This window comes from Taudactylus pleione, unplaced genomic scaffold (assembly GCF_031769625.1).
Source record: "Taudactylus pleione unplaced genomic scaffold, aTauple2 ptg001288l, whole genome shotgun sequence".
Lineage (NCBI taxonomy): Eukaryota > Metazoa > Chordata > Amphibia > Anura > Myobatrachidae > Taudactylus > Taudactylus pleione.
This window is the reverse complement of record NW_028285688.1, coordinates 2,050,758-2,122,846: the sequence shown is the minus strand read 5'-3', so window position 1 is coordinate 2,122,846 and position 72,089 is coordinate 2,050,758. Positions and strand designations below refer to the sequence as shown.

At 45.7% G+C, this 72,089-nt stretch overlaps 1 protein-coding gene across 1 annotated transcript; it reads left to right on the top strand.

The window, feature by feature from the left end:
- Positions 1 to 15,450: 15,450 nt before the first annotated feature.
- Positions 15,451 to 65,269, top strand: PNCK (pregnancy up-regulated nonubiquitous CaM kinase). The gene is made up of 9 exons (XM_088462927.1): positions 15,451 to 15,521; positions 20,366 to 20,504; positions 23,729 to 23,852; positions 24,684 to 24,759; positions 34,274 to 34,386; positions 35,851 to 35,929; positions 47,197 to 47,284; positions 61,623 to 61,746; positions 63,969 to 65,269. The coding sequence occupies exons 1-8, from the start codon at positions 15,514 to 15,516 to the stop codon at positions 61,731 to 61,733; spliced, it is 738 nt and encodes a 245-aa protein (XP_088319053.1). The 5' UTR covers positions 15,451 to 15,513; the 3' UTR covers positions 61,734 to 61,746; positions 63,969 to 65,269.
- Positions 65,270 to 72,089: the final 6,820 nt, after the last annotated feature.

Sequence of the window (72,089 nt, the reverse complement as noted above, 5' to 3'; positions counted from 1 at the left end):
CAGACAGTCTGTAATGCAGAGCCTCCTCCTCACACTAGTGTCATGTAATACAGACAGTCTGTAATGCAGAGCCTCCTCCTCACACTAGTGTCATGTAATACAGACAGTCTGTAATGCAGAGCCTCCTCCTCACACTAGTGTCATGTAATACAGACAGTCTGTAATGCAGAGCCTCCTCCTCACACTAGTGTAATACATAGAGTCTGTAATGCAGAGCCTCCTCCTCACACTAGTGTCATGTAATACAGACAGTCTGTAATGCAGAGCCTCCTCCTCACACTAGTGTCATGTAATACATACAGTCTGTAATGCAGAGCCTCCTCCTCACACTAGTGTCATGTAATACATACAGTCTGTAATGCAGAGCCTCCTCCTCACACTAGTGTCATGTAATACATACAGTCTGTAATGCAGAGCCTCCTCCTCACACTAGTGTAATACATACAGTCTGTAATGCAGAGCCTCCTCCTCACACTAGTGTCATGTACTACAGAGTCTGTAATGCAGAGCCTCCTCCTCACACTAGTGTCATGTAATACAGACAGTCTGTAATGCAGAGCCTCCTCCTCACACTAGTGTCATGTAATACAGACAGTCTGTAATGCAGAGCCTCCTCCTCACACTAGTGTCATGTAATACAGACAGTCTGTAATGCAGAGCCTCCTCCTCACACTAGTGTCATGTAATACAGACAGTCTGTAATGCAGAGCCTCCTCCTCACACTAGTGTAATACATACAGTCTGTAATGCAGAGCCTCCTCCTCACACTAGTGTCATGTAATACAGACAGTCTGTAATGCAGAGCCTCCTCCTCACACTAGTGTAATACAGACAGTCTGTAATGCAGAGCCTCCTCCTCACACTAGTGTCATGTAATACAGAGTCTGTAATGCAGAACCTCCTCCTCACACTAGTGTCATGTAATACAGACAGTCTGTAATGCAGAGCCTCCTCCTCACACTAGTGTAATACAGACAGTCTGTAATGCAGAGCCTCCTCCTCACATTAGTGTCATGTAATACAGACAGTCTGTAATGCAGAGCCTCCTCCTCACACTAGTGTCATGTAATACAGACAGTCTGTAATGCAGAGCCTCCTCCTCACACTAGTGTCATGTAATACAGACAGTCTGTAATGCAGAGCCTCCTCCTCACACTAGTGTCATGTAATACAGACAGTCTGTAATGCAGAGCCTCCTCCTCACACTAGTGTAATACATACAGTCTGTAATGCAGAGCCTCCTCCTCACACTAGTGTCATGTAATACAGACAGTCTGTAATGCAGAGCCTCCTCCTCACACTAGTGTCATGTAATACATACAGTCTGTAATGCAGAGCCTCCTCCTCACACTAGTGTCATGTAATACATACAGTCTGTAATGCAGAGCCTCCTCCTCACACTAGTGTCATGTAATACAGACAGTCTGTAATGCAGAGCCTCCTCCTCACACTAGTGTAATACATACAGTCTGTAATGCAGAGCCTCCTCCTCACACTAGTGTCATGTAATACAGACAGTCTGTAATGCAGAGCCTCCTCCTCACACTAGTGTAATACAGACAGTCTGTAATGCAGAGCCTCCTCCTCACACTAGTGTCATGTAATACAGAGTCTGTAATGCAGAGCCTCCTCCTCACACTAGTGTCATGTAATACATACAGTCTGTAATGCAGAGCCTCCTCCTCACACTAGTGTAATACAGACAGTCTGTAATGCAGAGCCTCCTCCTCACACTAGTGTCATGTAATACAGACAGTCTGTAATGCAGAGCCTCCTCCTCACACTAGTGTAATACAGACAGTCTGTAATGCAGAGCCTCCTCCTCACATTAGTGTCATGTAATACAGACAGTCTGTAATGCAGAGCCTCCTCCTCACACTAGTGTCATGTAATACAGACAGTCTGTAATGCAGAGCCTCCTCCTCACACTAGTGTCATGTAATACAGACAGTCTGTAATGCAGAGCCTCCTCCTCACACTAGTGTAATACATACAGTCTGTAATGCAGAGCCTCCTCCTCACACTAGTGTCATGTAATACAGACAGTCTGTAATGCAGAGCCTCCTCCTCACACTAGTGTCATGTAATACATACAGTCTGTAATGCAGAGCCTCCTCCTCACACTAGTGTCATGTAATACAGACAGTCTGTAATGCAGAGCCTCCTCCCTCACACTAGTGTCATGTAATACAGACAGTCTGTAATGCAGAGCCTCCTCCTCACACTAGTGTAATACATACAGTCTGTAATGCAGAGCCTCCTCCTCACACTAGTGTCATGTAATACAGACAGTCTGTAATGCAGAGCCTCCTCCTCACACTAGTGTAATACAGACAGTCTGTAATGCAGAGCCTCCTCCTCACACTAGTGTAATACAGACAGTCTGTAATGCAGAGCCTCCTCCTCACACTAGTGTCATGGAATACAGACAGTCTGTAATGCAGAGCCTCCTCCTCACACTAGTGTCATGTAATACAGAGTCTGTAATGCAGAGCCTCCTCCTCACACTAGTGTCATGTAATACAGACAGTCTGTAATGCAGAGCCTCCTCCTCACACTAGTGTAATACAGACAGTCTGTAATGCAGAGCCTCCTCCTCACACTAGTGTCATGTAATACAGACAGTCTGTAATGCAGAGCCTCCTCCTCACACTAGTGTCATGTAATACATACAGTCTGTAATGCAGAGCCTCCTCCTCACACTAGTGTCATGTAATACAGAGTCTGTAATGCAGAGCCTCCTCCTCACACTAGTGTCATGTAATACATACAGTCTGTAATGCAGAGCCTTCTCCTCACACTAGTGTAATACAGACAGTCTGTAATGCAGAGCCTCCTCCTCACACTAGTGTCATGTAATACAGACAGTCTGTAATGCAGAGCCTCCTCCTCACACTAGTGTAATACAGACAGTCTGTAATGCAGAGCCTCCTCCTCACACTAGTGTCATGTAATACAGACAGTCTGTAATGCAGAGCCTCCTCCTCACACTAGTGTAATACAGACAGTCTGTAATGCAGAGCCTCCTCCTCACACTAGTGTCATGTAATACAGACAGTCTGTAATGCAGAGCGTCCTCCTCACACTAGTGTAATACAGACAGTCTGTAATGATTCTAAATCTCCTCACGTATTCCTGCATGCGTAATTGTCTGAGCCGAGGGTTGTGGCATCACTGCCTGCCTCGTAATGTGAGGTACGTAGGTAGCACCAGCACCCTACACCCCTGTAATGCTAAACTCTTGTATCCTTTTTCTGCCACAGCCTGCCTTCTATTTTTGAACCTGAACGGGTCATGTTGGTGCTATTAAGGAGGGTATCCACTACCCGACAGTGAAAAGACTGAACGATAACGATATCGTTATCGTTCAGTCATTCACTACACTGCAGTGTGCCCACACTGAACGAGCAGTCGTTCAGTGCAGGCACAATCAATCATCTGCAAACATGCTGAACCTGACGATATCGTCAGGTTGACCAGCATGTTTGAACGATGATAGATGTCTAAAAGACCAAATTTTCAAACGATTTTCAAACAATGATCAAACGATGTTCAAACAATTATCGAACGATTTTATCGTTATCGTTCAACTTTATCGTCTAGTGCAGGGCTTCCCAAGCACGGTCCTCAAGGCACACTAACAGTCCAGGTTTTGAGGATAGCCATACTAGAGCACAGGTGACTTAATTAGTACCTCAGTTATTTTGATTTAACATCTGTGCTCAAGCCTGGATATCACTAAAACCAGGACTGTTAGTGTGCCTTGAGGACCGAGGTTGGGAATCACTGGTCTAGTGGATACCCCCCCTTTAGTCTTTATGAAGATTTGTTTGGCTTACCACAACATCCACAAATATTCCTTTTTAACATTCTTGCCATCATTAGCCAATTCACCGGTATGCAGGTGGAATGCCGACGGTCGAAATGCCGACCAACGGCTTCCCGACTGTGAAATCCCGGCAGGGTACTAGTGACAGGCGTCGAAATCCCGACGCCTGTCATTAGACCTACGCCGGGAGCCCGACGCCTGCAGGGGGGAGGGATAGGTTTCAGGGTTCCCGGGGGGACTTAGGGTTAGGCACCCCCCCGGGAGGGTTAGGGTAGGGGAAGCGGGCGTTAGCGTTAGGCTCCCCCGGGGGAGGTTAAGGTTAGGCACCCCCTGGGAGTCTTAGGTTTAGGGTGCGGGGAAGGGGGGGTTAAGTTTAGGCACTTACAGGGGGGGTTAGGTTTAGGCACTAGGAGGGGAGGTTAGGGTTAGGCACCCCTAAAGGAGGGTTAGGGTTAGCAATAGTTAATGTACTTACCATCAGGATTTTCAGGGCTGCCAGTCTTCCGCTGTCAGGATTTGAACCGTCGGACACAGGTTTGGAGTGTAGGAGGAAACTGGAGTACCCTGAGGAAACCCACGCAAGCACAGGGAGAATATACAAACTCCACACAAGGAGGGCCATGGTGGGAATCAAACCCACAACCTCAGTGCTGTGAGGCAGTAATGCTAACCATTACACCATCTGGTACAGTAATAAACACAATTGGAAGCGTCGGGTTTTAGAACCCGTGCTTAGTGAATAAATCCCTGACTGTCAGTTTCATTGAGTGTTTAATAGTAGAATTTGTTCACTGTCATGTTCTTAGATGACGTTTCTTAAATAATGTCAAAGCTAAATTACAAGAAGCCTGAAATTCATGCTTTCTGGGGTGTCTGAGATGGAGGATTCCCAGCCCAGCAGGATTTTTACACTAATTATATGACTCCGGGCAGGTCTGTAGAGCGCGTATTCTAATCTCTCACTAAAGGGAAGACTTCTCCTTGTCACTGATCTTCTAATCAATATTATTTAGCCGTGAAGGTAGATTTTCTTGAATAAAACATATACCGTCTGCCACTTCTGGATTACAGAGCTTAGTGTAAAGGCTGTATGGCTGGAGTGACTTCCTAGAAAATTGCTCTTTTCCAATAGCCAGGTCAAACTGCTGTCTGTACATTTTATATTATAAAGCAGCGGAGGCTGTAATCTGTGGGGCAATTCCATTTTTCACATCACATGATTCAATTCCTTTGCATATTTCGTCTGTTAGCAAATGAAAAGCATTAAGGTAATAATTGATTATGCTACTTTCACACATATAATGTTATCACACATGAAATCGTGGAATTAATTATCCCCTATAGGAGCGTCCCTCAAGTCGGCCATTAGATAGGAACAGTGTGACCAGTGTTGTGTAGCAGTGACGAGTATTGAGGTCAATGGCTGGGGAGGCACACGTATAAAAACACAGTTTTCATATAAAAACTCTGGAGCGTGATAGGGAGTATGATAGGGGAGGGAGTATGACAGGGGAGGCTCTGCCTCCCCTGCCTACCCTGACTGCACGTCTCTGCTGTGTAGGTGTGGCCAGAGCCATGTGTGTGTACACCCCTGACACTATCAGTCCCACTGACTCCCTAAATACATTAATGTAAGTTTGGTCAGCTAGGCATCTGGTCATCACCATGCTGCCTAGCTGACCATGACAATGGGCCTATTTTTATGTGGAGGCCTGGAGCTGCAGCTCCATCCGTCCCATTGATAATCTGGCCCTTTTAGAAGGTATGACACGAGTAGCTACACATTCCTGCTTAATAAACTAAATATATTTTAGTTTCCTATTGGTAGCCTGGAACTGCATTATTATTCCATAGATAAAATAGGATTTTCTTTTCTGCAAAAAAATCTTTCAGTGTTGTTGCCACCTCATATCAGTGACGTGCGGTGAGGTAAATGGCTGGGGAGGCACTGGCTAGTATCAGAACCAGATTTACACATACATATATACAACCGAGGGTCCATGTGGGCATTATACAAAGGTGCAGCAGTATATAATGCTGGAAATTTGGAAAAGTTTTGATCAGGGATGTGCGGAACAGGTAGACAGGGGAGGCAGTGCCTCACCTGCCATACTCTTTTTACTCCAGAGTTTTCACTATAAAAATGATTAGAATAATGCAACGAAGATAGTTATAATATTTTAAAAAAATGTTCTTATAATCTTTATAGTCAAAACTCTGAAGTATACATAAGTATGACAGGTGAGGCTCTGCCTCACCTGACCGCACATCACTGTCTCATATGCAGAATTATCTGGAATGGACATGGTTAGTAATGTATGGTATCTTTTGTCAGATAATATGAAGTCTGTTACTGGTCTTCATTCATGCAAGCACTTTATTAGAGAAGCAGAATTAACAGCTGGTAGTGTAAACTATGTAGTGCAATCCAGATGGCTGCCTGGTACTTCTATGGGCAGGACCAACAACCCGTGGAACAATGTATTCAGTAGTTACTGTATATTGTTCGTCATTTTCTATTTTACCTATATATTGTATGTCTTATTTCCATTTATTGCTTATCTCCCACACTGTAACCTATGTAGTGCACCCAAGATGGCTGCCTTACCTGCTACTCTCGTGGATATTATGAACAATGCGTATAACTGTTGAGTTTGTATGATTAGTGAATATCATTTTAGTATTCTGTAGCTTCCCCATTTTGGGCCAAATTCAATTCAGTGTGATGTTGAATAGCCGCGGGAGTGAGCTCCCTCAGCAATTCATTACACCGCGCTGTTTGGGCGGCTAAAGGATTTCTTCTCGCACCCCCATGGGGATGCGAGGAGAAATCCGTCAAAAGTGCTGGGTGCGCAGCTGTTTGTCGGCTTAGCACGGCGCTAACAGCCATGCGCCCGGCACTTTAGTCAGAGAATGTCGGTTACCGCACATAAACATCCAGGTTAAGTCGCGAGAACTGGCATTCTCTGACTTAACCAATTCCTGACAAGGCAAACAGTGCAGGGTATTGAATAGCTGCGGGAGCTCCCTCCCCCGGCTATTCATCATCGCACTGCAATGAATTTGGCCCTATGTGTCATCTTATGCAGCCTATGTATGTGTAACCTATGTGGTGCGCCCAAAATGGCTTCCTTGTCTGATACCTTTTAGAGTAGGATAAATAATGACTCAAAATGGCTGCCTCGACAGTATTATATTCATGGTTTCTGTATTTTCTGTAAAGCTAAACCCATACTTACCCATACTTACTGACTTGCTGTCCCGGAGGTGGACTGCCAGGTCGGTGCAGCAGGGGGCGGCTTAAGTGGGCAGTGTGGGGGTGTGCCGGCGTGATTGTGGCCCTGCCCCCCACTTTACAATGCCGATATTAGGCCATTGTAAAGCCAAGGGGGGGGGTTAGATGACGCGATTCAGCTCAAATTGCGTCATTGCCCTCCCCCCGGACCGCCCAGTTTTGCTCGGTAAGTGGGTGCGAGCACAGGGGGCAGCAGCCATTCCAGGAGACTTGCCCACTCTTTCGGGAGGCCAGGATCGGCACCCGATTTTCGGGAGGCTCCTGGCTGTCCTGGGAGAGTAGGCAAGTATGGCTAAAGCTGTATTATGTTCATGGTTTCTGTAAAGCGCATTGAGTCCTTTTTGGAGAAAATACATATATGTGTGTGTATATATATATATAATTATTATTTACTAGCATTGTTCTCCTTTAAGAGGAAGCGTTATACCCTAGCAGTATCGCAACCTTGGTTCTAGACTTTGGACAGCAGTGGGTTGGGTACGGGATCCCAGTGGTCCCAAACCATAACCATCCCCCTAACCCTAATACTTACCATCGCAATCCTGGCGCCGGGATTCCGGCGCTGGTATTCTGAGCAACGGCATCCCGACTGCTGGGATGTCAACTACATCCCACAGCAGTAGTATGTGAAGGTTGAGCGCACCAAGAGGAGACATTATTTTTAAACACACAGCAAATTACATCTTAATCACCTGTGAAGAAATACAGGCCAACCTCGTCCCTTCAGAATCCAAAGAAGACATAAGAGAAACTTGTGAACTCTATTTACAGACAATCTCCAGTTTCCATTCTCTGTTATCTTGTGAAAGCAGAACTGAATAATGCTGGTTAGTGTATTGCTGCTGCATTTGGCATTCCAATGGTTAGGCCTGAAATAAGACATTGGCCCTCATTCAGAGCCGCTCGTTAGCGGCAGTACGCTCGTTCCGAGCGATGTTTGCACATCTGCGCATGCGTACGCTTTTTAGTACGCATGCGCGAACCAGTCAGTGCGGCCGAAAATCGTTTGTACGCTATATAGCGAGTGCCTGCTATTTTGAGTGACAGAATGAGGCGTATGTGGGTGGTAACAGGGGAAGGTGCTTGAAAATGGGGAGTGGAGATCCGAACGCAGGCGTGCTTAAAGGTCAAAACGGGCGTTTTATGGGTGTGTATATTTAAAACAGCAGCGTCAATGACCACGTCACTGGGTTATTTTAGAGCCAGAACTGCTCGCAAATTTGTGGTAGCAAACACCAACCACAAGAATAGCGAGCAGTTCATACGCTGGTCGATGTACTCGATTAATCTAATAAATAGCGGACATGACGTATGGTGCGAGCGGCCAGGGGGCGTTTTTAACAAATAAACGAGCGTATGTTTTGCTCGTTCGTTCAGACTTAGAGGTGTGAACAGACTGCAATGTGCGTACGGATCATTTGAATAGCCACCCCTTGTTTTTAAACGAACGACCGCAAATAGCGAACGGCTCTGAATGAGGGCCATTGATCCCAATCAGTGCCCTCTGTAACACACAGTAATGGCATGTTGTGTGACTACAGCACAGAGGGAGGGCAGTTATCTCACCGTACAGGGAGCCCTGCAGATAAGTGGCAGATTTAACCATGTAATTATATTCTTCATGGATATGAACCTTAATATTCATAACAAGTCAGGATTTTACATTGTGCTATATATTTAGACCGGTTTGTGAGGTTGGTAAATAACAGTTCATATTATGAACTGACATCTTATTAAAAGCCTTGTTACAAAGCCTATGCTAGAGGTTCAGGCTTCAGAAAGCCGCCTGAGGTTTTAATAAGATTATACCTCTGATTTGTGTACAGCAGCTGCAGCCTCTATTATATCTGTGTTATGGTTATATATGGTTATAGTCCTTTGTGTGCACATATTCCACATGCATCACCACAGTAACAAACACCTTTATGGCATTCAGAGCACTGCCCAGTAGATCTTTACAGCATACAGTACCTAAGAGCTCTTGCGGCGGGATGCAGCAAACGGAGAAATGTGGTCAAACCCCCAAAACGCGGGTTTGACTCATATGCACCAAGCCCCGGAATGCGATGAATTCCGGGGATTGGTTGTGGTGGGTAACGCTATCTTCCTGATGGTGTTACCCATAGAAGCCTATGGACTTCTATCTGGAGAGTGCTGAAGGAGCGAATGTATGGAATCCCTCCCAGCACTCCCCGCGGCATGCGTAGAAGGACGATAGGGGGCCCTCTGGGTCATAGACCCAGAAGTCCCTCCGAAGCAAAGGGCTGCTCGTAACGGTCTTTTGCGGTGTTTATCATGCATACCCGTGTTACTAACACTGGCATGCATGCGAAGAGCGGCCGGATGCATTGCATCTTGCCTATGATGCGTCATGGATCCCGTCCTTGGGGAGATGTATCATGTTACAAAGCAGTGTGATCTTGCACTGTCTCCTCACTGTGCTGACATACTGTGCACTAGGACCCAGAGTATGCAAAGAAGGTCCGACCTCTAACCTAATGTGCTACTGCACATGTGACCGCAGCCTTCTTTACTGTGTGCTGTGTAGAGTGACATGGGGGGAGACAGAAGTATCCTGCTTAGCTCCTATGAGAGGTCAGTTTAATCTATGTATATAAAGCTGTTCCAGGTCCCTGCACTGCTACCCGCTTGCAGCATACACTCACTGGCTAGTGAGCTGTATAGAACCCCGCTTTGCTCTTTTACCAGTGTGCATGTAACAGTGAGTACGGCTGTACCTGCTATATCTATCAATAAACCAACTCCACTGATTAAGTGTCACAGCATGCCGGACACCAGCACACACTTACCGGGTCTGGCAGCGCTGGTCCGCAGCAGGCGGGGAGTCCCCGGCGCCCGCTGCTGTCATCTGGCTTCCTCCCCCGGCATCCAGCATCAGTGTGCAGGTGGCCGCAGCTCCCTTGGGGGCACGCGCAATGTCCCGTGGGAAAATTAAAGGGCCAAGGACACCACTAAGTGACAACACAGCCGTCGCCAAATTCAAGCCTCCCCCTATATAAGGAAGTTCCTGAGTGCACTTCTGTGAAAGAGTATAGGCTCCCAACCGTACACCAGCTTCGTAGTGATCATTACTGCTCGTTCCTGACCTTGGCTTTGTTCGTGACCTGATTCCTCCTCCTCCCTGGTACTGCGCGTGGTATTCCGGTTTTGACCTTGACTATTCTCTCTGACCTGTTTACGTCTAATCCCTGGTACTGTCTTGTCCGTTCGGTTCTGACCCGGCTTGTCGACTACGTTGTGTTTATCATACACCGCTACCAAACCAGAGTACACCAGCACCTGTATTAGGCAACCAAGTCTGAGGGTCGCGACCAAGTCCAATCCCCCTTGCGGGGATCCCTGGTGAATACCACCGGCACGTTACACTCCATGCCACAGTACTGGGTTTCGGCAATCCTGGAATACAGGTTAGCATCTATTATCCATCCGTCAGTTGTGAGTCATCCGCTGGTGTGTGCCTGCATAACAGTATCAATACCTGCACACACATCATTTCCAACATATCAAACCTTCGAGAGAGATAAAGTGGGGAAATTTCCTATAGAAACCAATCAGCTTCTATTTATTATTTATCTAGCACTGTGTATAAAATTACAGAAGCTGATTGGTTGGTATGGCAGCTTCTCCACTTTATCATCTTCCCCTTATATCTATATTTATATATTTATGAAGTGTTGAAGAGCCATATTGCCAGGGTAAGTGCCAGCAAAAGGCTCTTTCACCCATTTTTCCCTATCTAACAAAGAGTTACCGCCCTTGGTTAGACTTCTCTGACTTCACTTTACTTTGTACTACTTTGCTGGGTTAAGCAACTATGAACATGGGCGGCCAGCTTCCAATAAGATCCCTCCCAGTGTCCCCTGCAGCTCGGTCATCCACTGGCCGACAGCCGCGCCGAAGGACTCCCGGGTCATAAACTTGGAAGTCGTCACACCACAAATGTCAGCTCTTATCGGAAGAGCTCTCCTTTGTGGTTTTAACCGCAAATCGTCGTGCATACAGCGTTAATAAATGCCACTATGCATGGGTTAGGTGGCTGGATGCATCGCGAAGCGTGATGCATCCCGCCAATGTCTGGACATTATAAGGGGAATTCATTGCAGCGCGATGTTGAATAGCGATGGGAGGGAGCTCCTGCAGCTATTCAATACACCGCGCTGTTTGGGCGGGCTAAGGATTTCTTCTCGCACTCCCCTGGGGATGCAAGGAGAAATACGACCAAAATGCCGGGCGTGCAGCTGTTTATCTACATAGCACGGCGCTAACAGCCGCGTGCCCGGCACTTTGGTCAGAGAAGGCGTTAAGGCGCGATAACCAGCATTCTCCGACCACAGAGCGCACTGAATTGAATAGCTATGGGAGCTCGCTCCCGGCTCTATTCAATTCGCGTTGAATTGAATTCCTCTGTATATAACCAAGTTCAGTGAACGCATCATTATAGATAGTGTAGTAGTGTAACAATTCTACCAAGACGAACCCCCTTTTCAATGCATCACAATATAATTGGATCATTATAATGTCCCTATTGCACAATATTTTCAATATCTCCTCCAACTTCTGCTTTATACTGTATGTTTGAATATGATAAAAGCTCTTTGCATCTACCTCTGTATTACAGAATGGGAATACATGTCAGCCTTTGTGCTTTTTTTTTTTTAAAAGTAGTCTTGTAAGCTGTTATCTGATCAAAAATTAATCTTTTTTCAGCATTTTCTAAAGCTATTCCTTACTTATGCCCAAAAGAACTTACATGGTTACCATAGCAACCATTAGAACTCCACGCAGCTCCGCAGGTCTCCCAAGAAAGATGAAATTATTCAATGTAAAGTCCATCTCTCCCCCCCACCTTCTACCCACCCACCGTATAATTATGTACGTGTGATTTCAGAGATCGGGGGTCTAAAGATATCTCGTGAAATGTCATTATAATAATCTGTGGTATCAATCTGTAACTTGTGCAACAGCGATTAATTATTGTTTGTTACAGCACAGGAGGAACTTGCATTCAATGCTTCATATTTTTTGTGGTTACACTTTGTTGTGCCTGTCGTGGTCTATTAGGAAAACAGTATATTATCTGCTTGCACATTATAAGGTATACATTGCTGTCTCAGTACACTTTTTCTTTACTATAAGTGTCCTCGTTCCATGATCTTTTGTGCTCATTTAAATTTTTGACATTTTTGAATGGGGCATGGGTGGAACAATCTGTAGCCCAGGGGAAGGCAATGTTTTTGCCTTTGGGTGCCAGACATATAACATTTACAAGCCAAACAGATTTTTCGGAAGTATCACCACCATTACAACATGAACAAACATTTACAATAGTAATAGATGGTTTAATGGCTTCCTTGTGCTTCCTTTGTTGAAGCTAGTTTGCACAGGTTAGGGTGATCATTTGTAGTATGGAGACATAGACATGATTCTAAATTTTGTACTGTGAGCCATTCTTGCCCTCTCTTCTAGGAGTCCCAGGAAACTCCCGAATTTAGGGTAGAGTGTCCCGTCTACCGGTAAAGTAGGCAAACCACTGGCATCTGGTCTCCGACCATGAAGTGGGTGGTATGCGGTACTTGATGCAGTTCGCTATGAATAGTGTATTTGAGGCCGCGATGATAGCAATTCGTGATGTTCCACCCATCTCGCCCTTGCAAAGCTAGGAATCCTGGCAAAATGTCACAGGGGGTGGGGCATGCGATGGTGGAATTCACCGTGCTCCACCTGCCGCCTCCTCTCCTCCCCAGACCTCCTGGACTGAAACTTGCCAAAGTCGTCAAGTAAGCTGTGAGCAATTGTTATATAGTTCACTAACCAGAGGCCCATGATTCACTGGGTATGCGAGTCACGCTTGGGTTCACTAGTTTGGAAAGAATCTAATGCACCAAAAAGGTCTTCTCTGAGGGAAAAAGATGGAGCAGGATCAGAGGAGCATCAGTGCACATTATAGTAGAGGGACAGACCTCTACTCAGTGGCGTAACTTCATCCCAGGTGCCCGGAGTCAAGATAAATGTTGGTGCCCCCCCCAAACTAAAATGTACCACCCCCCAGCACCTATGCCAGCCCCAGCTGCCGCCGCCCCCCTTATGCAGTTCCTTTTATATAATGCCCCCAGTAGTGGTCCGCCTATGTAGTGCTCCCCAGTAATGGTCCCCCTATGCAGTACATCCAGTAGTGAGCCCCCAGTAGTTGCCCCAGTAGTGAGACCCCTTGTAGTTGCCCCCAGTAGTGAGCCCCCGGTAGTTGCCCCCAGTAGTGAGCCCCCCTGTAGTTGCCCCCAGTAGTGAGGCCCCCTGTAGTTGCCCCCAGTAGTGAGGCCCCTGTAGTTGCCCCCAGTAGTGAGGCCCCTGTAGTTGCCCCCAGTAGTGAGGCCCCTGTAGTTGCCCCCAGTAGTGAGGCCCCTGTAGTTGCCCCCAGTAGTGAGGCCCCTGTAGTTACCCCCAGTAGTGAGGCCCCTGTAGTTACCCCCAGTAGTAGGCCCCTTTAGTTACCCCCAGTAGTAGGCCCCTTTAGTTACCCCCAGTAGCAGGCCCCTGTAGTTGCCCCCAGTAGCAGGCCCCCGTAGTTGGCCCCAGTAGTGAGCCCCTGTAGTTGCCCCCAGTAGTAGGCCCCTGTAGTTGCCCCCAGTAGTAGGCCCCTGTAATTGCCCCCAGTAGCAGGCCCCTGTACTTGCCCGCAGTAGTAGGCCCCTGTAGTTGCCCCAGTAGTGATGGCCCCCACCGTGCACACACACACACAAAAAAAAAAAAACACCTTTATCCCCGCTCCAGTGCTGCTGCCGTCCATCGCTGGTGTCTGCTCCTCTGCACTATGGGAGTGACGTCATTACGTCACTCCCATAGTGCACTGCGGGACCCGGAAGACGGAGCTCACTCCTGAGCTCCGTCCCCGGCGTCCGCTCCTCGGCACTATGGGAGTGACGTTATGACGTCACTCCCATAGTACACTGCGGGACCCGGAAGACGGAGGAAGCTCCGTCCTCCGGCTACCGCCAGGAGGATAGGAGCCGGGCGCCCGCTGGCAACACACTCAGTGGGCGCCCGGCAAATGGAGGGTGCAGGGGTGCGACCGCACCCCTTAGACCCTCCGTAGTTACGCCAATGGAGGTGGAGCGCCGATCAGTGGCGCTCCTTCTCCATGCAGCTCCCGGGGACAATGGAGCCAGGTGCCCCCTTCAGGGCTGACGCCCGGCGGCAAATGACTCCATTGTCTCCGGGAGTTCCGCCACTGCCTCTACTCAAAACATTGAATGCCACCTTGTGGAACTAGTGTGAACTTAGGGTTGTTTACATCTGCTGTAGCCAATGTTATTGTCAGAATGGTGACAGCAGCACCGATAATTTCATGGAATAACTACCAGGGATGTGCAGTCAGGGTAGGCAGAGCCTCTCCTGTCATACTCCTGAGATTTCATATAATAATGATTAGAATAATACAAAGAAGATATGTATAACTTATAAGCATCTTCTTTATTTATTGTAATCATTTTTTATAGTTAACACTCACCAGCTTTGTGGAGCTGCCTGGGACTGCAGGGAGACAAGAGATGAGGCAACAAAAGCTCAGTCTCGCTACTGTATAGTCAGACACTGGTTGCAGAGCTGGGGGTGGGGCCACACCACGGACGTAAGCTGCACAGAAAGAGAGCTAATAGAGGCATGCCTCTGAGTATGGGGTGGCGTGCCTTGAGCACTGATGGACACCTTGGATGTTTCATGTGACAAGAAAGTGTTCTGCAGTGTTTAGAGATCGGAGCTCAGTTAGCAGAAGCAAGAGATACACAGTAATGTAGGTAGGAGAATCAATGAACACTGAAGCTTAGTGTAGCGAGGGGAGAATTACAGTGAGTAGGGTGTGACACAGGCTCTCAGCACTTAGACCCATTTCCATGTGTGCCTCCCCAGCCATTGACCTCACCACATGTCACTGATAACTACGTCTAACTAAGTGAGGACAAGGATGCATGTGGCAAATACATTAACACAATGTGGAGAGAGGGATCAGGGTAAGCAGTAAGCTACTGACTAAAATTTAAATAGTTGAATTAGCAGGATACTCCATCAGTGCAGTGTAGTGATGATTGGTCCATGACACACTGGTGGCGTCAAATGCACCTCTGTAGAACTTGGCGTAAAGGTCATATGTACAAATTTTTTTTTTTATATGAAAAGACGGAGAAGTCTAAATAAAAACTATCTAAGACATGGGTGTTTTTTTGTGTAATAGAAATGATCCATAAACCAGCTACTAAAGCCTTTCTGCTCAATGTAATATGTGTATTTTATTTTTTTAACCTTTTTTAGGATTAATCATAAAAATATTGTGGCCCTGCAGGACATCCATGAGAGTCCCAGTCATCTGTACTTGGCGATGGAGCTGTAAGTACTTGTTGTCTATTAAAGGCTTGCTAAACATAGAATAGAAGGGATCCATTCAGGTAAGAACCTTGATAACCAACGCAGGAAAACAGTAATACAGGTTACCATAGCGTTTCAGCTCTTTCACATAGTACTCTCAATGACTCCACGGGTTGGTGTAAATGATCATTCTCCACAACTAATCACAGGGCCTGATCACTATGGATCGCTATTGCGTTCGCAGCTGCGATTTGGTACGCTGCCCCGCTGCAAAATTATGCTAATGAATGCTATCACAATGCCTTCGCACAGCCAGCATAGAGACGCCCACTACCGCTATCTCACATCCGTAATACCTTGCAGTCCTGCGTATACATCGGTAACATCGGCCCCTTACGCAGAATTACAGCAGCCCTGACCTTAATCAGAAATTGTTAACCTCGTCGCACACAGTGAGTACTCAAGCTGCATAAGCCGTCGCAGTGAATAATTTATGCACACCCATGCAATGGCGTTCAAACAGACAGGCACGACTGCGTTTCGCCGACCGCCCCCCCCCCCCAGTCGCCACCCCTAAAAGCTCACTGCCTGTCAATCATTCTTTGCGATGGCTCTTCATGGTGTGCACGATCGCAGTGCAATCGCAGTAATGTCTGCGCGCACTGCAATGCATAGGCATTCGCAGTACGCAACAATCGGCCACCTACATGCGCTTTAGCAGTTGCAATCCATGCTGAATCCTACCCATAGTGTTTAGGGTGTCATCTTCTCAAGTATGCTACTGTAGTTTCTAATGCAGAAGAGCTGAATGAATATCCTCCACCCAGAAGCCTATCAAAGAGGCATGAGGTTATTTTGAATTCAAAACATTTTCAAGGGGCATATTACTCCAAGGCCTTCAATAATATGCAGGAAAAATAAATCTCATACTCAAATGCCTTCAAATGCACCTGTAAACTGTACAGAGGCCCTGATTCAGAGGCGCTCGCAAAAAGCAAACGCTCGCTCTGAATCAGGGCGGGCGCTTGCTTTTTTAGTTGCGGCCTCCTGGCCACTCGCATAGCTGTGGGTTACCACCCACAGCTTATCCGAGCGGCCAGGTGATAGTCCCGATGGTCAAGACCATCGCGACCATCGGGCTTGCAACGAGACCCTTGCGGTAGGGTCTCGTTGCCGCAAGCCCCAGTGGACTTCCTGCTCTAATGGAGCAGGTAGTCCACCAACTGACATCACGAGTGATGTCAGTAGGGCCACCCACAAACGGCAGGCGTTCCTGCCAGAACGCCTCCGTTTGCCAAGCCACCCCCCCCCCCCCGATCAACATCGACAGCCGCCCCTTTTGGATGCGAGCGTCAGAGCGAGTGCTTTTTGCTGATTCAGACCCGCTTGCGAGCAGGTCTGAATCAGACCCAGTGTACAGTAGAGGGAGCCATTTTGTGAAGTGAACCAATATATAGCCTAACAATTAACTACAATTAATTGGGGGTGCTTGTCCATGATGGCACAATAGTAGCACTGCCGCGCCTCCTGTCATGGCAGAATAGAAACCACAACCAACAGTGGAGAAGGCACATTTCACAATTGGCAAATGGGAAATTTAACTAACCGTAGCCAACCCCCATTGTCTTCCCATGCTACCCACCGTCTCCCTATACTTATTATAGCCTATTGCCAGTCTGGCACTGTGAGAGGTAACAGTTTCACAACTTAGAAAACTCTTCGCACTCATTGGGCCTGATTCTCAGTCGGTGGCAGCTCCGCCTATGGCAGCCGATAGCGATGTTTAGCAAACTGAACATGCGCACAAGCGAATTTACACGTTTTGAGTATCTCGCCTGATTCTGAGTCGGACACATGGTGACTGGATTTCTCCTAGCATGAAATGGGCGTTTCTAGGTGGCAACCGATCAGCAACGTTGCGGTCGTATGCCTGAAATCCGTATCGTGGGCGTGTAGATGGAGTTATTGCTTTCTAAGTTGGGCATACAGGGAAGGGCAACCTATTTCTGACAGATCTCTTATCCCCATTATGGGCCAGTTGGAGAGGCCGCCCCTACTGTTCTGCCCACTAAGTCTACCGCTGGCTGCACCTGTATAGCAGCATAGCCATGGCACACGTTGGGCAGCAGTCTCCTCTCACTGCCTGATGTGCCGCTGTGGCTTCGCTGCTATACGGACGCAGCCAGCGGTAGTGGGCGGAGAGGAGAAGTGTTACAGGTGGGATGATCACACTGATCGCCCCCACTCCCCCTTCCCACCCCGCATTGCTGAGTTTCTTACGTTCTTTTGGGGAGAAGGTGTGGCCACGCCCCCCATACTTTGTCACGCCTCCCAGTACCTGGGCCTGTCAGAGCTCTCCATGGTCCTGCAATCGGAAGCACGGCTCTAACCCAGGGAAGGGCTTTGTAGCGGCATTTGCATAAAGTCACAGGTCACAGACGTGCGACCACCAAAAGTCGCAGACAAAGGAGCTGCTGCATCCAATTCAGAATCAGGCCCATGATACATTTACAGTATGTTTTGTAAGAAAAAAAAAGTCAGGATTGCTTCTTTTTAGTTACAAGACTAAGGGCCGTATTCAATTATTATCGCACCCATGATACTTTTTTGCATGCCAGACTTTTTGCCGACATCTCCAGTTTTGCATTCGAAAAAGTATTGCGCACGCTCCCGCTATTTTATTAATTTCAAAGGACACGAAAACACGCCCTGGCGAAAAGTGTTGGCAGAATTGGGGAAATCAGCCTGACACCCCCCAAAAGATGTACTAACATTGGGGATCAAAGTAGTTATAAGTACTATCAATTGCTCCAAAATAGCGGCTTTGCACAAGTGGTGAAGAATAGCATTAAGCAGTTTTTTTTTTTGAAAATTAGTAGTCCTATCAAATTTGGGGTACTTGAAAAGGTATGCAATCGGGAAGCCGACTGCCTAAATACCGGCAGCCGGCTTCCCGACTGTCATATCCCGGCTAGGGTGAAATGCCGGGTGTCTAGATGTAGACGCCCGCATTTCCCCGACACCGGGAGACCGGCGCCCGGCATCCCGATCGTAGTGATGCCGGGCGCCGCAAGCGGACAGCCGCGGGGGGGGAGGGTTAGGTTTAGGGCTCCCGGGGGGGACTTAGAGTTAGGCACCCCCCCGGGAGAGTTAGGGTTAGGCTAGGGGGAGGGAGGGTTAGGGTTAGGCACCCCCGGGGGGGGGCTTAGGGTTAGGCCCCCCCCCGAGGGACTTAGGTTTAGGCAGCGGGGAAGGGGGTGGTTAGGGTTAGGCACTTAGAGGGAGGATTAGGGTTAGGCACTTGGGGGGGAAGTTAGGGTTAGGCCCCCCTAAGGAGGGTTAGGGTTAGGGGGGTTAGGTTAGGAGATACTCACCTATCCACGATCGGGATTTCCAGCGCTGTCGGGCTTCTGCTGCTTCGAACTCTGCTCATGTCGGGATGCCGCTGACGGGAATCGAACCGCCGGCCATGGGGCCGGCGGTATTTCATACCCATTCCCTTGAAAATGGTGCAGGCATGATTAAAAATTCAAGTCAAGTTTTAAATGCTGCAAAAAACACACCTTTAGCAAACACCTGCAAAAAAAAAATACCTCCCCCTTAGTTGTAGGCCCCCCTAAAGTCTATTTGGCTAGTTTTTGCATTTGTACCCACACGTTATACTTTTTTGCCCCCATTTTCAAAGTGCTTTTTTGGGGTGTTCCTCTTTTTTTTGCGTTTTTTTGATGCAGTCATCCTTTGGGGGGCTGTCCAATGGGTGCAGAGTGGTTTCCACGCCACTGCACCCCAAAACCGCAATTCTGCACTCTTTCCGCCAGCTATTCAGAGGCAAAACTTTTTCGCCGGGTACATTTTATTGACTTTCCGCGCCAGCGTAAACTCGCAAGAATTGAATATTGCGGACACTTTCCGCCTGGCGAAATGACGTCACTCGCAATACTTTACCGCAGATTCTGACTTTTCGCTTGGAATTGAAAACGGCCCTAAATTGTCTCATTAACCAATTTAGGTTTATAATATTTTTTTCCCCCAGCTCCAAATTGTATTGCACTTTAGTGGTGTAATTAACTGATTAGTATTTCTAATCCTTATAAACCTCCCCTTTCCCTGTATCACACTACGAACATTTAGGGCTACTAATGTATTCAGAATAATAATCTGTATTAAACAATATCAACCATCAGCCATTGGTTTGTATTGCTTTAGTACGAGTTAAACAATACAAACAAATGTCAAATTCATTTATAGGGGTAAATTTACTAAAGTGAGAGATTTTAGAAGTGAGTTTTAAAAGTGATTTTGCCCATAGCAAACAATCAGATTCTAGCTATTATCTTCTAGAAGGTGCTAGTTAAATGTTAAGTAGAATCTGATTGGTTGCTATGGGCAACATCACTTTTAAAACTCACTTCTAAAAACTCTCACTTTAGTAAATTTACCCCCTATGGTCTATTGCAAATTAGCATTCCCATACTTTAGTTAACAGATCTCAATATACCCATTATTTCCCTTTTACTTACATTGTCAGGTACAAAAGTTTCCTATAAGCAATCTTAATAAGACAAGAAATAAATCTGGCTTTTGTGCAGTGGATTATTATTAAAGGTCACTGGTGAAACATGCTCAGAGGTTTTAAATCAGGTAGAAAAAGGTGGATTAAGTGACCCCATCAGGTTTTATTATCTACTGCCTACAGGTCCTCTGATGAAATGAATGTAATCCCCATACACACAGCGGTTACAGCGAGTGACTCACTTGCTCAGGAATTCCGACACCCCTAATCCCCACAAGACTTCAGGGCTAGTTTAATTCATTGCATGCTGCTGTGTCTCGAGCCCGAATCATGGTATCTCTGCATCCCACAGTGTCACAGGTGGTGAGCTCTTCGATCGTATCATCGAGCGGGGATATTACACAGAGAAGGATGCCAGTCAGCTCATTCGGCAGGTCCTGGACGCTGTCCAATACTTGCACGATATGGGAATCGTGCACCGTGACCTGAAGGTATTGTATGGGTGCCTGGTATACACAGCAGTGATGGCGAGTGCTTATGTCATGCCAATAATCTGTTTTCAAAGACAATATACAGTATATGATGTATTTTGAAAGTGTTCCATAAGGGCAGTGGTTTACATATAATGGGTGCAGGGTGCGCGATGGACACGGGCCCCTGGGTCCAAGGGGGCCCACACCGCACACCTGGACCCATTTCTTCAATACTTACCTCTCCGCAGTCCCACGTCGGCGGTAGCAGCTGTCTACCAATCACCGGCAATATGACATGGCTGCCATTTTCCCAGCGTTTTGCACATGCGCAGTAGACTCTGGCACAGTGCTCGAGTCTACTAGTGACCACAGGCTACTACTGCGCTGAGTGCGCTGCCAGCCACCAGGAAGAGAGGAGGGGGCCCCGGATGGAGACTGCACATGGGCCCCCTCCTCTCCCAATACCCCCCTGCATAATGTAAAGCATAAAGATTAGTGAAGGTGAAATATACCTGTATAGTTCGATTAACTTACGTTGAGTACATATCATAAGACGGTGCGAGCCAGTGATGATACATTGCACACCGTACACACTGCAAGATCCGGCATATGACGGCGTGATGTATGGTTACATGCTGTATGTAACAGCACCGTGTAGTTAATTTCCTCGTCCCATCTGCTGTGCAGAACAGCAGACGGGACGATGAGATGAATGACAGGTCAGGCGTACACACTATACGATGTGTGCGATATATTGTTCCGATCTGCGTTGGAACGATATATCGTACAATACATTGTATACTATGTACCCAGCTAAATACAAGTAACTTGTTTTGAAGCAAATTTAAACTTGTGCATGATAAGCAGTAATCTGTCTTGCTGCGTCCATAATATGTTTCATTATTGTAACCATATTGTTTTGTTTATAACTGTTTGTAATGAATTATTCTAATTTTGTACCTATTTTGCTCTATGGCAATCATTGTAAAAGAACAACTGTCGTTAATATGACCATTGTTCATTGCTTCATTAAAAACTATTTTGAAAAATGGCCTATACACTAAACCACAGGTTCTCAAACTGGGTCCTCAGGACCCCAAACAGTGCATGTTTTCCAGGTCTCCTCACAGAATCGCAAGTGAAATAATTAGCTCCACCTGCGGATCTTTAAAAATGTGTAAGTGAGTAATGAATACACCTGTGCACCTGCTGGGTGACCGGCAAAACATGAACTGTGTGGGGTCCTGAGGACCGAGTTTGAGAACCACTGCACTAAACTATATAATCAGTCACCTCGGCGGTCCGTGGCCTCTATACTAAAGTATATACTCAGTCATCTCTGTGGTCCGTGGCCTATATACTATAATATATAATCAGTCACCCCAGCGGTCTGTGGCCTATACACTAACGTATATAATCAGTCAACTTGACGGTCCGTGGCCTATATACTAAAGTATATAATCAGTCATCTCAGCGGCCCGTGGCCTATATACTAAAGTATATAATCAGTCATCTCAGCGGCCTGTGGCCTATATACTAAAGTATATAATTAGTCACCTCGGCGGTCTGTGTCCTATATACTTTGGTTATAAAGCTTCACTGTAGCTTGTAAAAGCCTTACATTTAACAGTAGGGGGTTATATTATTCCTATTTATATATTGTTTACTAAAATAAAAATACACATAATTGGCTATTAAAAATTCTAGTAATATTCCCAAGTACAGCATGTGAACATTTTACTAATGTGACACAGTTTAAGATACTGAAGTATCTTCTTGGCAGAGACATAAGTCTGGGTTATCTCAGACCAGAAGTTTATTTTTCTCACTAATGTATCAAACCTTGGCTAGAGATAAAGTGGGTAGAGATAACGTACCAACCAACCAATCAGCCTTCTAAAGCTGGGTACACATTAGACCACAAACTCTGTCCTCAGGACCCCAAACAGTGCATGTTTTCTAGGTATCCTCACAGAATCACAAGGGAAATAATTAGCTCCATCTGTGGATCTTTTAAAATGTGTCAGTGAGTAATGAAAACACCTGTGCACCTGCTGGGTGACCTGGAAAATGTGACCTGTGTGGGGTCCTGAGGACCGAGTTTGCGAACCACTGCATTAGATGATCAGCAAAGGATGCGATGGTCGTCCAGATTTCCTTAGAACTCCCTGACAAACTGTATAGTGCATACACACTATGCAATTTGTCAACAAGACCGAACAATATATCTTGCATCGTTTGGTGGTTAGATCGTTAACTATATAATGTTAACATATCACCTGGTCGTCCGATAGGGCATACACACTGCATGGTTTGACGGAAATCTTGAACGAGATTGACAGATTGAGCCGCATGTAGGTGCAACCTGAAGATGTGACGGACGACTACACGGGAGCGCGCATTGGACCTCATTCAGAGCCGCTCACAAAATGCGAGCGCGCGCTCTGAATGAGGGCGGCTGCTTCTTCTTTAAAATCCAGCCTCCTGGCCGCTCGCTAAGCTGTGGGTGATCACCCACAGCTTTAGCGAGTGACCAGGTGATGGTCGCGATGGTCGAGACCAAAGCAACCATCGGGGCTTGCAACGAGACCCTTCGGGTCGGGTCTCATTTCACGCAAGCCCCAGGTAGCTTCCTGCTCTAACAGAGCAGGAAGCTACCTACTGACATCACTGCTGATGTCAGTAGGGCCGCCTACAAACAGCAGGCGTTCCTTCAGGAACGCCTCCATTGTGCTGCCACCCCCCCCTCCCCGCCTACAAAACGGGGCGAGCTGTCGATCAACATCGACAGCCGCCCCTTTTGTAGCGAGCCCCGGAGCGAGTCATTTTGTTACTCGCTCCGGGGCTAGTGCACGTGCACTGCGGCTGCTGCGCATGCGCAGGGCCTAATCATTGACCCGCTTGCGAGCGCATAGGCGCTTGAGAGCGGGTCTGAATGAGGTCCATAGTGCATACACATTTGGCGATGTGTGACGATTTGTCGGAATCGTCCGAAAAATCATCTAATGTGTACCCACCTTAACTGTCATTTACAGGCTGTTTGAATGTTTGAAAAATGACAAATAGAAGCTGATTGGTTGGTGCTTCACTAACATATATAGCACTGCACTGTGCAGTCAGAACAGTCCTAAAACACACTATAAGTCCCTGGTCCACTTGTACACCATGTTTCCTGTGTGTAGTGCAGGATAAGAAAAATAATTACTATTAATGGTGCAGCAATCTGTCCCTTATGCTTTCAGCCAGAAAACCTGCTCTATGCAACCCCCTTTGAAGACTCAAAAATCATGATCAGTGACTTTGGCCTGTCTAAGATTGAGGATGGTGGGATGATGGCCACGGCTTGTGGGACACCAGGCTACGTGGGTAAGGGTTCTGCTAATTCTGTGTTTGTCATATCAATGCTGAGGGGCTCCCAAGACACTAGAGGGCCGATTCAATTCCGAGCGTTGTGCAGAATAATGGGGGAGATGGATCAAGCCTTGGAGAGAGGTAAAGTGGAGAGAGATAAAGCACCAACCAATCAGCTCCTGTCATTTTACAGGCTGTGCTAGAAAAATGACAGAAGCTGTTTTGTTGGTACTTTATCTCTCACTAAGGGATCTATTTACTAAGCAGTGTTAGGAGACAGAGTGAAAAGTGATAAGGAAGTGATAAGGTGCCAGCCAATCAGCTCCCAACTGTCATCTCACAGGCTGTGTTTGAAAAATGACAGTTGGGAGCTGATTGGCTGGCACCTTATCACTTTTCACTGTCTCCTAACACTGCTTAGTAAATAGACCCCCAAGGCTTAATACATCCCAAATGTTATGACTAAAAAAGTTGGTGATGATTGATTCAATTTAATCTCACAGGGTCGCCTTGGTGTTGTGTTTGGCAGCTCTGTCTACAACTAGAGTGGCATACATTTGGGCACGATTTGAGAGCAGCGTCTTGCTGAGACATAGGGCAAAGCTGATATCCCCTGCTTAGGCTGATGTAAAAAAAAAAGGGATCTGCCAGGTGGTGGTTGTGCCAAGTGTGCGCTCACAAGACATGGCGTCACGGTGCTCTTTGAAGCTGTAGAGCTGTATTAAGATTGGTAAAGTCATAGAAGACAAGGTTTTTGACATCTGCATGCAATGTAATAGTAGAAGGTTATAGTCCCCATTGTGTGATGTAATTACTTCTCTCTACTGTCCTCTCTGACGGTCGCAGCCCCGGAACTCCTGGAGCAGAAGCCATACGGAAAAGCTGTGGATATCTGGGCCATTGGTGTAATCTCTTACATTCTGTAGGTATCTCTTTTACGTCCCGTTTATGATAACCATGCGAGGTACATCCATCTCAATACAGAAAAATAAAAATGTGGCCAAAATGAGAACCAGGCGTTCATCGATTGAAATGATCACATTTCATAGCATGTTTTGTAACAATAATGTTGAGGTTTTAACAGGTAAAGTCCATTAAATTATATATATATATATATATATATATATATATATATATTGTGACACAGTTAAGTTAGGGGGTCCCTCTCCTGGGTAGAGGACTCCTTCCTTACACACACACACAGCAGCAGGGAAGCAGCACACCAGTCTGGATGCAAGTACAAGCTGGTCGGCGCCAGTCTTTATTGTACAATGTCAGAAATATAAAGAAAACATAAATATAAATCCTAGCCCTGTCGGGGCACTAACTTCACAGGTAGTTCCCTCACTACCAGAACCTGGCAGGGCCTAATGCCCTCGCCAGCAACAAAAGCACAGCACAACACTCACAGTTAGGTTTCCAAGTGTCTCTGAGCAAACTCCCTGCCTGCTCTCCCAGGTGAGACCATCAGCCCTCAACACACTAGGCTTATATTGGCCACTCTCAGGTGGAAACCCTAACAAGTCTGTTACCAGGCTGCGAGAACCAAAACCTGGAGTGGCCGTGGGTGGAGCCCTCCCTCTCCTCTCACCCACAACCCCCAGGTCCCAAACCGGCTTTTCAAAAAGCCGAAACTCAAGCCTACTACACTGCAGACTTTCTCCTGGGGGTTTAAAACACATAAGACAGGAATCTGGGACAAATGTACCTGCCACAGATCACTTTACCAATGATCCTATCACATATCCCCCCCCCCCTTTGTTTCGACCTGTGGGGCGGAACAACTGAAGCCCCCAAACAATGAACGCGTGACAACGCGTCAGCATTGGCCAGCTGGCTTCCTGGCCTGTGTTCCACTGAAAATGTAAAAGTTTGTAACGCCAAGAACCATCTCGTAATTCTCGCATTACTGTCCTTATTTTCGGACATCCACTTCAAAAGGGCATGGTCAGTGATCAATTTGAACTTTCTTCCGACCAAGTAGTACCTGAGAGCCTCTAACGCCCACTTTATGGCCAACGCCTCCTTCTCCACTGTGGCATAGTTTCTCTCATGTACATTCAACTTTCTACTTAGATAGAAAATAGGGTGTTCCTCACCCTCCTTGTTCTGGGACAGGACCGCTCCTATACCTACTTCTGATGCATCGGTTTGTACTATGAACTGCCTTTCAAAATTAGGAGTCATCAGGACTGGTTGGGAATACAACGCTACTTTCAACTCCTGAAAAGCTTTCTCTGCCTCAGGACTCCATTCTACCATGACTTTTTGTTTGCCTTTGGTCAGGTCAGTCAGTGGGACTGCCATGGTGGCAAAGTTGGGTATAAACCTCCTGTAGTACCCCGTAATTCCCAAGTAGGCTCTCACCTGCTTCTTATTCAGAGGCCGTGGCCAGTTTTGTATGGCATCAACTTTATTGAGCTGAGGCTTTATCAGGCCTCAGCCAATGGTGTATCCCAGATATTTTACTTCCTCCATGCCTAGACAACACTTTTTTGGGTTGGCTGTCAAACCTGCCTTATAGATGGAGTCCAACACTGCTTGTACCCTGGGTAAGTGAGACTGCCAATCAGGACTATGAATGACCACGTCATCCAGATAAGCAGCCGCATACCGTCTATGGGGCCTTAGAATCCTGTCCATCATTCTTTGGAAGGTAGCAGGTGCCCCATGTAGCCCGAAGGGCAACATCTTGTACTGAAACAAGCCCTCTGGCTCTGAAAAAGCTGTCTTTTGTTTGGCGCTCTCGGTTAACGGTACTTGCCAATACCCTTTGGTTAGGTCAAGAGTGGTTAAATACCTTGCCGTCCCTAGTCTCTCAATCAGTTCATCCACTCTTGGCATCGGGTAGGCATCAAATTTTGAAACACTGTTCAACTTTCGGAAGTCATTGCAGAAACGCACACTCCTGTCGGGCTTTGTAATCAACACAATGGGACTTGACCATTCACTATGTGATTCTTCAATAACCCCTAACTCTAGCATATTTTTAATTTCTTTCGACACCGATTCTCTTTGTGCTTCGGGGAACCTATAGGGCTTTAGATTAACTTTAACCCCTGGGTCAGTGATGATGTCATGTTTAATGACCGAGGTTTTCCCAGGTACGTCAGAGAACAGCACCCTATTTCTGATCAGAAACTCCTTGACCTCTTGTTGTTGAATTGCCGACAGGGTTTTTGCCACTGTCACTTCGGGAACTAAGGGCCCTGGATTTACTGGAGGGGCTCGGACGGCCGACAGTACCGCTCTATCTTTCCAGGGCTTTAATAGATTTATATGGTATATCTGTTCCGGCTTTCTTTTCCACGGCTGGTAAACTTTGTAATTGACCTGTCCCACTCTTTCTAAGATTTCAAAGGGCCCTTGCCATTTAGCCAAAAGTTATTTTCCACAGTGGGAACCAACACTAACACTCTGTCCCCAGGAGCAAAGCTGCGTAACCGGGCATTGCGGTTGTATACCCTCTGCTGTGCCTGTTGAGCCTGTTCCAGGTTCTCTCTCACTATCAGCACTACCGCAGCAATTCTCTCCTGCATTTGAGAAACATACTCAATCACCGTTTTGTAAGGAATAGACTGCCCCTCCCATGTCTCTTTGGCAATGTCTAGTAACCCCCTTGGGTGTCTCCCATACAACAAGTCGAAGGGTGAAAACCCGGTGGAGGACTGGGGAACCTCTCTTATGGCCAACAATAAATACGGCAATAAGTAATCCCAATCCCTACCATCCTTGTCAACCACTTTCCTAAGCATGTGTTTTAACGTCTTGTTAAACCTCTCGACCAGCCCATCGGTTTGGGGGTGATAAACCGAAGTTCTTAACTGTTCAATTTTGAACAGGCGGCATAACTCTTTCATGACTTTTGACATAAACGGTGTACCCTGGTCAGTTAGTATCTCCTTGGGTATACCCAGCCTGCTAAAGACATGAACTAGCTCTCTGGCAATGGTCTTGGTTGACGTATTGCGCAACGGGATCGCTTCCGGGTACCTGGTAGCGTAATCCATTATGACCAGAATATACTGGTGTCCCCTGGCAGACTTCATTAAGGGTCCCACCAAATCCATCGCTATTCTTTCAAACGGCACCTCTATGATAGGCAATGGAACTAGTGGACCCTTAAAATGTGGCCTGGGAGCATGATACTGACACTCAGGGCAGGATGCGCAAAAGTCAGACACCTCTTTATGAAGCCCGGGCCAGAAAAACCTCTGCATTATTCGCTCAGTGGTTTTCTCTACCCCTAGATGGCCTGCCGTTATATGACCATGGGCCAGATCCAACACTGTTCTTCTGTAGGCTTTGGGAACTATTAGTTGTTCCACAATATCTTCCCCCTTCTTAGTCACCTGATATAACAAATCCTGACACATTGCCATGTGGGGATAGGACAAAGGACTATCAGGGTCTACGGGTTTACCATCAACTACTTTTACATTCTACCTGGCTTTTACCAAAGTAGGGTCATTCAACTGCTCCACGGCAAAGACCTCTCTTCTGACCTCTAAATCAGGCAGACGATCACCTGGCCCAACAACACTTCCCATCTCAATGGGAGGCACATCAGTTGGCGGGCCACCGTCACGCTCCGCATTCTCTAGTTCACCAATCATAGTAGAAAAAGGGAATAACTCTGACTCAAAAGAAACTCCCTCCTCCACTACATCGACAACCTTCTCAAATGGATCGGGGTTGTTCATCTCTGGAACAAAACGGCTTTCCCACAACTTCCAGAAGTGAGCAAAGTCTCTCCCCAATATTGCATCGTACATCAGACCATGCACCAAACCTACAGAAACTATAGCAGAACCACATGGTGTCTCGATGTTCACCTCGGCAGTAACATAATATTGAGTATCCCCATGTATGCAGGTCACACCAACAGTTTTCCCCTCACGCCGCAAGGGGTTCACCAGCTCAGCTTTTATAAGTGTCACCAAGCTACCAGAGTCTAACAGTGCCTCTACTCGGTTGCCATCTACAGTGAGCACACACATGTGCTTATCAGTCTCAGCCTGCCGGTCAGCCGTACAGGCTATCTGTGCAAAGAACGACCCCCTGCGGTAGACATGAGCAGTATCACATTGCATAGGTTCAGTTGCAAGTGAACAATTAGCGGCAATATGGCCGAAGCCACCACATCGGAAACACTGAGTCATCTTAATGTCTAGTCGTTTACGGGGCAAGAACCTTCCCGGCCTGGCAGGCCTGTCTCCAGGTTCTACACCCTCAGTCTTAGGTACATTCCACCGCCCAGCACCCTTCTCCCCTGGAACAGTCTTACCAGTGTCTGTGGGAGTTCGCCGGTGCGCCATCGGGGCTCGGTGGGGCATACTCATCAGCTCCTCAGCCGCCACGTACCTCTCCACCAGCTCGACCAACTGGTCCGCGGACTTAGGGTCTGCATGGCTCACCCACTTGCACAGAGTCACAGGTAATGATCGCAGGTACTAGTCCATCACGACCCTTTCCACGATCTGTGGTCCCGTCAGCGTCTCGGGCTGTAGCCATTTTGAGGACAGATGGACGAGGTCATGCATCTGTGAACGTGGAGGCTTGTCCTTATGGAACTCCCAGCGGTGGACCCGTTGGGCACGAACAAAGGTGGTGACTCCCAAGCGAGTTAGGATCTCCTGTTTTAGTTTTTTATAGTCCTTGGCATCAGCCAGGCATAAGTCGAAATAGGCCTTTTGTGGCTCCCCAGACAAAAAAGGTGCCACCAGACTTGCCCACTGCTCCTGGGGCCAACTCTCCCTTTCGGCAGTTCTTTCAAATGCGGCGAGATAGGCCTCCACATCATCGCCCGAAATCATCTTTTGGAGGAAGTGACTGGCTCGTACGGAGTGAGTGGTGGTGGGAGGACCAGTAGTAACATCTCTGGGCCGGGTGACCAGGTGCTGTACCACCTCTTTTATGGCCTGGCAGGTTTCCTCGATGGCGACCTGTTGTTGCCTCTGGGCTGTCTCCAAGGCCAACAGTTGCACCCTGGTGGATTCCTGCTGAGCTCTGGTAGATTCCTGCTGAAGTTTGTTTGTCTCCTGCTGAGCTGCTGTAGCTTGGAGCAAGGCCTTAATAATGTTCTCCATTTTGTCCTGGGGTGTAGGTTAGAAGCTAAACCTTGCCTCTCTGAGCATTGGCTGACGCCTCCTCTATGGGACTCCAAGGACACAGTGTTATTTCCACACTTACAAATTGGGTGTCTGTCCCTTTAATTTTTAAATGGAAAGTTTTCCTCTTGCTGCAACTTCAGTGTGTGTGGTTGCCCGCATTCTCCACCATATTGTGACACAGTTAGGTTAGGGGGTCCCTCTCCTGGGTAGAGGACTCCTTCCTTACACACACACAGCAGCAGGGAAGCAGCACACCAGTCTGGATGCAAGTACAAGCTGGTCGGCGCCAGTCTTTATTGTACAATGTCAGAAATATAAAGAAAACATAAATATAAATCCTAGCCCTGTCAGGGCACTAACTTCACAGGTAGTTCCCTCACTACCAGAACCTGGCAGGGCCTAATGCCCTCGCCAGCAACAAAAGCACAGCACAACAGTTAGGTTTCCAAGTGTCTCTGAGCAAACTCCCTGCCTGCTCTCCCAGGTGAGACCATCAGCCCTCAACACACTAGGCTTATATTGGCCACTCTCAGGTGGAAACCCTAACAAGCCTGTTACCAGGCTGCGAGAACCAAAACCTGGAGAGGCCATGTGTGGAGCCCTCCCTCTCCTCTCACCCACAACCCCCAGGTCCCAAACCGGCTTTTCAAAAAGCCGAAACTCACGCCTGCTACACTGCCTGACTTTCTCCTGGGGGTTTAAAACACATAAGACAGGAATCTGGGACAAATGTACCTGCCACAGACCACTTTACCAATGATCCTATCACAATATATACATATATGAATAATAGAAGTATTAGGGGTCTATTCACTAAGCAGTGTTAGGAGACAGAGTGATAAGGTGCCAGCCAATCAGCTCCCAACTGCCATCTCACAGGCTGTGTTTGAAAAATGACAGTTGGGAGCTGATTGGCTGGCACCTTATCACTTTTCACTCTGTCTCCTACCACTGCTTAGTAACTAGACCCCTTATACTTTTATTGCAGTCGGCAGCAATGTTTTGGGGCCCGATTGGTGCCTTTCTCATACCGCTATCCACTGATCACAGTCCGACGGACTCCCAAAATAGAACACATACAGTATGTGGTCCATAAATTAATTAACACAACAATACAATGTTCTACATCAAAATAATGACACAAGGAGTAATGTCACAGAAACAGAATGAAGAAGCATTAGAAATCATAGATATATAAATTATACATGGAGGACACTGGCTAGAGACACGAGTGTGCACTCAGTTGCTAGGAAACCTGGGCGCTCCAGCAAACATGAAGGGGAAATAAAACTTGCGATCAGGATCATCACAACGAGAATGAAAAACCATAAATTCCCATCAAGGGTATATACAGAAGTGTCATATCTCTTACTCAGAAATATATGTATAATTTATAAACACTAAGAACCAAATGTCTCAATTTGAGGCGACTGTCCTGCTGCACTACATGACGGCACCTTTGGCCCAACTTGAGGGGCAGGTCCTCACTCACCATGGTGTGCTCAGCAATTCAAGTGTATTTTTAAGAGGCAAGAGATGGAGGTTGCCTAGTGATTCATAAGAACAGGACACACACCTGGGGGATGCAGCACGCCTTCCCAACATGAAGCCGGAATTATATTATAAGTAGTGTCACGTTCGGTGGAGTGGAATCCCCTACTGAGGGGATGGAAGCTGAGGTCCCTGGACAAGATAGGAACCGTAGGCGTGGGGCCTGGATATATGACCTCCTCATCCACGAGTATCAAACGTTGGCGAGACCTGTCCAAAGGCGCGGAGTCTAATCACCAGTGACCCCTCCAAGCGGGATATGGGTATTTATGCTGCACCCAGCTGGCAGGTCGTGGCCCTTTGGACAGGTGTCTGATACTGTGGAAATAGAGACAAATAACCGGTGGCCTGAAAGTATACTTCTACAAGAAGTACAGAGAACTAGTATTCGTATGAGTAAGGGGTAAGTGCTTGAGGCACTGTCTGCTCACAATATGGCACTAGCAGCTTACACTGGAGGAGTGGAGGAAGATGCACAATTGCGTCAGCAGGTGGTAGAACAGCGCACACAGGCTAGGTGTTAGGACGCTCTGTTGCACAAGAAGTTGGCACATGTATCGCACACATGCAAGGTGTTAGGACGCACTGTTGCACAAGGAGTTGGCACTTGTATCACACACAGGCGAGATGTTAGGACGCACTGTCGCACAAGGAGTTGGCACTTGTATCGGACACAGGCAATATGTTAGGTCACACTGTTGTACAAGGAATTGGCACTTGATTCTCGAGGAGATCGCATAGGGAACCTGGAACGAGGCATCAGCAATACACAGGGTAGCAACAACATTGCACAGGCAACTTCCTACCATCCGGAGACTGGGTTTATACCCTAAGGTAGCAGGTTATTGGTGGACAGCGTCAGCTGACCAATACCATGCTACCATTGGGTCAAGGGTAGTCAGGTGATGTGAACTGTCATGGCTGCGTCCATGACGGCGACCGTAGCCACCAGGGCACAGCGCAGCACATGGATGTCCACATAGCTCTAAGTATAATACTCAGCGCATCACACACCACCGCACCAGGCGTCTGACCACCCGAGGGATCAGGGGAAGCCGGCGTAGCGGTGAGTAACGGCCGATCCTAGGCCGCAACCTGACAGTAATACTGAAGAAGGAGATGCATTTTTCCCGGTGCCCTCCAGCAATTTATATTCAGTATCTATATCTGGAACCAGAATTTCCACATGGTAAGAAAACAACTCTGGTTTCTGGTACTTTTCTGCAAGACGCTTAAGCATACACAATCTCCATTTACATATTTGTAGTATAGTGTCGTTAGCTTACTAGCGTGCTCTGAGTAAGTGTAAAATGCAGTTGTTTGAACAAAATGAAGTGGTGAATATGCTGGATTTGGATTCTATAATCACATGATAGGAAACAATGGCCTAAGTACATCTACATGTGCTCTACTGCAGTGACTGAAGATACAGTACAATGCACGATCCAAGATGCAGGTGCGCACACAATACAATAGCTGTTAAACTCTCAAAATATAAGGATTTTTATAAACTGACTCTTGGGGTAAATTTACAAAGATGGGAGCTATTAAGAAGTGATGTTGCCCATAGCAACCAATCAGATTCCAGGTATTATCTTCTAGAAGGCGCTAGAAAAATGAGAAGTAGAATCTGATTGGTTGCTATGGGCAACATCACTTCTTAAATAGAATTCCCATCTTATTAAATTTACCCCTTAGAATAGACATGACTCTTACTGCGGATTTTGCTGAAATTGTGATATTAGTTATAAATAGTTATTAAATGGTTAATAGTATATTTGCTTTATTATTATGCTGTCTGTGCTATAATTGAATTACAGAAGTAATTGTTGTAAGGTGTCGGTTGAATTTTTGAAGCCATTACTAGCGCAGTTCTGCTGGTGTGTAGTTTTTTTAATAGAATTTTCTAATAGTAATAAGTGAGGGAGAGTGGCTATATTCCCTAAAGGAAAAGCTGCTACAGTTAGTTGTCTAGGAGATCTTTAACAATTATTATTTTTTTAAATTAATTTATCAGATCATCTGAATATATATCAACAATTTCTTTTATTTTCTGTGCTCTGTATGTTTGTAATTTGCAAGATATGTTGTAAGGGAGGAACTCCATTTCCGTATAATGCGGGCGAGCTGAGCTTGGCCTAGCTTAGGGCCATTATGTTTATTGCCCTGGTTACTTATGTGGTCTTTAAAATCCTTTATTTGGGTTGGGGGGGTTTAGGTAGCGTTTATTGTAGCTTAGAGGGTTAGGGAGTGTATTTTCTATTTAGGGATCCAAGTATGCCTGGGTTGGGGTTAGGCCATACAGGGTGGCGGGTTATGGGGTGGTTTGATTTATTTTTTTCATTTATTTTATGTACTCTATGATTTTTATATTAAGTTTGGTAATGTCGGGGTATCTGTACTATTAGTTATCATACTCGTATACTGTACTTCTTTTATCTACGGATCTACAGGCCTGAATAGCACCTTTAGGTTGTTTTTGCTTTATATTTTGTGTTGAGAAGCATTCAATATATCCTGTTATGTATGTTCCATATTCTATTCCTATGTACTCTGATATTTCACATCTGCCTCAATTCAATTATTCTGTATTTTTTATTTTATTTTACTTTTGTTGATGGGTGTAAGTTTAAAAAAATTCAATAAAAAATACTCAATTTAAAAAAGAATATATACAGTATCAACAATTTACGTTAAGTCTTTGATTCCAAATTATAATGAGCAAAATGATGAGCCCTGATGTGTAAATCTCTTTATTTCAACATTGTTCAGGCTTTGTGGATACCCCCCCTTTTATGATGAAAATGACTCCGAACTGTTCAGTCAGATCCTAAAAGCAGAATATGAATTTGACTCCCCATACTGGGATGATATTTCAGAATCAGGTACATCATACAGTATATGTTTGCCAAGCGTGTCCATCTGTATGTGTTATTGTATGTCATACCCTCCTTCAACAGAAGTTAATGGAAGGTTTGTATGTGGCATCTCAGCACCCTGCAACACTAGATGTTCCTTTCAACTGATCTCCCCGCCAGTTTCTGAGCCAGGCAATTTATACTAACGTAATGGTTTTAAAGGGATAACCTTTCCCTGTGCTTCTAAAGCTTAGAAATGAAATAATGAGATCCCCTGAGAATCGAGCTGTCCTAACTCTCATAATTATCATCTCTTAAGAGATTTCTTTAGATGAGGTGCATGAAAAACTGATCCCCAGACCGTGATCCTAGCAGAACAGGTTTTCAGATCTGTTTTCAGATGTTTCCCATAGTAACCAATCAGTTTATTTCTATCATTTTGTAGAATGTACTTGATAAATGCCAGCTAGAGGCTGGTTGGTTGCTATGGGAATTTTTCCACATCTCCACTCTTTTGAACTTAGGGTCTCATTAAGACCCGCTCGCAAGCGGGTCGATGTTGAGGCCCTGCGCGCGCGCAGCGGCCGCACTGTGCGTGCGCAAGCCCCGGGGCGAGATAGAAATTCTCTCACTCCGGGACTCACTACAAAAGGGGCGGCTGCCGACGGAACGCCTGCCGTTTGGGGGCGGCCCCACTGACATCACGAGTGATGTCAGTGGTGAGCTTCCGGCTCTAATAGAGCCGATAGCTCACTGGGGCTTGCGGTAGACGAGACCCTACCACAAGGGTCTCGTCGCAAGCCCCGATGGTCGCGATGGTCTTGACTATCTGCCACTGGTTATAAGTATGCTGGAGGGCCGCTAATTGCCCACCCTTGGCATAGAGGGTACTTTGATGTTCTATGCATTGTATAGTGGTTACTAGAATGCTAAATGTATAATAGTTTTTAGAATGTTCTGTGTATTGTATATATCTTACTTGGATGTTTTTTTTGTTTATGTTGTATGTTAGTCACTAGAATGCTGTCTGTATTATTTATAGTAGGGGTGGGCAATAAGTGCCCCCCCAGCAGTTGTATAACTATACATCCCAGCATGCTCTGCCACAGTTTTGCTATGTGGCCATGCTAAAACTGTTGCAAGGCATGCTGGGATTTGTAGTTCAACAACAGCTGGAGGGCCGCTTATTGCCCACCCCTGGTTTATAGGATACTATATTGTATAGGGGACACTAGAATAGTTTATGCACTAAATAGAAGTCAGATGTGGCTAGTAGGTGTAATAGATGATTATAGCTCTATGATATATATTAAAATAGATAAACTTTTGATTAAAAACAATAAAATAGTAGTAATCCTACTATTAGTAGCACACACTCACACATACACCAACTTGAATTGCCATATAGCAAAAGTAAATGATATAGTTTGGTAGTAAACATTGTCATTTTGCGATACATTTTCCTAACGTCCTGTACATGTGTTTTCCCAGCCAAAGATTTTATCCGACATCTCCTGGAAAGAGAACCAGAGAAAAGGCTCTCCTGCCAGCAAGCACTGCTGCACCCCTGGTAAGCTAGCCACGCTGAGTCTTCATCTGCTCCTCTACCCAACCAGTTATCACCGCAGGCTTGGGCAGCATGCCACATATTACTGAGGAACCAACAGACACAAAAACAAACCTCTTTACTGCCATTATATTTTCTCAAGTATGTATTTAAGGCTTGCGCCAATATACACAGACTGAACGCCAGTGTTGATGTGCCAAAGCTGTGCATGATTGCACTAATACACCCTGTATGATATCTTTTGTTCTGTAATGAGGGGGTATTGCAAATTATTATTAAGATAACATTTTTGAACTTAATATTTTTAAATTCAATACTGCTTGAATGGTATGTGCTTGACAAAAGTTTAAAGGGCCTATTTATGAAGATGGCTCGAAATAAAATAATTTTATATCACAGTGATGACATATTTTTGGAGCTGATATAGTGAAGAAAAACAAATCGCCGGGACAACTGAGCAATATTGTACTGTACGTTTTCCAGAGATACTGACTGGCAGTAATATGAAGAAACACACCGCTCACCAGGACAGTCCGGGCACCATAGGCTTTGTCAGAATACTTATGCGCACTGAACTGTAAGCTCAGCAGCAGATGAGACACACACACACACACACACACACACACTAGGAAATGAAATAACAAAAAATGTTTCATGTATTTTTTATTTCACAAAGGAAAAAAAATGCTTTACTTTATTAATAAAGTATTTTTTCTACTGTATGTCGTTCCTCACTATCTCTATCTGAGAAGGCGATAGAAATCGGTGGTACTTGTGTTAAGGCTTTTTTGGTCGTGATAATTAGACCCCTAAAGTGTGTAAAACTGACAGATGCTAAAAAAAACCCTGACATGCTGCAGCTTATTTACGAAGCTAAACCAATGAAAGAGTGCTAGTGTAAAAACATATGTGAGAATATATATAAGTGGGAAGGATATGTGATAGACCGCTGCTGTTTCAAGCACCTGAGGAGCTGACCCTCATATATAGAATAACAATATTAGATCGAAATTAGAGACAGCACCATCTGTTCACGATATACACAATTTATTAGACATAAGTAAAAAAATAAAAAATCAGTATTGTCCCACGTATAGCATAGGGATATATAAAATATTGAATCAATACACAATTAGGGATATTGAGAGATCTCTGTATAAAAACAACATTGAATAATTACCGGTCATTGGTACTCATTTATACCCCTCTAACCAATATTAGCTTACGGCCAAAGTGGAAGTTTATACCGTATGGAAAGTGCATGTTTCTGCCTACCTGCAAATCACCTTTTTGTATACAGTACTTAACGGAGTTTTCTCTGAGGAGTGGTGTCATCTATTATTTGCAAGTTGTGCACACTATAAGGTGTTGCAACAACGAGTATATATGTTTACTATCAACCTATGATGGTTATCTTTTAATTATTCAGTGTTGTTTTTATACAGAGATCTCTCAATATCCCTCATTGTGTATTGATTCAATATTTTATATATCCCTATTTTTTTACACGTCTAATAAATTGTGTATATTGTGAACAGATGGCGCTGTCTCTAATTTTGATTTAATATTTACGAAGCTGTGGTTTTTGTAAGCCGCAGCTTTCCGGAGGATTGGAGGTGAAAATTTAAAACGGCACTCGCAGTCAGCGTAAAACGGCACCCGCAATCAGTGTAAAGCCGGCGTGCTTTACACTGACTGCGAGTGCCGTTTTAAATTTTCACCTCCAACCCCCTGAGAAAAAGCCGCAGCTTCGTAAATGAAGCCATATGACTTTTTTTTTGAATAGATAATGTCGCTGTATTAACACTACTCTACATTTTAAAAGAAATGTAGAAATATATTTACTCTCGGGCAAGCTTATTTGCTATTTGGAGAACTTTCACTTTTGTTTTCTGCTGATATCCCGTCACTTGCCTACATCTATGTATCTTCACACAAGGGGGAGATGTATCAAGCTTTGGAGCGAGAGAAAAGAGAGAGAAATAAAGTACCAACCAATCAGCTCCTAACTGCCATTTTTCAAACACAGCCTGTAAAGCGACAGTTAGCAGCTGATTGGTTGGTACTTTATCCCTCTCCACTTTATCTCACTCCCAGGCTTAGTACATCTCCCCCTCAGCAGATTTCTCTGAGTATTAAAGCACCATTAAAAATACTAACAGCAATCTTCTTCCTTCACAATAAATCAGCATCCTCTGACCCTGTGGGGTTTGGCAAAACTCCCAGCATGCTTCTTATTGTATCCTGGCGGAGTGTCAAAAGGCACAGTAATCAAATGTATCTTTTATGTGATGAATAAATAGCCAGGTATTTAGTAGAATAAATTATACTTAGTTTTTCTAGTATTCTATTTACTGTACTAATGCTGCCGTTCTGTTTGATGGATGCTTTAATGTTTAAGCTATCAGCAAGTGTATTACAAAATCATGAAACAGACCATTTATCTGAAAGTCGCACAACAGTCCCAGAGCCAGAGGCGTGAGTTATTTATAGAGAAAGTTTATTTGCAAGTTTAAATAAATGTATAATGAGTCAGTAAGAGTCTGCTCCCTGCTAAATCATGTTGACTGTTAAAAGTATGGCCAAAGACCTCCAATTTTACTATTTATAATTCACTTTGGTCTCTTGTCATGGTTAAAGACAAAATTAAGGATATTTATAAAATCCCTTATAAGGTTGCTGCGGAAAATATGCTACAACCAAGCATTTGTTGGCACAGTTGCACAGTGGTAGGTAATTTTGCTTTATTTATCAAAATGTTTTATCATTCACAACAAGTGATAAAAGCTCGCTGGGTATGATAAATGGTGCTCCAGCCAATCAGCTCCCAACTGTCATTTCTCAAACAGATGACAGCTGGGAGGTGATTGGCTGGAGCACCATATATAATACGCAACAAGTTTTATCACTCGTTGAGCATGATAAAACTCTTTGATAAATGAGGCCATAAGTCTGTAAACCCCAAAGAGGTTGTGAATTAGGTTTTCTGGAAAGTGTCGCGTAAAAGGGCAGCGTTATAAGAATACTAATATATTTCGGCCCATCAGCATTTTCTAAGCTTTAATAGAATAACTTGGATTAATTTTTCATATAGAGCAGCGTGTGACATTTCATCTTCTCTAACCAAACCAGTTTGGCAGGAGCCAGAGGTCACTATTCCTATAGCATTTAGATTAGAGGATTAGTCAAGCCAGGGACATGCACAGTTGGCTGAGCTGAAACACTATATGCTGTAGTTACTTGTAATGCTCTAATTGGCTACAAATATTCTAGCCCCATCTAGCTCATGTCCTGTTGATCTGTGTGTGACCAGTTTTGAAGAATTTTTTGCAATACTGTAGGTGCTAATATATCACATCTTTATTCTATAAATTCGCATTTAATTTTTCTATTAAAATTCACGTCTGGTTTTATTTTTGCGCATGTAACATTTGACACTCCAATGCTGGGTACACACTTTGATGACATATCGTAGACCAATCCGCCATAAGAGCGGCTGATTGGTAAGCTATAAACACAGCATCTAGCCTTACATCACAACTGGGCTGCTAAGTTGAGATGTCAGTGTCGGCGGTCCCTGCAGCAAGTGTACGGGCGGTCGGCGGGCCACCAGCTCACACAGCCAGATGCACCGATATATCGGAATCGGTTGTGCTGCAGGGCCACAGACATATCGGGCGTACACACCCGCCGTTGCACTCGCCATACATCGCTCGTCGATAGATCGAGTGATATATATCGCCAAGTGTGTACCGAGCATTAGCCTAACCTATCTATTTGGCACACCTTGCCCATGACTCCACATTGTATCAGCAGGTAGATCCTACTACAATGAACCAACTGTTTCCTCAGCATTATACATATACCCTTCAATCCCTGCAACTTCTTCACAAAGACCTGTTGACTGCCGGTTCCATTCCACAGAGCCCCATGTCCTATTTTACAACTACGGGTCACAGTTCCCAGACCACCAGCCTCATAGCTAGGTAGGGGCATTTTAAGAGATTAGGGGGCCCATGTGGTGCCGCGTCCGATGGTGCGGCAGTAAATTCTGGCTTAGTGCCAGATCCTACTGCGCATGCACAGGTCTCTGGGAAAATGCTGCCCATGGCGTTTTCCCGGGGACAGCAGTACTGCACATGCGCGAGTCACCGGGAAAATGGCCGCCGCCATTTTCCCAGTGAATTCTGCTGCTCTGCAGTGCCGTTCCGGCGCTGCAGAGCAGCATTACTGGAGACAACGGACAGGTAAGTATAAAGAGTTAATGGGTGCAGGGAGTGCAGTGTGGGCCCCCCTGGACCCAGGGGCCCGTTTGCAGAGCCGGCGCTAGGCTGCGCTGCGCCCAGCGCTGTCCTGTGTTGCTGCCTCTTCCCTCCTCCGCACCCTCCCCCTGACCTTAAATATCTACTATAGCGCTGGGAGGGAGGTGGGCGTTTCCTGCACCCTCCGGAAACAGTAGCGCTCCGGGCGATGGACCGGCTTGCCCGTGCCTGGAGCCGCTACTGCTCGTGTGCACCACAAACCCTGCACCCATTATAGATACGACCCTGTAGTTAGGGTTGGCAGAAACCCTTGTGCCAGCTAATTATGTGGTTTGTCTTTGTTATGGCTATTTCTCTGCTTTGTATTTTACCTTCTAACATGGCCAGGTTTCAGGAGGTTCATAATGCAGCCAACAGTTGCTTTGATACAATACCCACCCCTGAGTGTTATCACCTGTAGGAATGGCAGGGGCAGCAATGAATTAACTGTTTTTGCCTCCTGTGGGTGCATTTAAAGCTCTACTGTTTCTAGGTTTATATCCAGCTCTGGGCAGAATTCATTCTGTGCATAAAACCTATATTTCTCTGCATTTTACTTCTGGTCATACGAATATGTAATTTGACATAGCGATTTCTAAAATGGTGCTGGTTAAATCCAAAAGCACTTGAAAGGGTACCTGTAGCTCACAGGTTCTCAAACTCGGTCCTCAGGACCCCAAAAAGTTCATTTTCCAGGTCTCCTCACAGAATCACAAGCGACATAGGCCCTCATTCAGAGCCGTACGCTCTGAGCAGAGCGCACGCTCTGAATGAGGGCCGCCCTCCATAATTATGGAGCGTCCTCCTGGACGCTCGTATAGCTGTGGGTCACCACCCACAGCCTATACGAGCGTGCAGTTTGATGGCCGCGATGGTCTTGACCATCGCGACCATCGCCACTGCGAGCCGGAGCCTGCGGTTGAGGTTTTCAACCGCAAGGCCCGGAGTGATTTTGGCTCTATCAGAGCCAAAATCACTCCCACTGACATCACTAGTGATGTCAGTGGGCCGGCTTCTGACGGTAGGCGTTCCCTTGGGAACGCCCCCGTCAGGGAGGCACGCCCACCAAAGGGGGCGTGCTGTCAATCAACATCGACAGCACGCCCCCTTTGATCAGACACAACGAGCGACTGGCGCATGCGCGCGACGGAGCTCCCGCCGTCGTGCGCATGCGCAGTGCACAACATCGACCCACTTGCGAGCGGACAGCCGCTAGCGAGTGGGTCTGAATCAGGCCCATAATTAGCTCCACCTGTGGATCGTTTAAAATGTGTCAGTGAGTAATGAACACACCTGTGCACCTGCTGGGTGACCTGGAAAACGTGACCTATTTGGGGACCTGAGGACTGAGGGCCTGATTCAGAGCCGGACGCTCTGACCAGAGCGCTCGCTCTGAATCAGTGCCCTCCTCCCTAAAAATGGAGTGGCCTCTTGGACGCTCGCATAGCTGTGGGTTACCACCCACAGCTTATGCGAGCGTCCATGATGATGGTCGCGATGGTCAAGACCATCGCGACCATCGGGCTTGCGACGAGACCCTGCGTTAGGGTCTGGGTGACCGCAAGCCCTGGAGTGATTTTGGCTCTATCAGAGCCAAAATCACTCCCACTGACATCACTAGTGATGTCAGTGGGGCCGGATCCAGGCGGTAGGCATTCCCATGGGAACGCCTCCGTCTGGCAGCCACGCCCCCGGCACGCCCACCAAAGGGGGCATGCTGTCAGTCACCATCGACAGCACGCCCCCTTTGGTGCGAGACCCCGAGCGACGTATTTCTCGTCGCTCGCCGGGTCTCGCGCATGCACACGACGGAGCTCCCTCCGTCGTGCGCATGCGCATTCGCCCAACATCTACCCGCTTGCGAGCGACCGCGAGCGGGTCTGAATGAGCCCCTGAGTTTGAGAACCACTGCTGTAGCTGATTCTGAGTTGGGAGCAAAGCAAAAATAAAAAAAAAAGTTAAGGCCCCCATTCATCAGCAATCTGAAAACCACAATTGAACAATTTGAAGATTTATTGCCCGATGTTAGGATTTCCCAATCTAGCAATCTGCACCCATACATTACAGATCTTTTTCAGTGATTTGCAGATCAATTGCAGCAAACACAGATCTGCCAATCTTGAAAGGCCCATCATTTTACTAGGAACGGTCTGCAAATCTGCTTATCATGGCCATACACTAGCAATTTACAGCCGCAATCGATCTGTGCAATCCAGCATGTTGGACAATCTGATTTAACAATTCCAATCACTTTTTGGTTGCAATCTGCGATCTGTGAAGCCCATACATTTCCGATTTTTATACACAATCTATTGCAAATTGCAAAATTGCCACAATCGATTGCTGATGTATGGGGGCCTTAACTTTGTGTTTGAATCAAACCATGTAACAATGCAAGGGGTGCAAGTACATTATTATTATTATCATTTATTTAATGGCGCAACAAGTGTTCCGCAGCGCCTTACAAAGTACATAAACAAATAATTTGACAAAGGACTTACAGTAAAAAATAGGACAAGGACATGGATAATATACATTGATACATAAGTGACCATAACACCTAGATATGCAACAGAGCGTAAGCAACCAAGTGTTAGGTGCTATGGTGGGGGGTAAGAAGTAGGTGAAAGTAAAGTAAGGAGAAGCACAAGAGGGTAGAGGCCCTGCTCGTAAGAGCTTACATTCTAAAGGGGAGGGGCAGACAAACAGGTGTGACACAGATGGGGTAAACGGAGGAAGGAGCATGTTGCAGCAAGTTAGGATGGGAGCTGGAAGGCTTTGATGAAGTAGTGGGTCTTGAGAGCCCGTTTGAAGGATTGTAAAGAGGAGGAGAGTCTGATGGGAAGCGGGAGAGAGTTCCAAAGGTCGGGAGCAGCACGGGCAAAAGCTTGGAGGCGGGAGTGGGAGGAAGTAATCAGTTGGCATGAGAGGCGGCGTGCATTGGTTGAGCGAAGGGGGCGGCCAGGAGAGTGGAGGGAGATGAGGTCAGAGATGTAAATGGGAGAGGAATGGGTGAGGGCTTTGTAAGCAAGTGTGAGAACCTTGAATTGGGTTCTAAAAGGGAAGGGGAGCCAGTGTAGGGCTTGTAGGAGAGGGGAGGCAGATGTAGAGCGTTTGGAGAGGAAGATGAGTCGAGCAGTAGCATTGAGGACAGACTGGAGAGGAGAGAGATGGGAGTTGGGGAGGTCAGATAGGAGAAGGTTACAGTAGTCCAATCTGGATATGAAAAGTGAGTGTATGAGGGTTTTGGTGGCATCCTGGGTGAGAAAGGGTCTAATCTTGGAAATATTTTTGAGATGGAAGCGACTGGACTGTGAGAGGCTCTGGATATGTGGTTTGTAGGAGAGGGAGGAGTCCAAGATAACTCCAAGACAGCGCACCTTGGGGCTAGAAGAGATAGTTGTGCCATCAATTGTTAAAGAAATAGTGGGAAGTGAGGTTATGTTGGAGGGTGGAAAAATGATCAGCTCAGTCTTAGACATGTTAAGTTTAAGAAATCACTGGAACATCCAGGAAGAAATAGCAGAGAGACAGTTGGAGATACGAGTGAGGACAGAGGGGGAGAGGTCAGGGGAGGAAAGGTAGATCTGGGTATCATCAGCATAGAGGTGATAATGGAGGTCAAAAGAGCTGATGAGTTCACCTAGAGAGGACGTATAGAGGGAGAATAGTAGAGGTCCAAGAACGGAACCTTGGGGAACACCTACTGTAAGAGGCTGTGGTGGGGAAAAGGAGTCATGAGAAGAGACAGAGAAGGACCGGTCTGAGAGGTAGGATGACAGCCAGGAGAGAGCAGTGTCACGTAAACCAAAGGGAGTGAAGGATTTGCAGCAAGAGAGGGTGGTCAACAGTGTCAAATGCAGCAGAGAGGTCAAGGAGAATAAGCAAAGAGTAGTGGCCCTTGGATTTGGCAGCAAGGAGGTCATTGCTGACTTTTGTGAGGGCAGTTTCAGTGGAGTGGAGAGAACGGAAGCCAGACTGAAAAGGATCAAGGAGGGAATGGGAGGAAAGAAAGGTGGTAAGGCGTTTGTAAACAACACGCTCAAGGAGCTTAGAGGCAAAAGGGAGGAGAGAGATGGGACGGTAGTTGGAGAGAGTGTTGGGATCAAGGGTAGGTTTTTTAAGAATGGGGGAGACTATCGCATGTTTGAATGCAGAAGGGACAGTGCCAGATGAGAGGGAGAGATTGAGGAGGTGGGCAAGATGGGAACAGGCACAAGGAGAGAGGTAGCAGAGGAGACGTGAAGGGATAGGGTCAAGGGGGGAGGTAGAAAGGGGGGAGGACTGGATGAGAGCCATGACTTCCTCTCCAGATACAGGGGAGAAGGACGTCAGAGTCTGTGAAATGGATGGAGATGGGTGATCAGGGAAAGAAGGAGGTGTAGAGCAGGGGGACTGGTGGGATGTGATGTCCTGACGTATGGAATCGATTTTGGATGTAAAGTAGGTAGCAAAGTCAATGGCAGTGAGTGAGGAGGGGAGGCGGGGAGGGGGTGGACAGAGGAGGGAGTTGAAGGTGGTGAAGAGACGCTGGGGATTTGAGGACTGGGAGAAAATGAGGTTCTTGAAATAGGACTGTTTAGATAGGGAAAGGGCAACACTGTAGGATGAGAGCATAAATTTGAAGTGGAGAAAATCTGCCTTAGAGCGTGATCTTCTCCACTGTCGCTCGGCAGTTCTTGAACACCTTTGCAGATATCTGGTGCATTTGGAATGCCAGGGTTGTAGTGAGTCCAGAGCAGAAGTAAGGGAGGCTTGTTCAGGGCAGGAGAGAGCGAGGATAGGGGAGAGAAGCGAGTCAAGCAGGGAAGATATAGAAATGGCATTGATAGCCTCAATGTTACGTTTAGTGATGGTGGCCTTCGGAGGTAGAGGAGAGGAGGGAGAGAGAGATGGGTTAAAAGAAAGAAGGTGATGATCAGAGAGGGGGAATGGGGAGTTGGAATAATTAGAAATATTACAGCGGTGAGTGAAGACTAAATCAAGTGAGTGCCCACTCACATGTGAGGGTGAGGAGGTCCATTGTGAGAGACCAAATGAAGATGTGAGGGTAAGGAGTTTGGAGGCAGAGGATTCTGTGGGGATATCAATTGGAATATTGAAGTCACCAAGGATAATGGAGGGGAGGTCAGAGGAGAGAAAGTGAGGGAGCCAGGAAGCAAAGTTGTCAAGGAACTTAGAGGGAGGGCCAGGGGGACGGTAAATGACAGCTTCTCGCAGGTGTACTGGTTGGAAGAGGCGTATAGCATGAACCTCAAATGTAGAGAATGTAAGGGATGGTTCAGGGTAGGAGTTGGTAGGGGAAGTGGTGTCAGAGGGTGAAATCCAGGGTTCAGTAATGGCTAGGAGATGCAAGTTTTTGGAAATTAAAAGGTCATGGGTGGGAACCAGTTTATTACAGACTGATCTTGCATTCCAGAGGGCACAAGATAGAGGGACAGTGTTTATGGGAGAGATGTGAATGAGATTATCAGGGTTGCTGTGACGAGAAGGTGAGATTAATTTGGGTGACCGAGATGAATGTAGTGCAGAGATTGTGCGGGCACCAGTGTTGGGAAGGGAACCTGGAGGTGGTGGGCAGGGAGGGAGTTTAATGAGATGTGGGTGGAGGTGGGGTGGCATGGCGTGGAGAGGAGGCTTGGAGGAAGGATTAGCGGTGGAGTAGTAGGACCCAGGTGAGGTAGAAGAGAACAAATGTGGAGTAATGGGAGAGGAGAGGGAGGAAGGCAGACAGAGGAGGGGAGATAAAGGAAGGAGGAGGTGTAGGAAATAAGGGGGGAATGATAAAGGTGGAAGGGGGCAAAGCAGTGGATCGGGCATAAACTGAGTGGAGGAGGAATGTGATGAAAACATGGTCATGGTGTGGCTGGGTAGAGTTTGGGGAGGAAATCTAGATGTAGGAACAGAATATATATGTAAGAGAAAGCGCAGGAGATTTGCAGAGAATCAAGTAAAAGTACAGTGAAAGAAGGTGTATGTGTATTGATAAAAGGTTATAATTGAGGGAAGGAAAAATTGAGATTTAGTGGGGAAGAAAAGGATTATTAAAGTAAACTGTGTTAGAAGACAGATGACAGGCTTGGCAAATAATTAAGGTAGAGATAAACTGAAATTGGCACAGATACAGTACATTATGCTGTAAAATATTTGTGAAATCAGAGAGCCAGCCCAAATATTAGCAAGTAAAGTGTTAAGTTCATAGAGTGAGTCCAGTGAGTAATGTCCAGGTTGAGCAGACAGCAGTTGCTTGTAGAGAAGAGTATGTGAGTTTACATATCTTGTTTATACCTTGTCCAGATGGTCAGGTTTTTTGGATGGGTTGAGGTTAGAGTGGTCTCCTTCTGTTAGACTTCGGTTTAACGCCGGTATAACGCCAAAATATGGATACAGTGCACTTGTAAAATTATGCACTTATTAATATTATGCACCAGCAGCCTGCGGCCTGCAGCCTCTCAATGAAAGTTAAATAGTGAATGCAGTGAAGTACATACATTTTATTTTGCATGCAGGGTAAATACTGGCTGCTTTTGCATGCAGCCCACAAATGCTGGACAGTTTTATTGTTACACTGCAATTTAGATTTGAGTTTGGACACTCTCCTCCCATATCTTACCCTCTGCGCATTTTACATCTGCCCCACCTGCAGTGCAACGTGGTTTTTCCTGAATCACTCGATAATCGTCTGACCGGCCCCATAATTGTATAGTTTGTACCCAGCCTTACTTATTCCTTTTTGCTGTGCTCCTAACTCAAGATTAGCCCCACTATATGTATTAGTAGCAATACATTGTTCTCTTCACCCACCCTGCCCTGTGTTTAGGAAGCTCTGTGATGTGCACATAACCCTTCTACTCTCTTGTACCCAAGTCCAGTGATGATCCAGGAGGTGATGCAAGTTACAGTGATGCTGAAACTAAAGAGATTAATGTAATTTAAACTCACACTCTACGATCTGTCTACTCCCTGCAGGATTTCAGGAGACACTGCTTTGGAGAGAGACATCCATGGGTCAGTCAGCGAGCAAATCCAGAAAAATTTTGCCCGAAGCCAGTGGAAGGTGAGATGGCTATATGATTACCATGATGACGCCAGAGGATATTAACATAAATCCAAGTGAGCCAGACTTATCTTCTGCAGTTACAAATACACTATGTAGACAAAAGTGGTTGCACACCCCCGCGCAAGCGAAATGCATGCCATTGCACACGAGTTCAGAATGGCCACTAATGTGGTTTGACAAGAACACTTGGTAGGGAGGCCCATGCACTTGCAGTTCTACCTCAACAACAAATGTTTTTATCAGGATATGACAATTCCACCTGTCATGTTTCCAGGTCGACTGGACTGGTATACAAAAAAATTCAGTAACCAGGATGGACTGGCCAGCTCAGAATCCAGATCTGAGAACCTCTGAGACAAACTGGAGTGATGGGTGCGTTCTAGGCCGACCCGACCTTCAGTGTCACAGTTGTTCGCTGTACTTAAGGCGGAATGGCAAAACATACCGCCTGCTGTTGTCCAGGAACTTGTGGACAGTTTTCTAAGAAGGGTGTCTGCAGTGATCACTGCACGTGGTGGACCTACAAAGTACTGACGTCAATAAAATCTCATTGATCTATTTGCTGTCAGTGTCCAATCACTTTTGTCTACATAGTGTATAATTATTTCTGATGCCAACAGTCATGGGTTCACTAGAATGGCAGAGATTCAGGTATATAAACCTCGGGCCGTGATATATGCAATTTCTTCAAGTAATTCTTCAAAGGAGGAAGTATGTCGATCGAGAGTTGGTCCATGTTTTCATAGGACAACCTTAATTTGTGGCTCCAGAAATGTTAACCAGACCCATTACACAGAACGCAGATTAAGAGAATGAATACTTATGGACTCCTAGGGGGAAATGTATTAGCCTGCGAGCTGCAAGCATCAGCTATTTCCCAGCAAGTCTGCCCAATGTTTTAAAGGGGCAATCATTTAAAAGGAAAAATAAACCGTTTTTTCCTTTTAAATCATTGCCCCTTTAAAACATTGGGCCGGGAACTTGCCCATGCCTGCAAGTCACAGGCTAATACATTTACCCCTTATAGTTGTTTAATTACATTTGACAAGTACTTGGTAAACTTACCCCCAACTGTTTGTTGTTTCACTTAGCAGTCCTGATTGTTGCTAATTTAGGAATTTTCAAAGGGATTTATCAAAAATCCACTGCAGGGACAGAGCTTGCGATACAGCTCTCCCCCTGCGAATCCCATCCGCACACTTCTCCCTGTATTTTTCAGACAAAAATACAGGGTGACTATGTCTGCGCATGCGCCGCTGCTGGCTACCGCAACCCCTCCCCCCTCGCAACCACCCTTCCCGCTTAGCTTGCACTTACTTCCGGTGATCGGTGCTCTGGTGATGTCCTCTAGGGCTCCGGTGAGCTGGTCTCCCGGGTCCGGCACTGTGACCCTGGTCAGCTGTTGCGCAGCTGACCAGGGACACAGAGCAGGAGCCGGTAGACCAGATGACCGGATCCCCAGAGGACATCACCAGAGCACCGATCACTGGTCCCTGGAATCAGGTAGGTTTGGTTTTTTTTTATATTTATTTTTACTGTACATTGATCAGCTTCTGGTCTATTTAGAGCACACAGCTGATCACTGGGGCCCGGCTCTGCTCTGCATGCTATTTTCTGGTGGCATTATTATCACAGGGCTTCCCCCGGTATTTTTTCAGATTTTATTTTTAGTAAATCTGGGCAATGGGAAATGTGAACTGCTTACTAAAAACATGTGATAATTAGGGTTTGGAGTAGAATTTTACGAATTCTACTTCAGTTGCTCTTTAGTAAATTCATGTGAAATTAAAATAATGTAACACCCTTTTTCACTTTATTTTAGTAAAAATAATGTTAATAAATAGGCCCCTAGTCTCCCTTTGTCTGTTTGCCTCTCCCTCCCTCATATTTGTGTCTCCTCCCCCTTTGTGTGTACAGTATGTCAATCTCCTATTCTCCTCTCATCCCATCTGTACCCCAGACGCACCCATGAAGGAGCTCCCAGTTCCCCGCTAGGACACCCTGTCTGCGCTCCAGTCACACCCTCCTGATATCAGTGGCGCTGCTCAAAAAGAAACAGTAGCGGCGGCATTAGTGTCCACCTCTGTATCAGGTCCATTGGGATCTAGTTCTAAGCCTTAGGGGGAGATGTACTAAGCCTTGGAAAGTGATAAACTGGAGAGAGATAAAGTACCAACCAATCAGCTCCTAACTGTCACTTTACAGGCTGTGTTTGACAGTTAGGAGCTGATTGGTTGGTACTTTATCTCCATCCACTTGATCACTCTCCAAGGTAGTCCATCTCCCCCCCCAAGTTGGAGAGAGATAAAGTGGATGGAGACAAAGTACCAATCAATCAGCTCCTAACTGTCACTTTACAGGCTGTCCACTTTATCACTCTCCAAGGCTTAAGGTGGGTACACACTGGATGATGTGTACCCGGACAATATGTATATAATACTGCGGGTACACATTAGAGCGATGTAATGAACGACGGAACGATCTCTTGTTCTGTTCTTCATTACCTTCAGTGGCGCCGCATGAGATATTGTCTAGTTGGCCGTTCAGCGTGGCCGACCGGACGATATCGCATGCGACCACAGGAGCGCGCAGACTGTACGTACACACTGTACAATCCAGCCGATATGGCGTCCCGAATCGGGCCGGGAACAACATTTATGGCCGACATCGTCCCATTGTGTACCCAGTGTTAGTGCATAGAACCCATTCTCACTGTTCTTCTGATGACAATATCTGCACAAGGAGGTGTCCCGTGAGCTCTTGCAGAATTAAGTAGCTTTAATGAGAACAAATGGTTTAGTAATGAGATGAGGACAGCAGAGTACAGGGAGGAACAGTTTATGTGTATTTAGGAGTGAGAAAGTCTGTGCTTAATAGAATTATCAAATCAATAAACATTACGTGTGGCGCTTGATAGCAGGTAATTGCAATGGGTGATTAAGACTGAATATAAAGTACACACAGCAGGGGGTAGTTGGCTTACGCTTTGAATTTATTCAGGATAACTTACAGATGTACAGATGAACTAAGCACAATAGCCACTGTTCCCTGATGATGACATACTACTTATGATCCTGTTTCACTCTTCACCTACCCCTCTTTATATTGCTATTCAAGTGCAAAGTGGTATCATGTGTGAAGGTGCAGGGGATTCCTTTCGTTGATGGGCAGGTAAAAGGATTCCATATGCATAATAAGCTATGGGGCTGATGCCGCTGCTGCAGGGTCTGTGTACGCAGTGGATGTGTGAAAATATTAAATTGTCGCAGACGCTGAGGAATGTATTGAGATGCCCACCGGCGGCTTTGCCAATCCAGGCATCTGCGTACAAAGACGCAACATCGGTCGCAGTTGCTTCAATTATTGGTCTTTTGAGTAACCTTATGGTCGCACAGAATGACCACAGGTACTGAGACGCCGGAGACATTTTTCTTGCTTACAGGATCGCTGACGCAGGATGTGACACTCCCCAAAATGGTCGCGACACACCACTCCCTGTTGACAGTTAGGAGCTGATTGGTTGGTACATTATCTCCACCCACTTTATCTCTCTCCAAGGCTTAGTACATAGACCCCTAACTTCCCAACATGGCACAAAATCAGCACCGTACATTATATATTTAAACACACTGTAAATAGTGGAGACTGCACAAGCATGAAGACTTTCCCCCTGCTGCTGGCTAAGCTTTTGTGCAAGGGGTTTAGTGCTGCCAGTCTGGTGGTACTTTTTGCCTATCCTGCTGTGTGCTTCCTTTTTGCAATACCACCTTCATTATAATGCCAGTTTTAGACTGTGCTCTATATACATATATGCTATACATATATCTGTGTGTGCATATATTTACATATAGCGGGGTCAGACTGGAGCATGAATGGCAGAGGTCAGTTGGAGGGGTGTGCCCAGCCACTGGGGGTGTGGTCATCCATCTGAGAGGTGTGGCCATCCCACAAAGAACGTTGCATATTATTGTATTATATACAGTACTCAGACCCCTAGATATGCCCCTGTACAGTACTCAGACATGTAGACATAAAGCTGTGTAAGGAGCCCTAGTGTCTGCATACTTACCTCGAGGCTATTCCTTCTCGTCTTTGCTGCACCTGTTCCCACACTGTATGGAGAGCAGTTCAATTAAGCGTTGCTGTCTTGATGAAATCACGTTGTGATGCTTAAGGGAGCCGGGGGCCTCTCTCTGCATCAAGCTTTGGTGAACAGGTGCCGCCGGAGCTATTAGGGCCTCCCGCCAGAGATTATTTTTTATTATTTGCTTATATACTGTAGCAACACTCTTCACAGTATTGTACAGAGAATATTTGTCAATAATTGTATTTTATTTTTTTATTTTTAAATATGGTATGACATACAATCCAAGGAGGGTTGGTTTCACTTTAGCATGTTTATAAAGTATTTTATGCATATGGGCTTAAGCGACATACAGCTTTATGGCATTTGTGGAACTACACATCCAGCCATGTTTGCAGGACACAAAAGGCTGAAAAGCCACCAATTACAAAATGTTGTTTCCCACTTGTGCACTGCTACCTAACCACCGATTGATAGAACATACTGCACCGACCAGTGGTTAGTTTGAACAGGTACAGAATCACAAGAGATGCATAAGTTTCTCTCCTTGCCAAATTTACAAATGAACTTCAAAACATAGGTGCAGGAACTGCGCCTAAAGGCTCTACAGCAGAGATGTGACTGTGACAGTCTGTAAGAGCCCCCTGGGCCAGTCCATCATGATCATGCTGGTCCAATCCTCCCAGAAGCGATCTCACATGGGCTGAAACCGCATGTGTGCATGCACAACTATATTGCCTGCCAATGATCATTATATTTCTGCACCCGTTCCTAGAAGCCGTAGGGTGGGAATTTTATGATTAATGGTGGTTATAGCATAATTAAATCACACATAGGAAATGTATAACAATGCTTATACAATCACATGAAAGATGAAACTGATGTATCAATAATCAGCTCTTGGCAGTAATAAGATGGTGAGTCTGTCCCGTCCGTGTGGTTTTGTAGTCCGGACCCGGGTGTACTATTTTGTTATGAAGCAGAGTGAAACGCTAGTGGATTATTGTTATTTTGTTATTGTTATGCCAAGGAAAAACATTCATAGGTCCAGAGAGGAGACAAAAACAGAGGAAATCTCTATAGGGCAAGAGTAAAATTTCCTCTAAAAACATTAAATTCTATTAAACAGTCGTGGAAGTTGTAAAAGACCAGACAGCATTAAAAAAAAAAGATCACAAATGAAAGCTGTTAGTTAAATATGGTTAACAGAACTATTGGGCAATAAGCCAAACATAAAAGCACATAAAAGCTATTTAAAGAAAAGAGATCGTATGATGAACAGAATGCTGCTTTGGCTGTAAAAACACAAATGATGGTATCAGTGTAAGCCTGGAGAGATTTTCTTTGGGATAACCTATAGCAACATTTTTGAAGCAACAGACGTAATATGTAATATCGTGACCACCTACAGTATGTAACGTATCCAAAGTGAATAATTGTCCTTGTGCTTAGATTTAGTTGAATGAAAAAGAAACATTGTAAAATAGCTGTAATACTAACAACACAGACAGCTGTTTATATTCTGTATAGACATGCAAAGGCAGATGTTGTGTTTGTCCCTGTTGTATTTGCAGCAGATTATACTCAGTAGCGTAACTAGGGCAGGGCGAGCGGGGTGCGTGCCCTGGGCGCCGTTGGACCGGCGGGGCGCCGCCGGCCACGGTACCGGCCCGCCCGCCCTAGTTAGCCAGTGTATCGCCGACTGCAATGAGTGCAGTCAGCGCTACACATTTACACAGGACCGGCGCTAGGCTTCCAGTGCCGGTCCTGTGCTGCACGCCTGAGCCCGTTCCCTCCCCCTGAGCGCTTGCCCAATAGCGCCAGGAGGCGGGCTCAGGCTGTGCATAACACACGCATCGCCGCCAGCGCTGGTGGCGATGCGTGTGTTAAACAGCAGCCAATGAGAGTCAGATAGACTCTCATTGACTGCTGCAGCACCCACTGCAAGAGCCGGACTTCCGTCCGGCTCCTGCAGTGGGTAATGGGACTGACGTCATGACGTCTGTCCCATAATGCTGAGCGCGCCAGCCCGGGCGGGAGCGGCATCACGAGCAGGACCAGGAGCAGAGATTCAGGTAAGTATATTTTTATATATATATATATATATATATATATATATATATATTGTGATAGGATCACTGGTAAAGTGGTCTGTGGCAGGTACATTTGTCCCAGATTCCTGTCTTTTGTGTTTTAAACCCCCAGGAGAAAGTCTGCAGTGTAGCAGGCTTGAGTTTCCGCTTTTTGAAAAGCCGGTTTGGGACCTGGGGGTTGTGGGTGAGAGGAGAGGGAGGGCTCCACCCACGGCCACTCCAGGTTTTGGTTCTCGCAGCCTGGTAACAGGCTTGTTAGTTTTCCACCTGAGAGTGGCCAATATAAGCCTAGTGTGTTTAGGGCTGAGTGTCTCACCTGGGAGAGCAGACAGGGAGTTTGCTCAGAGACACTGGAAAACCTAACTGTGAGTGTTGTGCTGTGCCTTGTTTGCTGGTGAGGGCATTAGGCCCTGCCAGGTTCTGGTAGTGAGGGAACCACCTGTAAAGTTAGAGCCCGGCCAGGGCTAGGTTTTATGTTTATGGTTTCTTTTGTTGTTTCTGTTTTGCACAATAAAGACTGGCGCCGACCAGCTTGTACTCGCTTCCAGACTGGTGTGCTGCTTCCCTGCTGCTGTGTGTGTGTAAGGAAGGAGTCCCCTACCCAGGAGAGGGACCTCTTAATCTGACTGTGTCACAATATATATATATTTTTTTAACCTATCTGCACAATGGGGGAGGGGGGTGGCTACTACTGGGGGGACCTCTACTGGGGGAGGGGTGGCTACTACTGGGGGGACCTCTACTGGGGGAGGGGTGGCTACTACTGGGGGGACCTCTACTGGGGGAGGGGTGGCTACTACTGGGGAGGGAACTACCATTGGGAGGACCTACTCTACTGGGGACTACTACTTGGGGGGAACTACCACTGGGGGCATTATAAAAGGGGCCTACTACTAGAGGCACTGCACTCGGGGGACCACTACTGGGGGAATAATAGGAAGAGCCACTACAGGGTGCACTGGATAGGGGGGGTCACTACAGGGTGCCTGCATAAGGGGACCACTACTGGGAAAACTGCATGGGGGGGACTACTGCTGGGGGCACTATATAAAGGGCACTGCATAGGGGGGGACTACTACTGAGGGCACCATATAAAGGGCACTGCATAAGGGGATACCGCTACTGGGCGCACTGCATTGTGGGGACTGCTACTGGGGGCACTGCATGAGGGGGAACACTACGTGGGGCACTGCATTTGGGGAGGCCACTACTGGGGGTACTGAGTAAGGGGAACTAATTAGGGGCTGTATAAGGGGGACCACTACTGGGGATACTGTATAAGGGGCACTACTATGGGCCTGCAAAAGAGGGACCACAACTGCATACTGGGGGTACTGTATAAGGGGTACTACTGGGGTTAAGGTGCATATGGATAGGAATGTTCAGCGTGAAAATAAAGGGGTGTGTCATGTTGACACGCCCCATTTTTAAGTGACCACGCCCATTTTTTCCCGCGCGCGCACATCTCGGGATGTTGGGGGGGGGGGCTCCCTTTTCAGATTTGCCCTGGGCTCCAATACCCTAGTTACGCCACTGTATACTGTACTGATCATATCCGCTCATTAGTAATAAAATGTAAATGTACGAGCACTTACTGTTACTCATGGAACCATCTGCATTCTACTCTGTTAGCGAAGATCCGTGCTTGAAGTGGCTGGGTTCCGTTGTGTGAGCGAATAAGCCATCTTCTACAGTAAGTTGGCTCGCCACTGGTATTGGTCCAGAGATCCATGCAATTCAAATGCCGCATTGTGCACGCTTGTGACTGGCCCAGCCACCCCCCTGTTACCACCCAAAAATGACCACTAAAATTCCAAATTCATTCTGCAGCTTTCTGCATGCTTGAGTGCTGCATTTTCCATCCCAAGCACAAGAAGAAGAGAGCAGCATGCCTTGTACCCTCACAGAAGCTCTGCAAGGGTTCTTATGAGGAAACCCAGGTGACAGAGAAGCTAGTGCCACCGTTAGACACTTTATGGCTATAGAGGCATTATCGTCGGAGAGGAGCCATCCTCCTCTTTGGTCTTTTTTGAAAAATGCTACTGGCCTTATAATAGTGTCACCAAAAGAAAATGAAGTAATAACGATAGCTATCACTTTGCTGCCAAGCTCTTCACCGAGGCAGCCCCTTATCGGGACTGATGATGTGGCAAGCTATTTTGAATAAATACTAAAAGAAAAATATAATTTCTTATTGTAGGGATGGCCATCAACCATCGATGTTTCCAAAACATCGATGGTGGCTGACCGATGTAAACTAGTTTGTTGTCAACCAATGGTTCTCTGCCATCGATGGATGACTGATAGCCGAATATTTTTTTTGCTCTTTACAGGATGGAGCTTAGCCCCGCCACCAGTGGCAGCTAAACCCTACCCCTATTTTTGATTGGCTCACGGCCCGGCATCCCTCAGCAGCAGTGGCCATCGAGGGGGTGCAAACCATCAATGGTTCACCATAGATGGTTTGAGTGCCATCGATGGAAATCACTGATGGGCCCATCGATGGTAACCATCAATGGACACCCCCAACGATGGCCATCCCTTATTGTAGCCATATTCAGCAATAACGAATGGTGATTTATGAGGGCTATTTATTAATAATGATAAATAGGCACCTTAGTACCTTACTGAGAGTCTAACACGCAAAAACAAAAATTATTTATAGAGGGGATTTCCTTAAGGTAAAGGAACGTTTGCACCCCCAATACATCTCTTCTGTGACACAGGTCCTGATTCAGCAAGGAACGCACTCTAGCAGACGCACGCACCCATCTGCTGCGAGAATATGCTAATCAATGGATACGCACGGAGACTGCAGCACAAGATGCAGACGCCCAGCCCCATACTAAGCCGCCATCTCCCTTTACTCACAGCCTGATCAGTACGCAAGATAGCGGTAACATCGAGAACCATCGCACTCATACGCACAATAGTGTACAGCTTACGGTATGGCTGCGTATGCTCCCGCACTGCCTTAATTATGCATGCCCCTATAACGGCGTTATAATGTCTGTGTTCGCCTGACCACCCCCCGTCACCACCCACAAACGTAACTACCTGTAAATCAATATCAGAAGGGTCTGCTTGCATGCTGCGTGTAGTCTGTGTACCATAACCCGATCGCACTGGCTAGTTCACGGACGTGCAGTGCGATGCATGCGTAGAGCAAAAAAATCGGCCAAGTATGTACTCTCCTTTGCGTTCCTTGCTGAATCAGGCCCACAGTAACCAATATACTAGGCTGCAAATGTGTTTCCTGGTGATATTCTGTTTCTGTATAAGCTCATTTATATAGGTAAATAACAGATGTGCAGTGCTAACGTTATTACTTCCTGTTTTATGAAGTCACACTTTTTATTGAGGTGCACAGATACTTGCTGGGCATTGATTATGAGATAAAAACATATTTTGCTCAAGATAAAGGGTGCACCACACTAGACATAAGGAATAAACATTTTGATTAATGATAGCTGTATAATGATTTAAAGCCTTAAAAATCGAAAAGGCACATTGCAGACAGCTGCAATGTGGAGAGTTATCAATACAGATCTTAGCTGAGAGCAAGAGAAATCTGCAGCTGGGTGGGCAGGACCTTTTAGTTTTAAGAGAAACCCAATGATTGCTATAAGAATGGGGTAGTTTAAACCACTAGGATGGGGACTGGCATGAAGGATGATCACATGACCTGGCCTGCCTATGGTGTGGCAGGGGTTTGTATGTGTTGGACTATTTTTAAAGGCTTGGGCTGTGGGCCAAAAACCTCTTTGTTCCAGTCTTCCGTCCCTTCTTCCCTTATAATCTTCTTGGTTGGTGAATGATTGTTGGCCGGAAAGAACGGCAGCTCAACAGTCCAAGTGCAATAATTTGTTTTGGGTGTAATCTTTTCGTTGACTGGTAGTTGGCTGTAGCTCCCTAACGGGGCAGTGTCAATCAAGTTAGAAGGTGGAATGGATACCCTTTGTGGTGTTATACAATAGTTGAGTTGTGTATCTGCCTACAATGTATGTTGTTGGTTGTTATTGTGGATTGTGCTGATTCTGGGCGTCCTTTCTTTGCCACCATACTTTCCCAATATATACTCATATATATTTAAATAAATAAAAAAAATTCTGCTAGACTTATGTCTCTGTAGGGTCTATGTACTAAGCCTTGGAGAGAGATAAAGTACCAACGAATCAGTTCCTAACTCATCTTTCAAAAACAGCCTGTAAGGTGACAGTTAGCAGCTGATTGGTTGGTACTTAGGAGCTCATTCAGACCTGCTCGCTAGATGCGGCCGCTCGCTCCCAGCATATGGAAATCCAGCTAAGTGACGTCAAGGCAGCCGCTCGCGCGGCAAGGCAATAAGCATGCCCACTATGTCTTGGCGAGCGATCTCGAGACACCCACCAGCCGGTCTTTGGCCGCCCACTAGCGAACGTCATCTCCAGGAAGTATATACAACCATCGGTACATCGGGTGGTTCCATCGGATCTGACTACAGCGCTTGCAGTTGACTACCCTACCGCAAGCACTGCGAGCACTTCAGAGTATTTTTCAACCAGGTGACGTGTACTATGACACTGCCTATTAGTTATGCACGCCTCAGAAACGGCATGGAAACACTCTGGCACACCTGCATCCGCAACACCACTCCCCCGTTACTACTGCCCTGCCCCTGTTACCACCCACAAACAGCCTCTCCTGTCACTCATTCCACTGGGCTGTCTTTGCAGGGCGAGCAAGCAAAATCTGATCGCTCGTACTAGTTTGCGCACGCGCACTGCGAACTACACGCATGCCCACATTAGCGAACATCGTCTGCAACGCGTCTGAATCAGGTCTTAATCTCCGTCCACTTTATCTCTCTTCAAGTCTTAGTACATAGACCCCTTTGTTTTTATTCATTATTATTTATTTATTTTATTTATTAACAGTTTCTTATATAGCGCAACAAATTCCGTCGCGCTTTACAATTTGAATTAACATTATACTGGATTGTAAAAGACATACATACATAAAAGACATACATAAGGGTAAGAGGGCCCTGCTCGCAAGCTTGCAATCTATAGGGAAATAGGTGTTGATACACAAGGATAGGTGCTACATATTGCAAATTGGTCCAGCCCAATTGCAGATGTTCTTGGTGGGCTGTATAATCCAATCACACTGGAAAGTTGTCCTAGGGTTAGGAGGATGTTAAATTGAAGACATAGAAGATGTGATAAGTGTTTACTATAAGAAGAGAGTTAGATAGGGAGCTATAAAAGGTTAGGTGGGCGGTCCTGAAATCTGATAAGCTTGTCTGAAGAGGTGAGTTTTCAGAGAACGCTTGAATGTTTGGAAACTAGTGGAAAGTCTTATTGTGCGTGGGAGGGCATTCCACAGGGTGGGTGCAGCCCGAAAAAAGTCCTGTAACCGTGCATGGGAACAAGTAATGCGCGGGGATGAGAGACGCAGATCTTGTGCAGAGCGGAGATGTCGGGTTGGAAGATATTTTGAGATAAGTGAAGAGATGTATGTTGGTGTGGTTTGGTTAATAGCTTTATGTGTGAGTGTAAGTACTTTAAATTGAATATGGTAGAAGACCGGCAGCCAATGGAGGGACTGACAGAGTGGATCAGCAGACACTGAACGTTTGGTGAGAAAGATCAACCTCACAGCTGCATTCAAAATGGATTGTAGTGGGGAGAGCCTGTTTTTGGGAAGACCAATAAGGAGACCTTATGCAATAGTCAATATGGGAAATATGAGTGCGTGTTTTAGAGTTTTTGCAGTGTCTTGCGTAAGATATGGTCGAATTTTGGCTATGTTTTTTCGATGTATGTAACAGGATTTAGAGACAGATTGAATGTGGGGAACAAAAGACAGTTCAGAGTCAAGGATGACACCTAGGCAGCGAGCTTGTGAGGTGGGGTTGATTGTCGAGTTGTCAACAGTAATAGAGATATCAGGTTGGTAACTACTATTATCCGGTGGAAATATAATTAATTCTGTTTTAGAAATATTAAGTTTGAGGTGGTGAGATGACATCCAAGATGAAATGGCAGAGAGACATTCAGTGACACGGACCAGCACAGATGGTGACAAATCTGGGGAGGATAGGTAGATTTGAGTATCATCCGCATATAGATGATATTGAAAACCAAAAGAGCTGATTAGTTTGCCAAGAGAGGTGGTATAGATTGAGAAAAGCAGAGGACCTAAAACTGAACCTTGTGGTACTCCAACTGATAGAGGTAACGAAGTGGAGGTAGAATCAGAAAAGCGAACAGTGAAAGAGCGATTAGATAAGTAGGATGAGAACCAAGAAAGGCCTGTGTCTTGAAGACCTAGGGATTGTAGTGTTTGTATGAGAAGAGAGTGGTCAACAGTGTCAAAAGCAGCAGAGAGATCTAGAAGAATTAGGAGTGAGTAATGACCTTTTGCCTTGGCGGTGACCAGATAATTTACTACCTTAGTCAGTGCTGTCTCAGTGGAGTGTTGAGAACGAAAGCCTGACTGAAATGGATCCAATAAGTTGTGGGTGTTAAGAAAGTGTGTGAGGCGAGTGTAGGCAAGTCTCTCCAGTAGCTTGGAAGGGCAAGGCAGCTGGGAGATAGGATGGTAATTTGAGAGAGAGTTAGGGTCAGAATTTAGTTTTTTTCAAAACGGGAGTGATCACTGCAAGCTTGAACTGTGATGGAAAGATACCAGTAGAGAAAGAGAGAGATTACAGATTTTAGTTAAGTGTGGCATAAGCACAGGAGACAGAGCTTTACTGATTTGTGAGGGCATAGAATCAAGAGGAGAGGTAGGAGGATGAGAAGAGTGTAGCTACTTCATCTTCATTAGTGGGGTCAAATGATGAGAACGTGCCACTGGGTTCAGGTAGGGAATTGAACAAGACCCTGACTGAGGAAGTGCATACCATTTCATTTTGGATATTAGTACATAGTATTAATATTATATTGTTATTAAGTGATTTGCACACATAATACACCTCATCCGATAGACGGTTTAAAGGGCCTCATTTATCAACAGGTTTTATCATGCGCAATGAGTGAAATACTCGTTGCGTATGATAATGGTGCTCCAGCCAATAAGCTCCCAACTGTCATCTGTTTGAAAAATGACAGTTGGGAGCCCATTGGCTTAAGCACCATTTATCATACGCAACGAGTTTTATCTTGTTGAGTATGATAAACTCGTTGACAAATAAACCCCAAAGTGATAAAGTGATAGCTCCTTAAAACATTATATGGAATCTGACGGGTTAGTAAAGCGCTTTTCTTTGCAAAGACATTTAATTGTTTTTTATCTCATCCCATAAAGCAGGGGTGGGGAACCTTTTTTCTGCCAAGGGTCATTTTGATATATGTAACTTTATTCATGGGCCCGGTGCAGGCCATGCCCCCTCCGTGTGACGTCACAAAGGGCAGGGCCACAATTGCCGGTGATTATAGCAATACCCGCTATAAGGGCAGCAGTGTGACCATCTGAAGCGTCCTAAGGTCCTAATCTACTGTATAGATTCTGGCTGCAGGGTACCATTTTAGGCACCCTGCTAGCCAGATGAGGCTAGCAGAAAAAAGCTCAGAGGGCCAGACCAAATGATTCCATGGGCCTTATACGGCCCCTGGGCCTGAGGTTCCTCATCCCTGCCATACAGGAACTGCTTTACCATATTCAACTGTAATAACTCTAAAACATGCAACATTGTAACAGATACATTTTATCATGCATAATATCACAGATATTAAATAAGAAGGTGTTTGATATTTACACCGCGGTGACTTTCCATAATGCAGGAGCACACTATGGGTCCTATTTATCAATGAGTTTTATCTTTCACGAGTGATAAAACTCATTGTGTATGATAAATGGTGCTCTAGCCAATCAGTTCCCAACTGTCATTTTCAAACAGATAACAGTTAGGAGCTGATTGGCTGGAGCATCATTATCATACGCAACAAGTTTTATCACTCATTGTGAATGATAAAACTCATTGATAAATAAGGCCTTATGAACACTATAGACATACTAAGCACACTAACCAACATTTGTGCATTATACTGTGTACTATTGCTATAATGCATTTGGAATACTGTAAACAAGATTTGAACAAACTGTGATTCCCATCTGTAAGGTAAATGTCATACTGGTAAACTCTGACTTATTTCTGTGGTTCCCCATTCAGAGAGCCTTTAATGCAACGTCCTTTCTGCGTCACATCACTAAGATGGGTCAAAGTGCAGAGGTGGAGACTGACGAAAACACGGAAGAGGCTGTCCCAAAGGGGAAGGATTAAGTGGTCATTTCAGGTGAGAGTCTGATAACAGTGACAAGAATGTAAATGTTGCCTAAATACTGTATATGACACTGGTTGCTGCTGTACTTACCTATAGGGATTATTTACGAAATGCAAAATTAGAAAACTTCCACAAAATTGTCCTTTTGTGACATCCTGTGTCCAACCACAAATTATTTAGATGATGGGTGAGGGCACAAGGATTTGAATGGGTCCTGCCCTTGACCTCAGGGCCTGATTCAGAGCCGGACGCTCTGACGCTCCTAAAAATGGAGCGGCCTCTTGGACGCTCGCATAGCTGTGGGTCAAGACCATCGCGACCATCGGGCTTGCGACGAGACCCTGCGGTAGGGTCTCGATGACCGCAAGCCCTGGAGTGATTTTGGCTCCATCTGGCCGCACTCAGACGGTAGGCGTTCCCATGGGAACGCCTCCGTCTGGCAGCCACGCCCCCGGCACGCCCATCGACAGCACGACAGCATCGACACCATCGACAGCACGCCCCCTTTGGTGCGAGACCCATAGTGACAGCTTGGCTGTCGCTATGCGGGTCTTGCGCATGCGCACGACGGAGCTCCCTCCGTCGTGCGCATGCGCATTAGGGCACCATCGACCCGCTTGTGAGCGTCCTACGCTCGCGAACGGGTCTGAATTAGGCCCTCAGTCCCCACCAGAAGTGTATGGTTTGTGCCTATCCCCCAAGTGGGCACTGCACATTACCACACACCTCATTTGATGCGTGTACTACAGGTACTGTGCTCCTAGGCTAAGATCCCCATTGGCTGGAGAAGCACTGTTGTCAAACTGCTTATTTTACTTTGACATTTTAAATTAACTGTAACTTCCAAAAATATATTTGCTTAATTGTGTCCTAGGCTTTGAGAAATCATCAATGGTTGGGCCTGCCACCTCATTGGTTGTTCATATTTTTGATAATCAATACTATTGGCTGTACCCTTAATGACGCCATACCCAAGCCTCAATGACACCTGTATTTGTATCTGTTGCCATTTATCTACACTCCTTAGCAATGTACTGTATTATTGTATCACTGCCGAATGCAGTCATAATGTAATGATTCTTTTTATAGTCCCCATTGATTAATCTTAGCTTGTACAACATACATAATGAAATAGATACGTTCCCACCAGCATGTAAAAAAGGCAAAGCTGTACTATTGAAAAATTAGGGACATTAGGGACAAGATATTCCAGGGACATTAGGGACAAGATATTCCAGGGACATATCTTAAAAGCGAAGAAAAATATGTAATGGCCTCACCTTAATTATGAAGTAGTGTTTATTCTAGCGCCCTGCACCTGTCACACCCCGTGCAGTTCCTCTTTCCTGCTTGGGGAGTTGCTTTCTGCTCTGGTGCTTCTAGCACGCTCAACTAATGCAACAAACAGCTGAGATACAGACCAGAGTGTGCTAGAAGCACCAGAGCAAAGAGCGACACCCCAGGCAGGAAAGAGGAAGCACGGGCTGTGACAGGTGCAGGGTGCTAGAATGAACGCTATATTATGAACCAGGACATACAACACATATATTTCATCACTGCTTTGACACTATAAAGATATTAGTTACACTGCAATAATAATTTCAGAATAAACAGATTCTTGGAAGGACAATTAAGCACAGCGGCACAGGGGTTATCATTGCCGACTTAGGTCTGCATGGAGTTTGTATGTTCTCATCTTCAAATTGGTATACTGGTAGATCGACTGGCTTCTTACTAAAGTGGCTCTCTTGTGCTTGTGTGATAAGCATATTATAGTCTGTGATAAGGAAAATAGATTGAAAGCTCTTCTGGGTCATGCACTTCTGGGAGTTAAATAAAAAAACATTCAGTGCTGGATAATATGTTGCTTATAATAAATCTAAATTAAAAGATAGCTTTTATAAACAAGCTAATGACATTGACGATAATATATGTTAGGGCTCATCCACAACTTTGTGTTCCATAAGTAAGGCAAAGCAAGTATGCCAGCGTGTAACTACAGCAGGCAGGTGGTGTTCGATCTCTGTTCTGTGCCATGTACGTTGGTAATGGGCGTTGGGGAAATGCATCTCACAGAAGTAACTACGAGAAATCAATTCAAGCACAATTTCTATGTCATGGTTTAGATTTAGCGGTCCTTTAGCAAAAAGGAAATTAAGTGCATTTCTTCATGTCCATGGTGTATTTTGCTTTGTGTTCCCTTTAAGTTGTTTGACTTCTTCTGTCTTTCACAGCTGGAAAGTGAAGACTTGACGTCTGGAGTACTCCCATACCAGGGATCTCCATGTCAGGCACTACACCCTTGCATGAGCTTGTGGTGACACCTGTCTGCATGATGCCTTCAGCGGCCAATGGCTGTTCTTCCTTAGCCCACCACGGCCCCCTTAAAATCACTGTCCCTCCAGCTGGCCCCAGTTTACTGAGAGTTTAACGAGATGGAGTACAAAACATTGACGCAGTGTCATTGATTTCCATTGTCTTCTTCCAAAGGACCATAACAAAAAAGAGACTTGCCGGATTCGCAATGTTGAAGATGATCATGGAACCAGGAGTAATGCACTGCCTCGCCGGAAATATACAATGGTCTTTTTTACATGTTTACATATTTAGTCTCCCTTCTGTTAAGATTTTAATATCTTCAGATTACAAAGGACCTAAGTATATTCCACGACATAATGTTGTTTTGTTTTCTATTTCCCTGCTGATGACTTCATGATCTTCATTAAAGAGTTCTGATATAATTTTCAGGTCAAGGTTCAGGTAAATACAAGCCATATCTGGCACCCAAGGACCTGACTTACCTAGGTCCACCATTACTCCCCCCGTTGTTGTGCCATCAACGGCAACATCTTCATGAAAACATTTTGTGTACTGCAGACCATGCAAACATTGGTTGACAGTCACGTGTCAATTCATCAATAACCTTATAACAGTTAGTTGTCACACAAAGAGATCCCCATCAACTAAAACAGTAGACCACCGGAAAGCTGGAACGATGCACAAGACGCTGCATTGCACTTCAAGATGTCTCAATGTCAAGGACAATCCACAGTTGAGACGCAAGACCAGATAAGACTGGAAGGTGATAAAAAAAAAATACATGGAGGATCGGGACCTGGGAGGCTGGGAAGATCATGAGCTGAATTTTATTTGGGTTTGGATGTCTTGGCTGTTTAACTTCTAGTGGAAATCTACCTTACGTCATTGTGAACCCTGAGGTCTTTGTGCCAAATCATAGACCTTGTGCTCCCCCCCCACCCCCTTGATGCCACTATGCTTCTCTTCCATGATGCTACATCTCTGTTGATGCACAGTTGAGGGATGTACTGTCATAAGAAATAAATCACAGAATACTCTGTGGACTCACAAACACACATAAACAACCCCTGTCCCCAGTGCAGATGTGCCAAACATGGTGAAAGTGTGCTTAGGCTTTCTGGTGTCTTGAAACAAAATACTTATCGGTGTATTCAGACTGTGGTTTAGTCTCTGGAACAGTGTACTCTTGTGATTTGGTTGTAATACATTAAATACTGACCTGTAAATCATGCTTTGAGATGTGTCGAGTTTTCTTGTGATTCCTACTGGCTGTGATATTCAATCAAGCGCGAGGTTCTGGCTTCTGAGCTCATAGCGGGTAATTACTGGAGGAAAACTTTGGTAGTATTTGCTCGCATCTCTATAGGGTAAGACAGAAGAAGCATGTAAGACTTTACTGGAGAACAACCCGCTATGTATTAACACACAAGGTTCCGACAGAATCTCACCGCTAGTTGATCGGTGGATCATGTACTGTATGTCCACTCACATAATTACAGTAGATGTGATATGTACATATATCACAACTCAAACCTTAAAATACAAGGAGCTCCGTCCCATCAGCTCAAATGCCAGTAACTATGGAAGTGGGCAGTGCTCCAATCCTCGTTCCCGAACCAGTGACATCGCTGCATCTCCCTCTCCGCTACTTATCGCCCAAACGGGTTTCGTCTCTTAATGGACTTTGTCAGTGGGTGTGTCTCTGTTGGACACTGATGATGCTTATATAGTCGATCTAATCGGGCTCATTCATTCCTTATTCACTTGCTCCTTTAACTATCACATTTCAAAATACATAGCACATACATCTTTTGATAACTACAGATATACTACATAATAGCTATAAAAAAACAACAACTAGGACTATTTATTTCAGACATAACCGTCCGGGTACCATTTTTCTGGTGGTATAATGGCGACAGTATATTCCAATCGGACGCCATTTTATTAGTCATCACTAAGGCACTTTAGTGTTATATTCATAAAAAGTTATAAAACCGTCCGGGTGCCATTTTTCTTGTGGTATAACAGATTCTGCTGATAGACTCCCTGGAGGTCACACCTCAAAATTGGAAGTTAAGCTGTAAATGCTATGGGATAGTTAAGATACATTTCTAGCTACTATCTGTTTTACCCCTGAAGAAGTCTTGTTTATACGACAAAATGCGTCTGGTGAAATTGTGGATATACCCACTACATGGTCTTGGCCACTGTGGTGAGATCACACCCAGTCAGGGGGAGACAGAAGGCTAAGTACATCTTATGACCAGTGGGGTATTACCGCTTCTTGTGCTATCTTATGTAAGCATGTTTTTAAATTGAATAACAATTATTTAAGAATAAAACATTTTATAATAGTATCTACCGTGATGGATCCATTGATCCATCATATAAGGAGACAATTCCAGGAAGGAGTGTTCTAAACTAAGAAGACGTTTTCCCAACTTTTCTGGTTGATTGAAGCAGAACCATTTCTGCTTTTGTTCTCTGAAAAGGACTTCCAATAAGTACGACAGAGTGCATAGCACAAGGCTTATCTCCAAAGAAGTTACATCAGTAGGGGCCCTTTTTAATGTGGCCTACTCTTTAAATTTGTTTGTGGTATGTATGTGTGTGTGTGTATATATAAATATATATATATATATATACAGTATAGATACTATATATATATATATATATATAATATATATATTCTCAAAAAGAATACTGGTCATTTGAATATTGCATTGTAAATGTTACAGTTTACTTTAGATTTTTACAAATGAATACAAGATTAGTTTACACTTATTAGGGTAGATGCATAGTTTCACGTATGCCCGTTGGACGAAGGTCTTTGTGTGTAGTCCCGGGGGGAAAGGGTTAGCGTTAGGGACCCTCAGGGGGAATTAGGGTTAGGCACCCCCCGGGAGGGTTAGGGTAGGGAAAGGGGGGTTAGGATTAGGCACCACTAGGGGGGGTTAGGATTAGACATCCCCTCGGGAGGATTAGGTTTAGGGTGCGGGGAGGTGGGGTTAGGTTTAGGCACTAAGGGGGGAGGTTAGGGCTAGGCACTAAGTTGGGAGGTTAGGCACCACTAAGGGAGGGTTGGGGTAATTACCTGATGCAGTCGGGATTCCGACCCGTTGGGCTGCCGCTGTCGTTATTTGATCCACCGGCATTACATACCGATTCCAGAGAAACACAGCATTTCTCACAAGGCCAGACTGCATTTGTCTCTGGGATGTCCTCATCTTTTAATTAGATAGGCATAGAACTACAGCCAATCAGATCACTGGAATGACCGGAGCAGCAGAAGATGAATGGGCTAAAGCAGCATCTGAAGATAAGTGAAAAATTAGTTTGAAATACCTATCAAGTCGAGCACCAATCAGCCATCTCTGCACTGTCACCTCTGCAGTAAACCCTTGGAAAGCAATGAGTAGGGGGTGCTGTGTAGGCAGCGGGGAACAGCTGACCTTAGAATTGCTGGGATTTCAGTAATCATTGTGCTCCATTCATAGCTCTCTGTATCCTGCACTAACTATTATAGATTGATCTGTAATATATGACTTTTTGTATGACTTTAGAGTAGTCCATTACGATGCCAAATTAAAAGTCCTGTTTACACCAAGCAAACAAAGTATAATAATTGGCAAGCCGTAACCACCGCTGCTTATTGAGTGGCTGATCAATCGTTCACAATGGAATGAAGAGGTGTAGCTGCTTAGTATTGTCCAGGTTGGTTTATTATTTCTTACACATTGCCCCTTCAGTTCAAAGCTATTGTCAGATATACCGTCTGCTTGGCTTTGAGTCGGAGAATCCCACAGTTAGTTTAGCACTTGACTTGTAGCCGAGCAGCATGACTAACATCACCCAGTCTCCAGGAATGGGACTGATAGCTATTTTTATAAAAGAAAATCCTAAAAGCAAAGCAGCTGTTCTTTCTCATGTCTAGTAAGTTTATCTAAAGGAACCACAAGCTTCATGGTGATTTGTAAGTAGTCTGGTTAGTAAACAAATGAGGCTTCTCTGGCTACTCATCTAGTGTTTGTTCTGATGAATGGAAAATGAATATACAAAATGGTAGTTGCTAAAATCCAATTATAAGCCCATTGCATACCTCCCAACTGTCCCGCATTCAGCGGGACAGTCCCGTTTATCTGGGACTGTCCCGCTGTCCCACCCGTGGGCCTCAGTGTCCCGCGGTGGGGGGGAAGTTGGGGGAAGCATACATCGCTGCTCTGCATAGCATAGCAGAACAGCGGGTATGCACAGTGAGAATAGATGCTATGCGCACAGCATCTATTCATTGTACGGGGGGAAGCCCCATTAGTGATGTAAACTGGGGCGTGTCATCAGACCACGCCCCCTTTACTATCAGACCACACCCCCTTTTCGGGCATGCATGCCTTCGGCACGCGGAGGTCCCGAGTCTGGATCTGGGAGGTATGCCATTGCAGGTATGTGTGAGAGAGAGGTTACTCTAGACAAGACAAAATAGACAAAACATTTTTTTTCCCAGCACTCTGCACATAGGCCAGTAAAGAGATTTGCATCATATATAATAATAGTATTATTACTCAGTACAGTACTCAGATCTCAGTACATATACTGTATTTGCAAACAAATGGTAAGCCACCAGCCACACCAAGGCGTCTCTGCTTTTGGTGGTCCTAACACTACATGATAATAGTACCCACCCTGGCTCATCTACATCTTATACTGATGAAAGGTGCATCTTCTGTGAGTGAGGTATCTTTGTGGAGCAGCTGCTGTATGCACATACTTGAAGCAGCCATTTTGTTGGCTGAAAAAAATATTCATGAGAATGCAGCCTATAGGATTTATAAGGGTCTAGTGATGTCACTGACATACATGTTATGCATTTCCACTATATAACACTGACCACCAGGAAAAAGGTTTTACATATATTACATGTGCTACAATGGAAAAGGGCCCTATATATAGTAGTGACCATTATGTAAATGGCTATATATTACATCTGCTACAAGAGAAAAGGGCACTAATTAACACTGCCCACCTGGGAAATGGGCTCTATATATTACACATGCTACCAGGAAAAAGGGCCCTATATAGTGCTGACCATTATAAGGGAAATGGGCTCTGTATAATACACCTGATACAAGGGAAAAGGGCCCTATATAGTACTGACCACCAGGGAAATAGACTCTGGGCCTCATTCAGACCTGGTCGCAAGCGCTGAGCGCTCGCAACCGGGTCGATGACTGCCCACTGGGCATGCGCATGTCAGAGCCGGCTCCGACGTGCGCATGCGCGAGACCCGGCTAGCGACGGATGCTCCGTTGCTCCGGGTCTCGCACCAAAGGGGGCGTGCTGTCGATGTTGATTGACAGCTCGCCCCGTTTGGAAGGCGGGCCGGGGGGGTGGCCGGCCAAACGGAGGCGTTCCCGATGGAACGCTTGCCGTTTGGGGGCGGCCCCACTGACAACAGTAATGATGTCAGTGGGGAGCTTCCTGCTCGATCAGAGCAGAAAGCTCCCTGGGGCTTGCGAGTGCCAAGACCCAACCTTAGGGTCTCGTCGCAAGTCCCGTTGGTCGCGATGGTCCTGACCATCACGACCATCACCCTGGTCGGTCGCTAAGCTGTGGGTGGTAACCCACAGCTTAACTAGCGACCAGGAGGCCGCACTTCAAGATGCAAGCGGCCGCCCTCAATCAGAGCGACTGCTTGCATCTAACAACCGGGTCTGAATGAGACCCTCTATATATTACACCTGCTACAAGGGATAAGGCCCTATATAGTACTGACCATCAGGGAAATAGACTCATTTCACCTGCTACAAGGGATAAAGGCCCTATATAGCACTGACCACCAGGGAAATAGACTCTATATATTACACCTGCTACAAGGAAAAAGGCCCTATATAACACTGCCCACCAGGGTAAATACCTCTATATATTAAATGTTCTACAAGGGAAATGGGCCCTATATTGTATTGCCCATCAGGGAAATGGCCTAAAGATAACATGTGCTACATGGGTAAAGTGCACTATATAACACTGACCACCCAGGAAATAGGCTCTATATATTATATGTCCTACAAAAGGAAATGGCACTATATAGCACTGGCCACCCAGGAAATACCTGTAACTACTGTCTATATTATATTAATATTATATTATAGCTTTATAACTATTATAGTTATATAACTATTATTATTATAGTATATATTTGCTGCCAGGGAAAAGGGCATTATATAACACTGACCAAAAGGAAATGGGCTCTATATATTACACCTGCTACAAAGGAAAAGGGCCCTATATAATACTGACCATCAGGGAAATGGGCTCTATAAGTTACACCTGCTAGAAGGGAAAATGGCCTTCTATAGCACTGACCACCAGGAAAATGGGCTTTATATATTACACGTGCCATCAGAGAAAAAAAAAAAGGCCCTACTGTATATTGATAGCACTGACCATCAGGGAAATGGGCTCTATATTTACACTTGTTTTTAGGAAAAAGAGCCCTATGTAGTACTAACCATCATTAGGGAAATGTGCTCTATATAATACACCTTTTACAAGAGAAAAGGGCACTATATAACGCTGGCCACGCCGGGAAATGGGCTCTACATATTAGATGTGCTACAAGGGAAAAGGGACCTATATATTACTGACCATCAGTGAAATGGACTCTATATATTACACGTGCTATGAGGGAAAAGGGCACTATATAGTATTGTCCATCAGGGAAATAAGCTCTATATATTATATCTGCTACAAGGGAAAAATCCCCTATATATTACCATCAGGGATTGGTGCTTTATATATTACATATGCTACAAGGGAAAAGGGTCCTATATAAAACTTCCCACCAGAGAAAAGACCTCTATATAGTACATGTGCTACAAGGGAAAAGAGCCCTGTATGGTTTTGCCCATCAGGAAAATGGGCTCTATACATTACACATACTACAAGGGAAAATGCCACTATATAGCACTGGCAACTCAGGAAATAAGCACTATTATTACATATGGTGTCAGGGAAAAGGGCACTATATAACACTGACCACCAGGGAAATGGGTTCTGTATGTTTGATATGGTACCAGGGAAAAGGGCCCTATATAGCACTGGCCACCCAGGAATTAGGCTCCCTATATAACTCTTGCTGCCATGGAATGGGCACAACATTTTACATTGGCCACCAGGAAATGTGCACTATACATTAAACTGGTCACCAAGAAATGGGTAATGGTTATTACACTAGACACTAAAGACTGCTTTCTATATACAGAATTACATTGGCCACCAAGTAATGAGCACTACTTATTAAACTAGGTGCTATATAATGCACTGGCCAGGGAAATAGGTACTATACCCTACACTAACCACCAAATAACTATGCACTGTACATTGCACTGGCCACCAGAGAAATGTGTGTATTACACTGGCAACATGGAATAGGCTATGGATACTACATTAAACCAAGGACTAGGGTCTAGATCTTATACTGGCCACCATAAATGAAGCACTATATTTTACACTATCCACCAGGGAATGGGCTCTGTATTTTACAATGGCCACCAATAAAATGTACACTATACATTACGCTTTTCACAAGGGAAATATGCACTACCATCACAGAATGAGCTCAGGCTATAGGCTACAAGGGACTGGAATCTAGTAGAGTATCCAGGTCTGGGCCTGTCCAAGGGGCTTGGTGGGGACCTGAGCCTGCCAGGGAGGCATAGCCATGCCCATAAAATTATGTGACCATGGCTCCCTCAGCAAGGGGGCAGAGCTTCATCAGAGAGCCCTGTATCTACCACACTTGGCCACGCCACTTCTAGTACTAGACCCCAGGGGTGCAGAGAGGGGAGGGCAGGTACTAATTACCCGGGTCTCTTGGAGAGGCCAAGTGGGAGCCCAGGCCAGCTGCTGAGGGGGACAAAGCATAGTATTTTGCATTGGTTTTTATTCCTGAGGTGGTGTGGCCACGCTTCCCAGATTTGTCCTTTCTGTACCCAGGTCCCGTGGCTGTCTCAATGGCCCTCCTGGTGCCCGACCAA

What these genes read in the sequence shown, in the direction of transcription:
- PNCK (XM_088462927.1), top strand. An exon ending in GGTGTAATCTCTTACATTCT is followed by an intron (nt 24,760 to 34,273) that starts GTAGGTATCTCT and finishes AACATTGTTCAG; the next exon opens with GCTTTGTGGATACCCCCCCT. An exon ending in TTGCCCGAAGCCAGTGGAAG is followed by an intron (nt 47,285 to 61,622) that starts GTGAGATGGCTA and finishes TTCCCCATTCAG; the next exon opens with AGAGCCTTTAATGCAACGTC.